General features: G+C 36.5%; 3 protein-coding genes across 3 annotated transcripts; all 3 read left to right on the top strand.

Moving 5' to 3' along the window:
• Positions 1 to 23,426: 23,426 nt before the first annotated feature.
• LOC124911365 (urea-proton symporter DUR3) lies at positions 23,427 to 27,446 on the top strand. The gene is made up of 9 exons (XM_047451840.1): positions 23,427 to 23,641; positions 23,736 to 23,843; positions 23,928 to 24,023; positions 25,002 to 25,084; positions 25,175 to 25,395; positions 25,469 to 25,734; positions 25,799 to 26,037; positions 26,347 to 26,996; positions 27,064 to 27,446. The coding sequence occupies exons 1-9, from the start codon at positions 23,450 to 23,452 to the stop codon at positions 27,315 to 27,317; spliced, it is 2,109 nt and encodes a 702-aa protein (XP_047307796.1). The 5' UTR covers positions 23,427 to 23,449; the 3' UTR covers positions 27,318 to 27,446.
• Positions 27,447 to 28,086: 640 nt separating this feature from the next.
• LOC124913249 (8-hydroxygeraniol dehydrogenase-like) lies at positions 28,087 to 28,967 on the top strand. Its single transcript, XM_047453844.1, has 3 exons — positions 28,087 to 28,151; positions 28,494 to 28,639; positions 28,707 to 28,967. The coding sequence occupies exons 1-3, from the start codon at positions 28,087 to 28,089 to the stop codon at positions 28,910 to 28,912; spliced, it is 417 nt and encodes a 138-aa protein (XP_047309800.1). The 3' UTR covers positions 28,913 to 28,967.
• Positions 28,968 to 46,050: 17,083 nt separating this feature from the next.
• Positions 46,051 to 50,824, top strand: LOC124913250. Its single transcript, XM_047453845.1, has 5 exons — positions 46,051 to 46,441; positions 47,963 to 48,663; positions 48,769 to 48,915; positions 49,012 to 49,790; positions 50,803 to 50,824. Exons 1-5 carry the CDS (start codon positions 46,051 to 46,053, stop codon positions 50,822 to 50,824), a joined length of 2,040 nt encoding a protein of 679 aa, XP_047309801.1.
• The last annotated feature ends 21,265 nt before the right edge of the window (positions 50,825 to 72,089 follow it).

A 72,089-nucleotide genomic window follows, 5' to 3' on the forward strand; every position in this document is an offset into this window, starting at 1 on the left:
ATCGGTCTGAATTTCACTCAGTTCACCGATTTCAGTTTTACTCCGTTAACCGGTCTGAAAGTTCAACCGGGTTGGTACAAGAGTTGATATGTGCTTATACTCAACAACCATATCATTGAGTGTAGTAATCAAATCTTCTCGGGTAAATTCTTCACAGGAAAAGTCAAATACTTATTCTTCATTTTCCATGAGACAAGAGATCCCTTCGTCATCGCTATCCGAATTGGTATGTTCCCACTGGCTCCCACCATCATCGACTATCAATGCTTTCTAAATCTCTTTGCCTTGACCGTTTTGCTGATGATCATCCCTCTGGTTGTGATTTTCTAGTTTCTAGTCATCTCTTCTCGGCTTTCTGCATTTTGACCTGTAATGACCTAAAACATTGCAATTATAACATCGAACATTAGATTTATCATCGTAGTTATAGTTGTATGAGTTGGTCGGTTGACTCTTCTTCATGAACTTTCCGAACTTCTTTTCTAGCAGGACCATCGCATCTTCGCTAAACTGCTCTGCGGTATTGACCGGTACAGGAATGGATGGCTCCACCGAAGTCACCAGGGCCCTGGTAGCGGTTGAAGTTGAGGCTTCATCTTCAATTCTAGATTTTATTTCGAACTCGTATGCCTTCAAATCTTCAAAAACATCATGCAGTTTCATCTTGCCGAGGCTATTTGATTCTCTCATCACCATTGTTTTGATATCCCATGCACTAGGAAGAGATCTTAAGGATTTGATGATAGTTTCTTTGTTATCATATTTCTTTCCAAGTATAGATAATTCATTCACCACACTTGTAAACCGATCACCGAATTCCTTCATGGTTTCACCGGGCCTCATATTAATGTTTTCAAACTTTTGGGCGGCTACCAGTATCTTGTTCTCCTTGGTTCTTTCATTTCCTTCATGGAGTTGAATCACTATCTCCCATGCTTCCCTTGTAGTTGCAAATTCTCTGACTTTGCCAAATGTGTTTCTATCTAAAGCTTTAAAGATAGTGCTTCTGCAGTGGTTGTCTAGGTTGTTCCTTATTTTGTCGTCGGCTGTCCATTCACTTCTTTCATTTTCTATCTTTATCGATCCGTCAAAAAGAATGAACATCATCTCATCATTCATAGTGATCAGATGCAGATGAATTTGAATCTTCCAATTGGCAAACTCTTCAATTTCTAACATTGGGGGTTTCTCACCGTGAGTCATGCTTGCTTGCTTCTGGTTGCTTGAGTGTTGAGACTAGCTACTTTGATACCAATTGATAGGATCGGGATCACCGATAAAGGACCGGGTCCGGCTAAAGGATGAACGCTTATATACTCACAACGGTTGGTACTAATCCGGATAGAAATTAATACCGGTCTCAACACCACACAAACTATTACAAACTATCACAAACTCTTGAACTAGGTTCAAGTGCGGAAGTAGTTTGATTCAGCTTGAAGCAACACACACAACTTGGATAATAAGGATGAATAGAATGAAGAAGGATCGGTTGGAATAACGAGTAATCGATTCGGATGGTATGAATGACCGAAATAGAGACAGAACACAAGATACAAGGATTTTATGGATGTTCGGAGATAAAGCTCCTACGTCACCCCTTCTTCTCAAACTTTTAGAAGGATATTCACTAGGAATATTCAATACACTTTACAATGCTTATGTCTAAGACCCGAGACTAATTTACTGCTCGTTCTTGACCTTTCAATAATAGCACTCTATTGAACAGAAAACTTCTGTCAACTTACAAAATCTCACTACACACACAAAATCAATGAGATGATTATACACTTTGATACTCTTGAACAGATTGTGAGAACAGTAGACTTGATAGCTTTTTGTAACTGTATGCGTAACTCTTTTTAACTTTAACTCTCACAACTGTTCAATCTTGTGACTCTTGTAACCTTGTTTTCTGTTCTTCAGCTTCTCCTTTTATAGTGGAAATATGACAACGATCATATTTCTCTTTCAACGGATACTTGCAAAGTAATCCTTGAATCTGATTGGTTGGTCAAAAGGAGTTGCAATGCATTAAATGCGGTTAATGCTTCCCAAGAAGCAATGCAGCCGACCAGTTTTGTCTTCACTTAAGTTTATCAGCTAGTCGGTTGGACAGATCTCTGCTCCTTGGAGGCTGCTTTTGGTCTTATACCAAAATAGATATATCTGCACACTTGATAGTTTTCTGCAGTTTACAGTCTATCAATCAGACTTGTATCAAAAAGGAAATAGCACAGTCTGCATATTTAAAAATCTCCTTCTGCCTATTCCTAAAGAGAACTTGTTGCATCAAAATGGAAACTTCCATCAGTTCCATATCTTTGATTTGATCTTGATTAATCTTCCCGTTAGAATTGTACGGTCATTTAAGATTGAGAAAATGTTTGAGCCGACCAGACTTCATATCGATTTGCTACTTGACCAGTTGACTGATCCTACCGCCGAGGAGAGGAAACCGATCTTTTAAGAAAATTCACCGATCCTGAATTTGAGCCGAACCGGTCTTCATATCGGTTTGATCGACCAATTTTGAGAATGTGACCGCTTCCGGTTTTTCCTACACAAAATGTTGAGTTTGATTAAGTTCTTTAGACAGTTAATTACTTATTAATTAACTATCTAATTTATTTAACAATTTGATTGAGTTTTTTGAAGAGAAAGATTGAAATAATATTATTGATTGAATTAGTGATTTTTACAATAGTTTATCTATTTATAATAGTAATAGAGAAATAACTAAATTGAAAAATTATAGGAATTAGTTATTATATTTAACCTAATTAATAAGAGATAAATAAATAATTTCTCTTATTTATTTATTACTTTATCACATACCATAGATATTTTCGACGAAAAAGATGATGAAGGTGATGAAAACGATAATGATGATGGCGACGACAAAGATGTAAGAATTGCCTATTTTAACTTTGTCAATGTGAATTTTATTTATCTTTGCAACTTAGAGAAATTATGCTAGTTTAATTATAATCTTATAGTGTAAAATGTGAGTGTCTAGAAGGTTAAATATAACATTTTACTATATTATATATAATTTTTTTAATAACAAATTTTATTAAAATTTTATATATTCTATTTATCTTAATATTTTTTAAATAAATTTTTTATTTAAATTATTTTTTCTGTTATTTTATTTTTTATTTTTTACTATAATTTTATTATTAATATATAATATTTAAAATTAATTATATAAAAAAAATATATTATTAATTATTGTAATTTTTATTAATATTTTATTTTATTAATTTTATTTTAAATAATTTATTGATATTATTTAAATAATTGAAATAATTTCTTTTAATAAATAAACTAATTTTTTTTATTATTAATTACCTCAAATATTTAAAATAATAAATTATAAATAACATTCTTATATAATAAAATAATAAAATTATTTAATATTTTTAAATAAAAAATAGTTTAACTTTTTTTAATCAATTAAAATTTATATAGAATGAGATAACTTATTGCTAAAGATTATAAAAAAAAATATTGAAAGTATATGATCAAATCCTCTTTGACTTGCTAATTATTTGACTACTTATTTCCATTATTAAATTGAATGTTCAAATATTTTACATTATTTTATTTCTTTTCCATATAATAATAACGAGTGAGGTTGCGCTCCCAATTGAATCTCTGTATGAGAGTTGACGTTATAGATGATTCATTAATCGATTATAGAAGTTTTTCAAATACCTAATTATAAATTATATTAATTTATATATTTATATATAAAATTATAAATATAATTTAAAAAATATTGAGATATATAATTTCATTTCATTTACTAGAATAAGAGAATAACATTTTAAAGTAGTTTATGTTTTAAAAATATAATCTCCTCTTCTAGTCTAAAGGCAAAAAAAATTGAATATTCTCAACCTCTCTCAGGTCTTAGGTTCAAACCGTTAGGCAGCAAGTTCTGCGTCAGTTAAATGGTTAATGTGTTTGCAGGCTATTTGTTTAACATGCAACTCCATTATTTTAAATTATAAATTTTTTAAAATATTTTTTTATAAGATGGACAATACAATTATATATGAAATAAATAATCGTTTAAATACGATAAAAACATAACGTTATAAAGAATAAAGAATAAACAAGAACCGAAACTAATGTGTGCAAAATATTTCAAAAATATTAATGAGATCTCCGACCGAATTTATCGATTTTCAAGATCAAACCTTATATAATGTCAAGATAATATAATAGTATTGTGAAGGATTCATAACAATTGATTGATGTTGTTGAAAGTTCGACCAACCAAATTATTCAATAGAAAATAATAGGGATATCATTTTATTGTCTTAGACTCAGAAGTCTAACTGCCTCAATCCACACTTCTTAATTAACTCTCTTCAATAGTTTCTTACATAACCCAAAACTAGTCCATCTCCAAAGAAAACTCAATATTATTGACACACTTGCAAAAGAAGATGACGGACTCTCTACATCTCATCACGACATCGACTAACAAACACTTACATATTTATTTATCTTCGGTTAGAATCCTATTGTGATTGCACTCCATTCGAAAAAAAGATATATTAATAAGAATCCTAGACTCTATAATTTATTCCACCAAGATAATATAAACAAATTTATTAAAAATAGAACAATAGTGTCTTACATTAAACTTATTCATATTCCTCCTCTTTCGCATTGTATCATCATTCAACGAAAACATCCAATTTTTTGTCACTAAAGATAATAGCATATTGTGATACAAACTTTCCTCAAATGATAGTATCTTTTATATTTGATTGAATAAACAAAATGACTAGTTCAAAAGTCAACACGTGCTTTACCATAATATCTCCATAAATAATAATAGAGGCAAACACAGATAAACAATTACAAAACTCTCACCCCACGTACAAATTGAAAAGAAATTGTCCACAGTAAATAAAAAAATATTCATGATAATTTTTTCATATGATGGTATGTCACTCCAAATATTACATTAGAAGCAATTAAACATTTGAGTGAACCATCTACACTAATTCATCTCATACTTATTTAACTTTCTTTTGTATTTAGGAAGGGTTTGAATTTTGATACCATCTAAACTAACTTATCACATAATTTAATATATTAAGAATTTACTTAATATAAATTTATTTAATAATTTATATTTATGTCAAGTATTTTATAGACTTAAATAAAAATATATTAAAAATAAAAAAAAATAAAAATGTATAACTTATTTTAAAAGAGAAAAATATCTAAACAAAAAAATCACAAAAAAAAAATTATATTTCTAAATTTAATAAAATTATTTAATCCTTATAATTGCAACGAAACTCTTTTTTCATTCTTTTTAATTATAATTATTTTATTTATTTAATATATTAAATAATATAGTTTAATATTGAGTTTATTAAGTAATATAATTAATATATAAGAATATAATATTCTTAATGTTTGTTTAAATATTAGTTTTATATGATATTAAATTAATTTAAATATTTAATATTTAAAATTTAATTGACTAATTCAATTATTAATTTTTTTATGTTAGTGAATTCTTTTCATTTACAATGTCATTGTTTTTACTTACAAATCAAATATCTCCCCTTTAAGATTGTTTCTATAACTTAACATTTTTTTAAGAACATTTAAGTAAAGTTTTGAATTCTTTTACACAAAGAGAATTTTAATAAATAAGCTTGTAAGGCTTGCTGTAAAAAAATCAAATTTAAGTACACAAAATATTTCAAATCACATCCCTTAAGGATTTTTTTTGTTTCGCATTGTACACATTTTTTTCTTAGATTATATCCATCCCACCAAAATTGAGTACAATATAAGTAGGAAATACTTATTGAATCAATATATATTTAAATTTAAGAGTAAATTTGAATAGAAAATAAATATTATGGTACATCACAATTATGTTCATAATCTATTAATTAAATGTTTTATATTTTAAATCCACGTTAACATCAAGACAGCTGAAACAATGAATGTGTTTTTTAAGAAAATAAGTGTCACATATTCAAAAGAATACTAATTTCTTACTTTTTCAACTTTTTTTTATATTATATTTTTTGAATATTTATAGACAATTCATTAATAGTATCTTTAAAATTTCATTATTACTTTATATTTATATATATATATATATTAGTTGCGACATATTTATTTAAAAAAATGGTAAATTAAAAATAGTATAAATTAATATAATTGACTTAAATATTTAAAATAGTAAATTATAAATAATAAGTGGTAAACTCAAAATGGTAACTCATGAGTAAGGATGACATTTTTACCATCCCGTAAAAATCGATCCGAATGGTCCCGTTTGGGAAGGTTTTTCCCTGAAACCGGACAGGAATGGCTCGTGGATGGTATTTGTGTAACCCTCCATCCCACCAAAATTGAGTACAATATAAGTAGGAAATAATTGAATCAATATATATTTAAATTTGAAATATATATTTAAATTTGAGAGTAAATTTAAATAGAAAATAAATATTATGGTACATCACAATTATGTTCATAATCTATGAATTAAATGTTTTATATTTTAAATCCACGTTAAGACAGCTGAAACAATAAAAGTGTTTTCTAAAAAAATAAGTGTCACATATTCAAAAGGAATACTAATTTCTTACTTTTTCAACTTTTTTTTATATTATATTTTTTTGAATATTTATAGACAATTCATTTACAGTATCTTTAAAATTTCATTATTACTTTATATTGCGACATATTTATTTAAAAAATTGTAAATTAAAAATACTATAAATTAATATAATTGACTTAAATATTTAAAATAGTAAATTATAAATAATAAGTGGTAAACTCAAAATGGTAACTCGTGAGTAAGGATTACATTTTTAAACCGTCCCGCAAAAATCGAACCGAATTGTTCGGTTTGGAACGGTTTTTTCCTGAAACTGAACAGGAATGGCTCGTGAATGATATTTGTGTCTCCCGTCTAGACCCGTCCCGATTTTACCCCGATTATGTCCCGAACATTATAAAAAATAATTAAATATATTAAATCAATAATATATTTATTTATTCACTATATTTTATAAGGGTGGTAAATTTATTTTTTATAATAATATAAAATTTTAATATATTACAATATATATTATATTAAAAAATCTGTTTATCTGGTATAATTTTATAATTTTTAATTTTTTTAAAAATTATTTTATTAACGGTGTTATGCGGGAATTTCCCGAAACTGAACAAAATCGAACCGGACAGGAATAACATTTAAAAATTCTTCGAAATAAAAACGGGGCGAGCATTCTCGTCTTGAACTGCCCTATTACCATCCCTGCTCATGATTACCAAGTTTTTATTTTAAAATTCCAAAATTTTAAATTCCATTCATATTCAAAACTATATGATTCGAAAGATTCCTGACTTAGAAAATAATGATAAAATAAAACCGGATTAAAGTATTAATAATGATTTAGACAGATAAAAATTCAACTATAATTTTTTTTCAAAACTATTTAAATAATCGAGAATTAGTCTATAACCGTTCAAAATTATTCTGTCCAAATACCAGAAAAAATTGATGAATACAAAGATACCACTCCATCGATCGCCATACTTTTGACTTTTGATATTCTCTCTGAAATGTCTTCGCCCATTGGACTTTCTTTTGTGTTACTCTTCTAGTGGATTAATAATATATTACATATATTAATATAATATGTTTTAAAAAGAACGATAGAGACAAGAAAGAGATGGGAAGACGAAGGCGTGAAAGATTTTTTAAATTAAATTTTTTCTTTTTTTCCTTTTTCTTTTAAACAGTATAGTGTCATTTCATTAAAAAAAAAATTTAAAAGATAAAAAAAAGTACACAAAATTAAGATTAATGAAACAATAATTGAATTACAGACAACAACAATCAATTAGCGCCCATAACGTTTTTACTTTTATTCTACTTGTGACATTCTCAAATGAAATATCTCATATCTAGCAGAATTTTCTATTCTTTTTATTCCTTTCGATTCCTCTCTAGGATTGAATGAGTGCGTTTCCATCTAAAGTTATATCTCTTCAAATATCTTCAGCGGTTCTACTTCTTCCACTGTGAGTTTTTGAATTTATTTATTTCCATATATTGTAGATTACTGCTTCAAAGTAACATTTCAACATACTTACATAGAAGGATCTCCCTTTTGCTTTATTCTTCATCAAATATTGGATTTCTTCCTATACTTGGAAAGTTGATGATGTTCATATTTGTAGCATACCTCCTCCAGATTTGTATTACAAAAGAGAATTCCCCAAATAAATGGTTTATATTTTCCTCAACTCCCGAACATAGGACACAGTTGATATCAGGATTGTTTATGTATTTTTAAATTCTGTCTTTTGTTGTCAACATTTTCCTGTATACTAGTCAGAGAATAAATTGTTGACGAGGAATAATCTTTAGAGACCATACACATTATGTCAATCTACCTCATGTTCTCTTGTTCTAACCATTTCTCATGTCTTTCCTATAATTAACTTCTCATTACTTTCTGTTTTCCAGCATATTTCATCATTTCTTTCATTGAGTTGCTTCTGCCTCATTAGGTTTAGGATTCTATCACCTTCTGGAATACGCCTCAAAAGTGAATCACATTACCTTCATAAACGTCTCTAAATGAGTACTTGATGTATTCTCTTCTAACTTTGCTTCCTTGCATTTCTTCTTTGAATATAATGTGAATATTATCCAGCCAAGGATCATGCCAGAATAATACCCTTCTTCCATTTGCAATTGTGGTTTTCACCATTTGAAAGACATCTTTTATTGTTTTTAGGATTTTCTTCAATGACCATGCCATTCTTTCATTGATATTTTGTGTCTAGATACTCTACTCTTCTTTCATAAATCTTGTATGCACCCATTTGACCCACAAGGAGTCCGCTTTTTGCTCCAACTCCCATAAGCTCCTGATGGTGAGGACTTTGTTCCATTCAACACAACTTTTTATTCCTAGTCCGCCTTCTTCTATGGGAGTGCAAACATCCTCCCATTTGACTTTTTTTCCTCCTTTTCCTTGTGTTCCCCAGATGTAATCTCTTATAATTCTATCGAGTTCAGCCATTACTTTCTTTGGGATGACTATTTGTTGTTCCTAGTAGCGAATAATTCCAAAGATGATTCTTTTAACGAACTCGATTCTACCTACATAAGACAGTTTTTCGTAGCCCAACCCAAGACAAAATTTCTAACCTTTTCTACCAGTTGTCTGAAGTTATTATATCGGAGTTGTTTTGATGACAGAGGTACTCTAAGGTATGTCACTAGTAGTTCACCTTCCCTGATTCCCATAATATTGAATATGTTTTCTTTCCTTTCTTCACTAGCCCCTCCATAGAAAGCCTGACTTTTATCCTCATTGATGTATAAACCTGTAATACTCGAAAAGATTGTTAGAGTTTCTTTAATTATACTAACAGATTCAACATCCGCATAAGCCATAAAAAATAGATCATCTGCAAAACATATATGGGTTATTGCTTCTTCTTTGTAGTACGGGTGAAATTTGAAATGATGACTTCTCAAAAGTATTTTTAAAATGCAATCAAGAGTTTCCATTATTAAGACGAATATGTAAGGAGATATAGGGTCTCCTTGCCTTACTTCTCTTTCACCCTTGAAAAAGCCTCCATGAATACCATTCACGCTCACAACAAAGTGAGAAGTGGAAACACATTGCATAATCCAATCAATGAAAATAATTGGAAAACCTGTAGCAAGGAGGAATTCATGGATTGATCCCCATCTGATCGAGTCAAAAACTTTTCTAATGTCAATTTTGAAAGTCACACGTGGCGATATGTTTTTCTTGCCATACCCATTCAATAAGCTCTACATGAGTAGGATGTTATGGGAAATAGAGTGTTTAGAAATAAACGCTGATTGCCTTAATCCTACAATATTATCAATAACTGTTTTCAAACGTTGCGAAATAATTTTATAAATAACATTGCAGCATGAAATATAATGAAAGTCCTGAATTTTTTCCGGAATTGAATTCTTAGGAATCAAATTCAACACTGTGACGTTCCATTACTTCAACATTTTCCTGTTTTGGAAGAATTCCAAAATCCATTCGCTTACATCTTTACCCACTATTTCCCAGTTTTCTTTGAAGAAGTTCACGTTGAAACTATCTGGCCCTGGGCTTTTATCCCCTTTCATCAAAAACACAGCTTTTCTGACTTCTTCCATACTAACTCTTGTAATCAATTGGTTACCACTTTCTTCACTGATTTTCCTTTGCACAATCTGTTGAAGCAATCTTCGACTGTCCTCTATTATTGTGCTCGTTTAAACATCTCCATTTGAGTTTGAGAGCCTTAACACCTGATTTATGAAATTCCTTGATGAACATTTTTTATAAAAGAAAGAAGTATTCTTGTCTCCTAATGAAAGCCAATTTTCTCTAGATTTTTTCTTAGCAAAACTTTCCTCTTTAGAATAGAGGTCTCTGAATCACGTAAGAGCCTTTTTTTTCCTCTTCCTTGTTATAAGGTAGATTTGGGGCTCTTAGTGCCTTGCTTTGTATTTTCTCTTGTTTTGTTCTGGCTTTCTCTATTCTTTTAGAAATCCCACTATTTTTTTTTCGGTTTCTTGTTTGGATATTTAGTTTTTGTTTTATATTTCCATAATCGATAAAATACCTTATATTAATTTATAAAAACATTGTGTAACACATTATAAGTGATATAGTGAATGATGTAGACGGTCTATGGGTCTCGTGATTTTATTATTGTTGAAGGGTTTTACATGCTAAACTCGTGTCTCATTTTATTGTGTTTTGATTGGTGAAGATTGATATGTAATAAATAAAGCACTAAAATAAAAGAAAATTTTCTACATTACTCTTTCTGAGGTTTTTTATAAACAAATGTTATTAAAGCATGTTGTAGTCCTTATGTTGTTTATAATAATAAAGAATAATATGAGTAGAATGATTACCATTAATATCGTTAACTATCATGTGTGGAAATGGAAGATGTAATATCTCATTTATGTCAACGATAATTATCTATTTGTGTTTGCTAGTGTTAAGTTAGAAGATAAAACTGATGAACAATAAAATTTGAGTCATCGTTAGCTGTGTGACTATATTAGGAAATGGGTAGATGATAATGTTCTTAATCATGTTATTGAAGAAATACACGATAGTGAAAATGTGATCTTTACCAATAAATTTTATCGGCATATATATATATATATATATATATATATATATATATATATATATATATATATATATATATATATATATATATATATATATATATATATATATATATATATCGGTAAAGGTCCCGACAGGAAGAAACCTTTCATTAATAAGAATTTTCCCCGAAAGGTTTCTAAACCTTTCGTTAATAAGAATTTGTATCGAGAGATGTATATAAATGTTTCGATATTGGCTTCTTCCCAAAAACACAAAAATAATCCTAAGTGTTGGAATAGGAATTACAGAGAGATGTATATAAATCTTTCGGTATTGGCGTCTTATCAAAAACACAAAAAAATTCTAAGTATTAGAATATGAAGTACCAAGAGATGTTTTAAATATCTTTCGGTATTGACCTCATCCCAAAAACACGAAAATAGTTTTTAGTATTAGAATATGAAGTATCGAGAGATTATAGCATTACTTTCAGCATTGCTTCTTTCCCAAAAATTTGTAGTTAAGGTCATTACCGAAAGATATTTAACATATCTTTCGGCATTCCACATAAATACCGAAAGATTTGGCAAATCTTTCGGTATTTGCCTTCTCTTATAATTGATTTTCACTATCTTAACTTGTCTAAACTCCCAATAACATCAAGTGTGTGTTATTTTTTAAGTATATAAATTGTGTTTAATTTTATAAGTGTATATGATTGTGTTTGATTATATAAAGAAGGGTGTATATGTATGTTTGATTGTAATTAGGATGTGTGTAGTGTTTGATTATAAGATGTGTAGGGATTGTGTATAATTTTAGAACTAGATGAATGTGTGTTAATATTTTAAGGATATGAAATGTGTTAAATTAATTTTGTTAAAGCTATGAAAAGTGAAAAAAACAAACAAAGAAGTCCAATACCGAGAGATATGTTAAATATTTTTCAGTATTTAAAAGGAATGCCGAAAGATATACTCATATCTCTCGATATTGACCTCTTCCAAACACTTAGATATGAGGGAAAATACCGAGAGAATTGGATATATCTCTCGGTATTCCCCATATATACCAAAAGATCTAGCAAAATCTTTCGGTATTAACCTTCTCTTTTTAGTAGTTTTTCACTTTCTTAGCTTGTCTAAACTCCTAAACACATCAAGTATGTGTTATTTCTAAGTATATGAATTGTGTTTAATATTATAAGTGTATATATATATATATATTGTGTTTGATTATATAAAGAAGTGTGTATATGTATGTTTGTGTTTGATAATAATTATGATGTGGGTAGTGTTTGATTATAAGGTGTGTAGGGATTGTGTATAATTTTAAAATTAGATGAATGTGTTTAATGTTGTAAAAATATGAATTGTGTTAAATTCAAGCTAAGGAAGTGAAAAAACCAATAAAGAAGGCCAATACCAAGAGATGTTTTAAATATCTTTCAGTATTGGTCTTCTTTGTTTGTTTATCTAAGTGGTTTTCACTTTATAATTAGTTTGTCTAAACTTTTAAGCACATCAAGTGTCTGTTATTTTTTATGTATATGGATTGTGTTTAATTTTATAAGTGTATATGATTGTGTTTGATTATATAAAGAAGTGTATATGTATGTTTTTTTTGTGTTTGATGATAATTAGGATTTGTGTAAAGTTTGATTATAAGGATATGTAAGGATTGTAATGTTTTAAGGATATGAATTGTGTTAAATTAATGTTGTTCAAGATAAACATCATTTAGATAAACAAATAAAGAATGCTAATAATAAGAGGTATTGAATGGGAATGACGAGAGATATACTCATATCTCTCGGTATTGACCTCTTCGAAACACTTAGGCATGAGGTCAAATACCGAGAGAATTGGGTATATCTCTCGACATTCCCATTCAATACCGAAAGATGTTTAAAACATCTCCCGGTATTGGTATTCTTCTTCACTTAATTTTGTTTGTTTATCTAAGTGATTTTCACTTTATAATTAGCTTGTCTAAACTCTTAAACTAATCAAGTGTGTATTATTTTTTAAGTATAGGGATTTTGTTTAATTTTATAAGTGTATATGATTGTTTTTGATTATATAAAAAAATCTATATTTATGTTTGTTTGTGTTTGATGATAATTAGGATGTGTGTGGAGTTTGATTTATGTATATCTCTCGGTAACAAATTAAGGCCATTACTGAGAGATTTGTGTAAACCTCTCGGGAAAAATCTTTATAATTTAGATCATATACCATTTATTCCTCGATTACTTCTTGCGCCCGCCTCCCTCTCTTCTCCCGAGCTCTCTGCATACGGACGACGCCGACCGACGAGCGACGACACTGACCGATGCCGACCGACAATGCCCGCACCGATGTCGATCTCCTATCGTCGCCGCATCTGCAACCTCCTCTCACCCCCAATCTACTCTTCATGTTGTCGCGCCTCTTTGTCCTCTTCAACTTCGCTGATTTAATGTTAGTTTAATTTATATTTAGGTTAAAATTATGTTAGATTTATATATGTTAGCATTTATGTTAGATTTATACTTTGAGTCTCAAGATTGTTGAAACTATGTAAAGTCCGTGTTTCCCATAAAAATTATCTATTCTAAAGACTTCAAACTTGAAATATGCTTGAAGCATGTGATTTATCTTTTTAGTTTATTCGTTGTAGTGTCTCGAATCAGGTCATAATAAAATAGGTTGAATACTAATCTAGTAAAATGTTTGACTATTTTAACATGTCGTGTACATATTTTAATGCATCAAACAAGACAAAATTGATGATACATTCTTGTGACTTGTCCTAGGTTGTTGTATTAATTAGGGTTTGATTTCGATTTTGAATCTGATTGCTTCATTTATGATGATTCTAGAGTTTGATTTAGTTTGATGAATCTTTTTAACTTGTTGAGTATAAGATTTTGATTTTGAATCTGATTGCTTCATTTATGATGATTCTAGAGTTTGATATAAATTTGATGAATCTGTTTGACTCGTTGAGTATAATTAGGGTATTAATGGTATTATTTGAATTGATTAATTAGGGTATTATTCTAGATTAATTAGGGTATATATGGAGAACCGACCCACATTTTAGGCTATATATATATGAAGAACAAGGAAATGTAAGCATTATTTATATTTAGATCATGCTAAGTAAATATTAATGCGGGTTGTTTGTCATCTTATTAGAAAGATTGAAGTACCCGGACGTACGAGCACAAGAGAAGATCGTAAGTTAAATGACTTTAATAAAATTATATAACTTATATAAATGAATATTAATTTAAAATGTGTAGGCGGAGATGGAAGAAGTAAGAAGCAACAAACTAGATATCTCCGACTTCGACATAATAGAGAAAGTGTTCGGACGCCAACTACATGGGACAATGATTAGTATGGGATCTGGCGTGCGACCCACACACTTTCGAGATGATCGACGGAGTAAAACAATTCACAATGAGCCACTGATCGGTTGTTGATGGAGGAGAATGAAAAACTTTGGACAGAAGTGAGAGAAATGACGTCTATAGTGGAGAAAATCCAACAGAGAGATGCGGCAAGGCGGAAAGGGATGCGCAATTGGAGGAATATAAACAACAAATTGCATACTTAATGACAAGGTTTCTATCCTTACTTAGTACATTGTAGTTCTTTTTTTACACATTTGTAAACGTTTTGGTGGTTCAGAATTTTGGAAATACAATGATATTTTTGTTTATGAATGGTATTGTATATGTTTTGGTTTGACTAATAACAGGGTTTGGTTGCGTAAAAAATGGACGGCCTATTTGAGCCATTTTTAGGGACAATATCTCTCAGTATTTCACATTAGAGAATACCAAAAGTTATTCTATTATCTTTTGGTATTTCTCTAGTGGACATTACCAAAAGATGATATATTATTTCTTGGTATTTTCTCTCGGGAGAATACCGAGAAATAATCTATTATCTCTCTATATTTTCTCTTGGGATAATACCGAAAGATATTCTAAAAGCCTTCGGTATTTTCTCTTAGGGAAATACCAAGAGATGATCTATTATCTCTCGGTATTTTCTCTTAGAGCAATATCGAGAGATTTTATAACAACCTTTAGTATTTTTCTCAAGTGGATATATCAAGAGATTTACGAATCTCTCGGGAAATACCTAAAATGATTTACTGAAAGCCGGTATACCAACAAATTCCGAGAGTTTTCTAATCTTTTGGTATTGATTTATATCGACAAATATAGGGTTAATACCGACAATTTTTACTCTTGGTAATGACCCTTTTTTCACTAGTGACACGTGAATGGTCTATGGAGTAAACTTGAAAAGTTATATGTTTCGAAAATTGATAATAACAAATTATTTTTTTATCAAATATATGATGGGCTTAAAATACCAAGATGGAGAAAACATATTCAATCACTTGAATACGTTTCAAGGATTATTAATTAGTTAGCTGGAATGTGTATTAAATTTGATGATGAAGTGCAAGTGTTACGATTTCTTGGTACACTACCAGATTCATGGGAGACGTTTATAATTCCATTATCTAACTCATACGCAAATAATATTTGTACTATGAAGGTGATAAAGAGTAGTGTGTTCAATAAAGAGATAAAAAAAATCACAAAGTTCTTCTTCATATTTTGATGTCCTACTTAATAAAAGAAGAAGGAGGACTAAAAGTAGAGGCCCTAATAAGAAAAGTAGAAGCAAAAGTAAATCTGGTAATAATGCTAACACTAAATGTTATCATTGTGACAAAATAGAGCATATCAAGACATTTTACTAAATGTTCTTATAAGAGAACAAAAATATAAATGATAAAGAAATGAAAATCGATGACACTAATATGTTGGAATTATTTCCAACATTTGGGTACATATATTATTTAGTAATTGTATTAGTTGTTATCATTTAAAGATTAAAGACCAATTAAAGTGATTTATTAAAATATAAAGATTATGAGCTTATTTAGACATCTATAATAAATATGGGGACATATTTGTGTATAAACATAAATATCATTTACTATTCGTTGATGAGCTGGATAGTAAATGAGTATATTATGGTTAGGTCCCTAACCCATACAAACAACCTACCTATTATGTTAAACTCATATGACAAAAAGGTATAACCTTGTTCATCTCTCAAGAACACTCAAGGGAAATCGATATAGAGTTGGAAAACCTAAACCCCACTCACATCATTCATTAAAGATCCATATATGGGAGATCCAAAATCGAGATAAGATTCGAAAAACAAAAAAATGACTTAATGAATTGTTCTTCATTAAAGAGTCATGCGTGTTTCCAAAATCACAGTTTATCTTAATTTATCAACATAAAGTATTAAGATTATAGACTTATAGAATAAAGATCAAGATTAAAGAATCTAACAAATTGTATCAAAGTCTCTATGTCGATCTATAGATATTTGAGTTTATAAAAATTTAAGAATATGATCAAATATTGTGTATATGTTTTCTTGATCTAATTAAAAAAAAAAACTATGATATAATTTTGTTTAGAGAGTTAAAATTTAATTTACAAGATTCTAAAATAATGTAAAAAAATTAAATAAAGAATCTTCAATGAAGAAGATTGACTAAGGAACAAAAATATCAAATTGATGTAGAAGTAAATAGACAGGTTTTTGTTTAAGGAATTATGTTTAAAGAATTGTTCACTTTCTCTAATTATTTCATTATTAATTAGGATTATAATTCTAATGGATTAATAATGATAAAAAAGTGAAGTATTTTTAAATAATAAATAAAATTAATATCCGACAAAAGAATGATTAAATAATATATATATATAATCGATAAGAAATGATTAAAATATATATATATATATATATATATATATATATATATATATATATATATATATATATATATATATATATCTTAAAGTCAGGACAAATTACAATGCATCGTATATGCATATAAAATGAATCTTCGATAGTGAACATCTCTTTTGTGATTCGAAAATCAAACATAGAGTTGTTATATAAAACATACTCGTTAAATTTGTTATTGATAGAGCTCTATTGTTGATATTTTACAAAGAGATTCTAAAAGGAAAAGTTAGAGGTCACAAGTTGTAGGTCAAATTGTAGGCTGTTCCCACACAAGAATCTTCTTTCTCTTCATTTTTCTTCACCTTCTCGTATTCTTCAAGAATGCCAGACATGTAATTCTTTTGCTCCTTCAGAATACCCATCTGAGAGGTGTTATGCCATTTATTGATATATCCCACATAGGCCTTGTGATCGATTGACCTGTCTATAGCGATGACATTTCCCGTATAAGGGGGCATAAAGTCACGACCAAACTGTTTGTAGAGGTCGTGGGTGTAGTAGGAGGTAACTCATTCTAATCCCATAAGCATTATCATGGTTTCATCGTCCATCATGTATTCCATCTTCTTGATGAGATACTTGGGAGCAAATCCCTGACTTCGTCGTCATTTTGCACGAGGGGTCCAGGAGAAGCCTTCCTCATTCTTCGGTATTAAAGAGAAGGGAACAAGATGTATCTGAGATATACTAGAGGCAGACGTCCTAGTTTGTCAAGAAGTCATATTTAGAGAATCAGAGGTGAGCCTCTTTTTCTCACGATAGAGGTTAAGAACGAGTCATTTAAACCCATAAGTGTTTCATCCAAAATGATACCTGAGTGGTCTTTGTTTCCCCTACGCATGTGGCATGCTACTTCCAAGATTTTAGTGGATGGCTTGTCTTCCATTGGATCCATGAAGAAATGGGCCAACAAGACTGTCAATGTCATCAGGGAGGATCCCATAGTGAGTGGGACTTCTCCATTCATGATTTCCATCTTTGTCCATTTCTGGAAGTCAGTGACTTTCTTTTTGAGAATTGTCTTGGATGTTGTCTTAGTATATTTGTATTCCTCTTGCAAGAGCTTCTCAAGGACATTGATTCTACACGTGGTTTTAGATGCAAAATATTCTTGTTGTCCATCATTATGATAACTTGGAATTCATCTATAATTAGGCATATGGGCATTTTTCCCATATAGTATAACCGTCATGTATAGCTCCACATCTTTTGCATTTGCATTATGAAGGTGTGGTTTATCTTAAAGTTTGTGAACCTTATGATGGGGTTAGTATGTAAATCCAATGATTCCACTCATTTTTGTGGAAACTATCGATCCATGGGATCAACTCGATATCGGTCAGCATGGACAACGTTTGGGATTGGAAATTCAAAACATTTACAAAAATGCACTTTTTTTGAAAAGAAGGAAACATGTTTGAGATGTTCATTTAGACTATACATGCATACACATAATACATATATAGTAGTCACGTAAGGGTTGTAGTGATGAGGTTTTGGTTGTCTAGGCACGACAAACAACCGACTAGGTGATTGTATCTCGTTTTTTTCTAAGGGGAATCATAAGAGAATATCATTCGCCGATAGTGGAGGGGATAAAACCGCTGTCATAAACCAGATAATATCAACTCAATTGAGAATTTCCCCCACCTCCACAATGCATACGTCTTATCATATGACTCATCGCCAAAGAGTGGGGTCGATCCTGTGCATTCTATCTTTTTCTCTTGCAACATCACTCGTTTTGTAAAAAGTTGTCATTCCTCATTGACAATCCTTACACATAGGTGTAGAAGTATCGATCCCAATCATGTACTTATTTGCAAGTAAGAAGAGGGTGATGTACCCCTTTCATGTAAAGGCATTTAATAGGGTAAAATATATGCATCTCTTAGGTGTTGTACCTTTTAAGACATGCCTATTAAGTTGAACACGTTATACAAACGTTTCAAAAGCCAAGTTTATGCTTTTGAGTTAAACATTTAATCTATAGTAGAGTCGCTAGAAAGCTGTAATCCTAGAAAATTCTTATCCCAGAAAAGCTTGAGGTTCGAGAAATTTTAACCTCGGTTTGCTTTTCAAGAATTTTCTTTTAAAATAAAACATTATTTGTTTAAAAGATTTTTCAAATGATTCCTGACAGCTTTTGAAATAAAATAAAAATAATTAATTTGGGGTTCAATTTTAAATAATCTGGAGATTTGCAGTAATCAAATTACAATTTGATTTTTTAGAAATCCATTTTTAAATTAATTAAAAATAATTTATTTAAAAGATTATTTATTTTTGAAATAAAGTCGCCAATTGATTTTTGAAAATCAATAAAAGTAACATACATTTATAAACGTATTGGCTAGAGTTTCTTTTAGTTCGTAGTTTGGTGATACTCGGGAAAGGGCTTTCGTGCTTCATCCTCATACCCGTTTTAAAAAGGTCTCAAAAAATCGGTTGTATAACGTTCTATTTTTACCGATTATTCTTCCAGTACTAGGCATGCATATGTTTTTTCGTTATTTAAAATATTGTAACAACTATATTTAAATGTTAATACTTGTTGCAGATGACGTTGACTAGGGAGGAAAATACCTGAAGAACATCATTTTTTAAAGGCATTAGGTTTAAACATAAATCTCAAACTAGCCTTTGTGAAAATATTTTTTTTGTGAAACATCCCAAAATAATGTTCATTTTCATCCGTTGGGGGTCTAGGACCATCGGTCCGGGCTAAAAAGCCTCAATCGAGGTGTTAAGGACTTTCAGTCCTTGGCTATTATTATCGGTCGGGTGTAAAAATCACTAGTCCTATGTTAGCCCTAGGCTAACTTTTATTTGTCCTAGGTTTGAGAATTCTCGGTCGGGGTCGAGATTCCTCGGTCCTAGGTTTGATCTCTAGGTCAGACCTATCGATCCTAGATGGAAGCCATCGATCTCAAGTTCGGGACTTCTCGGTCATAGGTATGGACTCTTGGTTGAATGTAAAATTCTTAGTTGGACCTTTCGGTCCTAGGTTAAGTTTTCTTGGTCGGACCTATCGGTCCTCAAGAACACCAAAATTACAAGTTTTCAATTTTGATGGGGGTTTGGATTCTTCGATCCAAGGGCCTAGGTAACTTCAAAAATCTCCCATGAACATTTAGAACATCATTCCAATGTATCAATCAACCTGAATGATTATCAATTTGCTTAAAACAGTTTGTAGCCAAAAATCGAGTTTTTAGTTTTAAAGCTATTTTGAGGTGTGAAATGATCTAGCCAATATCTTTCTTATACCTCATATACTTGATTGGTACCAAAACAAGAATATTGGTTGTTCTTTTGAACCAATTCAAGAACTCAAAATTTTCAATTATTTTGAAAATTTAGATTTTGATCAAACATGATCGGGATGGATCAAACATAATCCAAATAGTTTCCCAACATCATTAGAAACATGTTGGGATAATTTATGAGAAGCTTTTCTTGAGAATTAGCCAAAGAACAGCGCGAGCCCGAATTTTTCCAATTCAAATTTGGGTTTTTCTATTTAAGGTTAATTGATTAATTCTAACCTAAACAGAAAACTTGAAAATTATCTTAGGATCAATTTCAAACTTTAAAATCCAACAATCAAACAGTATACAAACTTATGAAAATTAAAATATAAAAATTTCAATTTCAAACTAAAAGTAAGAATTAAAGGATGATTGAAAGCATACTAAGGATTGAAGAACACTCTTTAGTCCTTATGGAAGCTTTTGGAATGCCTAGATCCAAACTTCAAAGCCTTATACGAAATTTAGAAAAATCTAGAAGCTTGAAGCTTCAATTGCAGATTTTCTATAATTTTTGATTTGAGGCTTGAGATTTTGTCTATTAGCTTCAAGTAGATCGAATTAGCCAAAAACCATTAATGGTGTTTTGGATGTTCTTCATCCCACTTGCCGGAATAAGGATGAATCATCTCTATTGATTTAGCACAAATGATCACCGAAGTAGAATAATCATTTTAGATTTTGAATCAGCTAATTTGGTTGATTATCAGTTGTATTCCAAGTTTGGAAAATTAAAATGGGACTTCATCTTTATCCCTCCAGCGTTGCAACGAGGAAGACGGTGGAGGCCAAAACGACATCTTTTCGAGTGCGTTTGGCGATCGCAGCACGTTCCATTTGCTTCTCGACTAACAAGCTTTAGCCAATTCAGTGAGGCGCGGTCAGACACTCCTTCAGTTACAACCCGCTACGTGGGCGCGTCTGGAGCATTGGATGACATCTAAGCGCTCATCCAACAATTGTATTTTCTGATGTTGCTTATTCTTTGAGTTTCGGTTACACCATATTAATAATTTTACTTTTATTTTAAAATTTTGTTTAAAATTAATTTTTCTTTAACACTTTTGACTTTAATTTTGATCTTTTTAAATACAGAAAATATTACAATAAATATGACAAATATTTTCCATTTAGTTATTTTATTTTTGTATATTTCAGGATTAAATAAATAATTTGTGGTTTAAAATGAGTACATCATTTCATCCTAAATTATTTCTTTTATTTCCTTGATTTAAAAAAAAAATTATTTTAGGGTAAAATGAGTACAACATTTATCTCAAATAATTTTATTTTTATTTTGATCATTTTTCTTAATTAATTAGCATTTAATTATCATAATAATTAATCTAATTAATTGTTTTAATTAGGTTTTGGCTATGGGGTTATTATTTTAATTTTATTTATTCAAAAATAAATTTAAAAAATTATTTTAATTTTATAAATTGGGTAGGTAGATTTTTAGTGCTTACAATATTATAATTTTTGTTTGTTCTAAGAGTAATTTAACTTCGATACTTAGACACAATTGATGGTAACATCATTGTCACTATCTAAAGTAAGCGTGTTGATGTACAATTGAGTTCGTTGTTTAAAGTTAATTGATGGTGAAAGAAGCATTGGCATAGACAATGATAATTCAAATTAAAGATAAGGAAATAAGAAACAATTTCATAAACTCTTTATTTAGAAAAAAATATTTAAGACACATCTCCATATAATAAATTTATTTGAAGAAAATAATTAAGAATTACAACTTATATACGGAATAAAATTTCAACTAAAATAATTAGTTAATTATTTTAGGGTTGTCCAATTAAGGTGAGGCCTTATAGGTCTATAGAAAATAAATTGGACTAAAGTATTATTAGATGTTAATTATTGAATATTCTAAACATCTAGAAATAAATTATTTCAAAATTAGCCTTGATTAATATTTGTATATCACTAAATCGTTTTAAAAAAAAATCTTAAATCACTCTAAAATTTTAAAAATTAATAAAACATTTAAAAAAAAACTTTACTTTATTATAAAAATATCTAAACTACTTTTAATTATATATAATAATAAATATCATATACCTAATTAAAATAATTAAGTATAAATTCTTATATAATATTTAAAAATTATAAAATTTCATATTTATCATATTTAACTAACTATATATATATATATATATTAATAAATTTATAACAACAAATTTAACTAATTTTATTTGAATAATTATTTTATATTTTAAACACATTTTAAATAATTGATATTCAAATTATTATTTATAAAACTATATGTTAAAATTTATATTTACACATTTTACATATTAAATAACTTTTAAAATAAATTTAATACATTTAACTTATTAAATTTATTTAAAATTTCTAAATTAAAATAAATTAATAATCATATTTTATCATTTTTACTAACAATATAATTTAATATATAAAAATAAATAAATAACTAAATGAGTGTGTCAAGATAAAATCTAGTCGAAATAACACGAAACACAAATTTAAACACAAGTTAGCACGACACGAATAACACGACACGAAAGAGTCCATGAATCATAATATTTTGAGTGGGTCAAGACACGACACGACACGGATAAGATTGAGACACGACACAAAATGACACGATTAAAAGTCTAACACAACTTGTCCAAGCCGAATACGAACGTTTATGCACGATACCCAGTTCTAGTTGCTACATATTTATTTAAAAAAAAATAAATTATAAATACTATCAGACTTAAATATTAAAAATAGTAAATTAATAAGTGGTAAACTCAAAATAGTAACTCATGACTACCAACTTTTATTTAAAAATTCCAAAATGGAAAGATTCATGATTTAGAAAGTAATGATAAAATAAACCCGGATTAAAAAATCAAATCATGATTTAGACATATTTAAATTCAACTATAATGTGTTTTCCAACCTATTTAAATAATTGAGAATTAGTCCAACTACAAAGCCCATCACAACCGTTCAAAATTATTCTGTACAAATACAAGAAAAATTGTTGAATAAAAAGATACCACTCCAGACAATCCATCCATCCATCCATCCATCGCCATATACTTACTTACTTTTGACTTTTGATACCCTCTCTGAAATGTCTTCTTCTTCATCTTCAAGCAGATGCCCTCCATTTGACTTCTCTGCCAAATATTACACTTCTAATGGTGCAATTAGTTGCGAAAGGCAGAGCAGCTTCTTTGAAGGTCATCCAGTACTGAATCAAGGAATCGGATATTCCATCATTCTTGGATTTGGGGCTTTCTTCGCCTTCTTCACCTCTTTTCTCGTCCGTACAATGATTAATTAGTTCCTCAATCTTGAATCATTTATCATATTGTTCGTTCGTAATTAAATCTGTCAAATTTATTTGTTTATTATAGGTTTGGCTGGAGAAACGATATGTGGGTTCTCGTCATACATCAGAATGGTTTAACACTGCAGGTAGAAGTGTTAAAACTGGACTCATTGCCAGTGTTATAGTCTCACAGGTAGAAAAATCATCATTAATGAAGATCATCAAGATCTTGATTGATTAATTGATTAATTAATAATTATAAAATTCCTACTTATAGTGGACATGGGCTGCTACGATTTTGCAAAGTTCAAACGTAGCTTGGGAGTATGGCGTTAGCGGTCCTTTCTGGTACGCCAGTGGAGCCACTATACAGGTATTTTTTCTCCATCTTTATCAAATTGTCTTCTTTTTTCTTTATTGTCTAGTTTTCTCATCTGATTAGTGATATATATTGGGGTGAGATTTTTTTATATCTAAAAGTACAGAATCACACCAGATATATATGTTTTAAGTTTTTAATTAGTTAAATTATGATAATATCATAATACATTAACTTTTTTTTAACATGATACATACTTCTCATGATTTTACTTAAATATTTCATTTAGAAACATATTTGCATATAGTTTTTTTCTCAACTGGGTTGTGATTATTTTTTAAATAAATTGAGATTCCAGTGAAATTATGTTTATTTTAAGTAAAAAATAAAATAAAGTAAGATTCTGATATAAAGATTCGGGAGAGATTCTGTATACATATTGTATTTACTTAAAAGTGAGAAGCGGTCAGATTTGGATGAATTATTTAAATATTTCAACTTAATTAAATATTAATTTTCTTTTACTCGATTGCATTAAAATACTTTTTATTAATAATTATTACATTTATTTTATTAATATTTTTAAATTTTTTACCAATATAATTTAACTTTCTTAAAATTATTATTATTATTTAAATAATTCAACCTAATCTAAACAAAAACTATAAGGTTCAAAGTGCTTATAAACTCATATCACTTCTTTTTATTGGGTGAGATATCTTTCGGATTGTGGAAAAAAGCCTTCAAAGTGTTTATAACTTATAAATAAAATTTGGACAACTAATTTAAGGCTTATTCATATTAGATTATTTGAATAATTTGAGTTATTTTAAAAACTGTTCTACTAAATTAGAAAAACTCACTTCTTTAAATTATTACCATTAAACTTGCATATCTCCTTATATAATAAAATAAATAAAATAAAATATTTAAATAAAGAGTAATTTTAATATTTGAATTGATAAAACAATTGATTAAGATAAAAACATTTTTATCTAATAGTAATAAAGAAAAAGGAGAAATGTGAAACAGGTACTCTTGTTCGGAATCATTGCAATAGAGATCAAAAGGAAAGCTCCAAACGCTCATACTGTTTGTGAAATCGTCAGAGCTCGGTAATGAATTAACTATCATACATAAAATACCATGAATATGAATGTTTCTTTAGAATCATGGGTTCAATCTTTTTCACTCTGTTTTATCAGATGGGGAAGAACAGCTCACCTCGTCTTCCTCACATTCTGCTTCATGACCAACATCATCGTAACCGCCATGCTTCTTCTCGGTGGCTCCGCCGTCGTCAACGCCCTCACCGGAGTAAATATCTACGCCGCCAGTTTCCTAATCCCACTTGGGGTCGTCGTTTACACACTTGCCGGTGGCCTAAAAGCCACTTTTCTCGCCAGTTACATTCATTCTGTAATAGGTAAATACATACATCATCACTCGGCCACTTTTTATATTCTGCAATTGATTAATTCCCGATTGGTTTCGATCAGTACACGTGGTTTTGGTCATATTTGTGTACTTGGTATACACATCATCTAGTAGCGAACTTGGAAGCCCTAGTATTATGTATGATCGACTCTTGCAAGTCGCAAGCAAATCGAGAATCTGTCAAGAACCCATTTCGCATTCTAATCAATCGTGTGGTCCTGTAACTGGGAATCACAAAGGTTCTTACTTAACCATGATGAGCTCCGGCGGTCTGGTTTTCGGAATCATCAATATTGTTGGCAATTTCGGAACTGTCTTTGTTGACAACGTAAGTATGTTGTTTTTCTTTCTTTCTTTATTTGTTTGTTGAAGTTTCCCCAAAATTGATATAGGGTTATTGGGTGAGCGCCATTGCAGCACGACCTTCGTCTACACATAAAGGGTATTTGTTAGGTGGGTTAGTCTGGTTTGCTGTTCCTTTCTCATTGGCGACATCTTTAGGGCTTGGTGCTTTGGCTCTTGATCTTCCCATAACAGCTAGTGAGGCTAGTCATGGTTTGGTTCCTCCTGCAACTGCTATTGCTTTGATGGGGAAAACTGGTTCTGTTATTCTCCTTACAATGCTTTTCATGTAAGTCCCTGGATTTGGATCTGAATAATTTCATTTTCAAACGTGATCTTATCTTGATTCTTATCCAGATTAGATTTCTCATTGAATAGATTGTTTGTGAAGCAATTTATTAACTGTTTTTCATTTAGATCCGGCTTCGGATTCAGAAAATGTTTCATTTATACGAGTTTGTGACTAATTTCATTAAGAAAAACACATTTTCCATGTTTCCAAATGGTAAAAGTTGGTTCTGTTATTCTCTTTACATCTGATATCATGTATGAAACATAGATTTGACTGAAATAATGTTTCCAAACAAACGGAAAGCAGGGCGGTTACATCTGCAGGCTCGTCAGAGTTAATAGCGGTCTCATCTCTATGCACTTACGATATCTACCGAACATATGTGAATCCAGATGCGAGTGGAGAGCAGATCCTTAAGGTTTCTCGAGGTGTTATAATGGCGTTTGGTTGTTTCATGGGAATTCTAGCTGTTTTGCTAAACAAGGCTGGAGTATCGCTCGGTTGGATGTACCTTGCAATGGGAGTGTTCATTGGCTCAGCGGTTCTCCCCATAGCTTTCATGCTTCTTTGGAGGAAAGCGAACGCTGTTGGGGCGATTATGGGAGCAGTTATGGGCTGCGTTTTGGGAGTTATAAGTTGGTTGTCGGTTGCGAGTTTGGAGTATGGAAGGGTAAATCTCGATACGACCGGTAGGAATGCTCCAATGCTGGCGGGGAATTTGGTGTCGATTTTGACTGGTGGGCTTGTTCATGCCGTTTGTAGTTTCTTGTGGCCTCAGAACTACGATTGGGAGACGACTAAGAAGATTACCATGGTTGAGAAAGATGCGACTCATTTGCCTGCGGATGAATTCATGGAAGAGAAGCTTGATAAGGCGAAATGGTGGATTGTAAAATGGGGTTTTGGTTTTACCGTTGTTATTGCTCTTCTTTGGCCTCTCTTATCTCTTCCCGCAGGTAAAAAGTTACATTTTTAGGAAGAACTCATCTTTCTTGCGTAAATTTACATGTTTGGGAAATGCAGGGCAATTTAGTAAAGGGTACTTCACAGTATGGGCAATCATATCCATTGCGTGGGGAACCATTGGATCCGCGGTTATTATCTTTATGCCTTTGATAGAAAGTTGGAGCACAATTCGGGTTGTGCTTGTGGGCATTTTCACCAATGTGAAGAAGAAGGAAGAATCGGACTTAAAGCTTGAATCGATAGTGTCTTCTATACCCGAAGACCAGAAGAAAGGAAGGTTAGATCAGGACACCCAAATAATCCAGGCCTAGGATATATTTTAAATAGTATTATTATTATTTGAATGTTGAAGTTTCTATTTTGAAAATAAGCTTCCAAAGTAACATATACCATATATGTTGTTTATAAAAAAAAATTGTAATGGAATGCTAAATCTGTCATATTTGTTGTTTATAAAAAAAAATGTAATAGAATGCTAAATCTGTCATATTTGCTCTTGAAAGATTCAAGATGTGCCCACATTGTTTTTTAACCTTTACTAATATAGTAGATTTTAAGAAACCGAGCATTTTAATCATAGTTAATTATGGCTTTATATAATTTATTTTTTAGTTGATAGAATTTTTTTTTTTGTTCGATCCTAATTTGAAAAGATATTAAAATTAAGAAAAAAATAACTAATAACAATTAGTTAAGATAGTTATAAGTTAACTTCCTTACACATAAATGATTGATTATCTTTAAATGAAAAATTATCACAACCACCCTCATGCAACTTACGTTTAGGGAAAATTTGAGCAAAAGACCCTTATTTGCTTCGGTGATCACCACATAATTTTATTGCGTTGGTGACTATTTTATTTATTTTTTGACGAAAATACTTCCATCACGTAACGCGATGAGACTTCACGTTTCGCGAAGGAAAAAAGTGTGAAAACTCCAGAGTACCGTTACTATTTAATCTAACTTTGGCATATTTTTTTCATTTATCTTCTTCTCCTTCTCTCTCTTCTCTTCCTTCTCTCTAAACGACGGAGATTGACGGACAGTCACGACGGCGATCGACGGACAGTCACGACGATGATCTTCGACGGACACCACCATGAGCACGACGAGCACGAAGAGCACGATCACTATGGTAACTGGTACTCTTGATCTGTTTGTTGTTTTTATTGTTTATTAAATGAATGCAGATGAGTTCATGTGATTCTCACGATGATGATGTTTGCAGATGATGATGCTCTGATTCGGTTCCGTTTATGGATCTTCCCGTTTCGCGAAGGGCCTTCCATTTTCGCATATTTAATGAATAATTGCATGACTTCAATAGTATTATTTATCTATTCATGTTTTCTATTGCAGCTGAAGTATTCTAGATGATATTCAGACATCATGGTATCAGATGAACATTTCAATGTCAAAATACCTGACAATCTCCTCTTGATGCGACTCCTCCTCTTCTCTGCGCTGGAATTATAACTTATTAGCAAGAAAAATGAGGCGATTGAAAGGCTCGGTGCTGATTCGTTCTTGATTAGTAGTGATCCTGATCAAATGAAGAGTCATGGAAAGATTGTTATTGTTGGGGCGCCTGAAAAGCCTCTTCATTTACATTCGTTTTCGTTAATCATGGGTAAGTTGGTAAGATATATTTGATTATTTGGTTTGGTTATTGTTGAATTTGGATGATTGTTGTGCAGGAAGGAAGATAGTTGTTGGGAGTAATATTGGGGGAATAAAAGAGACTCAAGAGATGATTGATTTTGTTTCGAAACATGATATAACTACATATATTGAGGTTGTTTCGATTGATGATATGAACATTACGATGGAGCGATTGGTGAAGGCGGATGTGAGATACCGTTTTGTAATTGATATCGCTAACACTCTAAAAAACAAGTCCTAATTGTTTTCATTGATTTAAGGATGATGGGGAATTAGTTAATAAATGTGTATGTGTTGTTTTTGGCACAATTAGAATCTCACATCGGAAGATGATGAGAGTGAAAGAAGTTTCTTAGTATATAAAAGAAACTATATTCACAATTAGAATAAATCCCACATCGGAAGATGATGGGAGTTGGGGAACTTTCTTAGTGTATAAAATAAACTCTCCCCTCTTTGGTTTATTGCACCCTATATTTGTATCTCTTCTTCCTTATTAATTGATAACCTTAGTGCTCGGAGACGTAGGCAACATTTTGGCCGAACTCCGTTATCAAATTATGTTAGTGTTCTTTCTTTTGTTTTCTTTTTTGAGTTTCTGTCAGCGTTTTTCCCAACAAGTGGTATTAGAGTCGAAGGTTCGTCCTTGGCATGGTGGAGTCTTCAAAAGGGGCGTTAACTCTTTCGTCATCCTGGACGAGGACACCGATGTCGAATTTGAAGTTTGCGGTGGAAATCTTTGATGGAACTGGCATTTCGGCATGTGGCAAGGTGAGGTTCTAGATTGTCTTTTTCAGCAGGGTCTAGATGTTGCTATTGAGGTTGGAAAGCCAGATGGTATAGAAGAAAAAGTGTGGAGTATCATGAATCGGTTGACGTGCAAAACAATTTGACCGTGCCTGTCCAGAGAGCAGAAGTATGCTGTGAAGAATGAAACTTCTGCACAGAAACTGTGACAAACATTGGAGGATAAATTTCTGAAGAAGAGTGGTCAGAAAAACTCCTTATGAAGAAGCGGTTGTTCCGGTTTAATTACCAATCAGATACTACTATGAATGAACATATTACTAAGTTTAATGAATTAGTAGAAGATCTGTTAAACCTTGATGTTAAGTTTGAGGATGGATATCTTTCTTTGATGTTGCTATCGTCCCTTCCTGATGAATTTGAACATTTAGAAACAACGTTACTTCATGGGAAGGGAAATGTTTCTTTTGATGCTGTAAGTTCTGCTTTATATAATAATGAATTGAGAAAACAGAATAAAAGGAAAAACAAAGTAGGTACATCAAATGAAGCATTGATGGTTAAGGGCCGTCAGCAAAACAAATCAAAAGGGAAAGGAGGAAGATATGAAAGTAGAGTTGCCAAAGATGAATGTGTTTTCTGTCGTGAGAAAGGATATTGGAAGACTAACTGCCCAAAGTTGAAGAAGAAAGAGAAAGATTCTGAAGATGCTAATGTTGCAGAAAACAAAGGTGATGCAGATTTAGAATACTCTTTATCGATGTCACACAACATCACATCCTGATGCGTGGATATTGGACTCAGCTTGCACTTATCATATAACACCACTTCGAAAGTGGTTCTTTGACTTTAAGGAACTGGATGGTGAAGTTGTTTACATGGGAGATGCTAGTACATGTAAAATAAAAGAGATATGTTCAATCAAGCTGAGAAATGATGACGGATCCACCAGAATTATCAGAGATGTTCGGTACATACCGAATATGAAAAAGAATCTCATTTCTTTGGGGGCCTTGGAGTCGAAAGGCCTACATGTGAAGTTGGAAAATGAAGTTCTTAGGGTAATATCTAGAGCGCTAGTGATGTTGAAAGCTATCAGGAAGAGTAATAATTTGTATTACTATCAAGGTAGTACAATTAATGGGACATCACGTGTATCAACTTCCGTGAGCAGTAAGGAATTAGAGGCAACAAAGTTATGACATATGCGATTGGGGCATGCTAGTGAGAAATCTATGCAAACTCTTGTCAAGCAAGGATTATTGAAAGGTACAAAAGTTTGTAAGTTAGATTTTTGTGAACATTGTATTATGGGAAAAAAAAGGCGAGTAAAATTTGGCACTACTATCCATAACACCAAGGGTATTTTGGATTATGTGCACTCAAATGTCTGGGACCTGCCAAGACTCCTTCTCTTGAAGGTAGACATTATTTTGTTACTTTTATTGATGATTTTTCCAGAAGAGTATGGGTGTTTACTATGAAGAATAAATGTGAAGTGTTTGGGATTTTTCTTAAATGAAAAATCAAGTTGAAGACGAGACAGGAAGAAAGATCAAAATTCACCGGACTGATAACGGTGGAAAATATAAAAATGATCCATTCCAGAAGTTATGCCAAGAGTGTGGCATAGTTCGACACTTCACAGTCAGAAAAACACCATAGTAGAATGGAGTATCGAAACGTATGAACATGACATTGGTGGAGAAAATTCGATGTATGTTGTCTAATGTTGGGTTAAACATGAAATTTTGGGCAGAAGCTGTGTCATACGCTCAACATTTGGTAAATCTCTTACCATCATCTGCACTTGGTGGCAAGACTCCATTAGAGATATGGTCTGGAAAACCTACAACTGATTCTGATTCTTTGCATATTTTTGGTTCTACAATATATTATCATTGAGTTGAATCAAATTTGGATCCATGAGGAAAGAAAACTCTTTTTATGGGATTTAGTACAGGAGTTAAAGAATATCGTCTCTAGTGTTTGGATGCAAAGAAAACCATTATCAGTAGAGATGTTACTTTTGATAATTATTCAATGTTGAATGAGGTAACACCAGACAAAATTGATTGTACTCCGCAACAGGTGGAGTTTGAGCAGATAAAGATAGGCCCAACTATAAGTGACTCTCCGACGACAGACGAAGAGTTAAATGAGGAAGAGGTTCTGACCCAAGAACCTTCAGAACAACGTGAATCAATTGCTGTAAACATACCAATACGAGTTACTCAAAAACCAGGTCGGTTTGTTGACTTGGCGGCCTATGCACTTCTAGTCGTAGATGATGTTCCATCCATTTTTTCAGATGTCATTCGAAGTACTGAATATAGATAAAGAAGAGGTGTTATGGAAGATGAGATGCAATCTATTCAGAAGAATGAGACATGCAAGTTGATGCATCTACGAAAAGGGAAGAAGGCTATTGGTGTAAATGAATCTTTGCTAAGAAAGAAGGATTTTCCGAAAAATTTGACGTTCGTTACAAGGCAAAATTGGTAGCTAAAAACTACGCTTAGAAGGAAGGAGGTGATTATAATGAAGTGCTTTCTCATGTTGTTAAACACTCTTCCATTAGAATTTTGTTGGTCTTGGTAGCGTAGATGAATTTGGAGCTAGCTCAACCAAATGTGAAGATCGTAGACATACACGGTCATTTGAGCGAGGAAATCTACATTTATCAACCAGGTGGATTCAAAGTTGTTGATAAAGAAAATTGGGTTTGCAAGTTTAACAGGTCATTGTACAAGTTGAAGCAATCGTCGAGACAATGGTACAAACGACTTGACAAGTTTATGATGGAGCACAAGTACACAAGAAGCAGATACAGTTAATGTGTGTATTTGCGCAAATTGCAAGATGGGTCTTACATCTATCTACTCTTGTACGTTGATGATATGTTGATAACATTAAAGAGCCAATATGAAGTTGACAAATTGAAGGCTCAATTGGGTAAAGAGTTCGAGATGAAAGACATGGGGAAAACCAAATCTAATTGTTTAGATTTGGTAAACATCTTCCGCGTTTGAGTTGGCGCTGAAGAGCGCCAATTGGAAGCACTAAAAGTTTTTTTTTTTTTAATATTGAAGATTAGTATTTGGATATTGTGTCAAGGTGGAGATTTGTTATTTTTGGCACAATTAGAATCCCACATCGGAAGATGATGGGAGTGAAAGAAGTTTCTTAGTATATAAAAGAAACTATATTCACAATTAGAATAAATCCCACATCGGAAGATAATGGGAGTTGGGGAAGTTTCTTAGTGTATAAAAGAAACTCTCCCCTATTTGGTTTATTGGACCCAATATTTGTATATCTTCTTCCTTATTAATTGATAACCTTAGTGCTCGGAGATGTAGGCAACATTTTGGCCGAACTCCGTTATCAAATTCTGTTAGTGTTTTTTATTTTGTTTTCTTCTTTTGAGTTTTTGTCAGAGTTTTTCCTAACAGTATGTTCGTTTAAGGTTCCGTCGTCGTTGATGTCGTCGTCGCCGTCTAAGAGAGAACGCGGAGTAGAGAGAGAGAAAGGAAAAAATTTGATTAATTATATAAAGAAAATTTTCCTTTTGCGAAACGTGAAGTCCCATCACGTTACGTGATGGAAGTATTTTCGTCAAAAAAAAAATAAAGTGGTCACCAGCGCAATAATAACTATGCGGTGACCACCGGGACAAAAAAGAGTATTTTTAGGGTCATTTGCTCAATTTCCCCGTTTAGGTGGTGTAATGTAAATCATAAACTCGACAAATAAAAAGTCGGATACCTTTTAGTAACACGAGAAAGAATTCAGACATTTTTTTAGTGGCGTAAGAAAAAATTCGGAAACCTTTTGATGGCGCGAGAATAGAAGTCAGACACATGGAGTGACACAAAACAAAATTTTGATAGCGTCAATAATATTCGCACATTTTTTATCGCGCAAACAACATTTTGCACAACTTCAAAGGAGCGAACACAAGTCGCACATCTTCAATGACGCAAACAGAAGTCATACATCTTTCATGGAGCAAACAAACAGAAGTCACACATCTTCCATGATGCAACCAGAATTCGCACATCTTCAATGGCTCAAGCAAAAGTCTCACATCTTCAAAGACGCAAGAAACTTATAGACTAAACAGTGTTCTAAATGGCGGTCGAGGCGGCCGCCTAGGCGGTAGGCGGTCCAATACCGCTCCGCCTATACATGAGGCAGTCAGATTATTTAATTATTTATTATTTTTATTAATTAATTACTAATATTAATAAATATATATATTTCAATAAAAAAACTCTTGAAATGACTCTTTACATTCCAATTCATTTATCTTATTCTTTTTCGTTTCTTATCTCATTCACCTCACCTCCTTGATCATTTACATATTCTTCGATCATCTAATCATCTATCTCTTCTTCAACTCGTTTACATACTTATTTTTGTTAAATGTTACTATGTTAGAGAATATTAATTTGATTTTTTAGTAAAATGATAATTATAGAACATCTTTATTATATTTATATTCAACCGCTTAGGCACCGCTTAGGCACCGCTTAGGCACCGCCTAGGCAGTAGGCAGTCACTTACCGCTCCGCCACCGCCTACCGCCGTTTAGAACACTGAGACTAAATAAGTTCAAGTAATATTATAAATGGCAAGTTTCATATGTAGTGTCTATTGGTAAAGTTTAGACATGTGATTTTTTTTTTAAATAAGACAATTTTATCAAAATATTGTCCAATAAGACATTATGGATATAATCATTTTATACACTAAATTTATAATTTTAAATAATTTTGAGTCTGAAAACTATTTTAGAAAATATTTCTATATAGACTTCATAGTATAAGTCAATCTAAAAATTAATTAAATTTTGGTATTTTTTAAAACTAAACATAAATGGGATAAAAAGTCAATTAAATACATAAATTAGATAGTTATTAAACTTGAGTGTAATCATTTGTTTTTATTTTTATTTTTGGAGGTTTGAGAAAAAAAACTTGTGTAAACTCTTAGAGGAGTCAACATCATAAAAAAAAGTCAATAAATGCGCACGAAAAAGCAGGATCGCGACACAATCCGCACAAAACACAAAACGCAAGCAACACAAATGGCACAAAATGACGTCATTTTGAAATTAACTGAAAAAAAGTGAAAGAAGGATTGATAAGAAGCTTATACACTTTTGTTAGGATCGGGATCGCCCTTGGAGTACCGGGGTTCCGGTTTTCTAAGGTTGACCGCTTACAACAACACAACACACTCTGATTGGTGATAGTCCGGTTAGAGACTACAACCATTCTCAACACTACGCAAACTGTTACAGACTCTTGAACCAGGTTCAAGGGCGGAAATGTCTGTTTCAGCTTGAAGCAACACACAAGACTTTGGATGACATTTATAAGGAGTCGATTAAGGAATATGAATAGACCGGTTTTGATTAAGGATTATGTTTCGGTTAGTGATAGTTCAGTTTTAGAATAGGTAAACAGGAAATAAGGAAAAGATACAAGATAATATTTTTTATGGATGTTCGGAGCAAATCCTCCAACGTCACCCCTTCTTCTCAGATTATGAGAAGGATCTCCACTAACTTTGAATGTTTATAACAGTCACACACTACCGGGCGAGCCTTAATCGCTACTCGTCGGTTACATCACTTCAATCTGATGTAATACAATGATTCAATACAACAACAACACTTTCAATAATTAACACAGCTATTTAGGATCGCACATGAGATTTCTTTCTCTCTCTTAAGATGTTTAGAACCATATTAAATGAGGTCCATTCGTCTTCCTTTTATAGTGAATAATGTCATAACGGTCATTTTTTTCTCTCTCCATAGGATTGGTCATTCTGAAACCACGCCGGTTCAGAGATGTTGCGTGCACGTTTCACCTTTCTGACACTTGGCAAGCATGCGTCCACCGGTCAGGTTCTGATGACGTGAGCGGCTTGCAGTTTTGGACACATGGCAAACATGCACATTCCGTCTGTCTGATTCAGATCTTGCTTCGGATCTTGGATAAGCAGATCATCATTGTTGTTAAAACATGCTTCTGATCTGGATCTTATCTTCTTGCATTTTTCCGAGAAGCATCTATTTCGTCATATTACGTCATTGTGCAATTCATAGTTTCCAGTTGATCTTTTCATAGTATGGTCCGGCTGGATTTGAGAGCTTTCTTGCTAGCCGGTCTGGTTGAGAAGTTGAACCCGGTTCCTCTTGATCATGACTTGATCATTTGGAGCCGGATTACTTTTGGTATATTCTCCAGCCGGTCTATGTGGTTTGATTTGTTCCTGCACATGAAAGTTGAGATTAATTTAGTTCTCTGGCCGGTTAAAATTAACATACTTAATTTTTCTAACAATTTCTTCCTTTTTGATTATTTAGAATAAATATTCAAAAATTGTAGTGTATGGCCGGTTTAAGGTTTAAAAAATTAACTTACTTAATTTTTCTAACAATTTCTCCCTTTTTGATTATTTAGAATAAATATTCAAAATTGTAGTGTATGGCCGGTTTTGAAAAATATGTTTAGCAATTTCTTCCTTTTTGATGCTTTCAAAGAAAAGTTTCAAAATAAGTTGGTTTTTCAAAGATACTAATTATGATATATATTTAGGAAAAATAATTAAGTTCTTTAAACAAAACGATGATAGATAAAGTAAATAAGTTCATAGAGTAAAGTTCATAAAGTAAAATAAGGGAATAAGTTAATGTCCGGATGATCCCCCCTTTTCTTTTTCTTGTTGCCTAGCCTCCTCTTGTTTTCCTTCCCTCTCTCTTCTGTCTGCGTCCATGCACCAGTCGGTAAGGAAACTTGTTCTTCCGGGAGGACGTGGGTTGAACCGGAAAAGACCGCCCGCTGGTCTAGGTGGTCAAGATGGTTGAGCCATTACCGGTCCCTAACTTGGTGATGCAACTGATGATGCTACGACTTTCTTCTTCCTCCTCGGGTTGAGGTGTTCAGCATCTTCTTCTTCATCATGAGATTCCTCAAGCTGACCAACCGGTTGAGGACCTTCAATGCCGCTTTGTTCCACCAGTTTTAACAGGCTCTCAACTTGCTTTCTTTTACCCCTTTTCCTTGTTATCATTGTATGCTGAGCTTGAGATGGCGTGGATTCCGGTTGTGCGACCTTTTCTTCCTTATCGTATTGTTTGGCCAACTCGTGATCCTTATCTTCGGTTTCCTTTCTCAGCCGTTCCTTGTCTTCCTCTTCGGCTTGAATTCTGCGAGCTGTTTCGGCATCCAATCGAATCTGTTCTTGAGTTATAGCCTTTTGCAACTTAGTCAGCTCCTAAATCTGAGCTGCCATAACTTGCATCATCTCGAGAAGCGGGGCGGTTGCTATTTCAACCGATCTTTCAACCTTTGTTTTGATGGATGCCTGAACCGTTTCAACTAGTTCAGCTTGAATGGAGGCGATTGTGGCTTCTGTGACTGTGTTGAATTCGTTAAATGAGGAGGCGATGGTATCGGTAATGACCCCCTTTATCTGCTCGAGTCCCAGATTCTGATTAGCCTAAGATGGAGATTTGACCCGGTTATCCTCGTTTTCAACTTCTTGCAGCTTAGGTCCCTCTTTCCCGTTCCCTGCCGACTTGGAAGATTAACCGATTTTGAAGATCGGTCTACTTTGAAACTGATCGGCATGTAGAAGAAGAGATTTGCAACTCTCTCTCCATTCCGTCTTTCGCCGGTTAACATTACTAATGAGGACATCTCGTACTTTCTGGAACCGATTGAATATTTTCAATTCCATCTGATTTAATTATTCTCCATCCGCTTTCGTCAAAGCGTCGGTTACCGCTTTCAACTTGGCGTATTCGTCAATCAGCTCCGTTTTTACATAGGCTGCTTGCATAACTTTAGTGCCTGCAATTTTGAGAGCCTCCTGTTCTAACCGCAAAAACTCCGTCCAATATTCGTTACCTGTGAAGGCGGGGATCATGTGGGAGAGCTTCGTTTCACATCTGAGTTTGACACATAAGTGGAACGGGCCGGCTATTTCTTTTGCTTCCTCATTCATATCACCGATAAATTTTTGGAACATTGCTTCTTCTTCTTCCTCTGAAATCGGAACCTTAGCGTCGAGTGTGATTTCAGGTTGTCTGGGACCAGTTACATTTCTTTGCAAGTCACTTCCTCTATGCACCGGAGGGTTTTCGATCATTACCTCTTTTCCTTTGTATACCTGAGATGGACCTTCAGGTGTGATAGATAGATTGGATGGCCCATCTTGGGGCGCTTGAGAATTTGATCCGGTTGGAACAGATTTGTCCCCAGCTGAGCCGGATGGTTGCCTTTTATCGTTTTCTTCCTCCCACACCGGAGGGATAAAGTTTTCAAAGTTGGCCGCTTCTTCGGCTGGGTTAACTGTAGTCTGACCGGTTGCTTCAACCTGATCAGTGTTCTTGAGAATACTTGTCACATCGTCTTCAGTTTCACGATTGACATTGTTAGATAAATCAGACCGGTTCAAATATACCTAACTTAAATAAACTTTCCATGCAGGAACCGAACCGGAACCGGCTAAAGAAAACTAACCGGTCAAGCTACTAAACCGACCAAGAGTATTCGGAACGTGACCGCACAAAGAAAGGATCGGCCAAAGCCTAAAACCGGAATCATCAAACAACCGATCATTCACAAAGGAATAACCGGAAGAAGTCCGGTTATATTACTCATACCAAAAGCCACTCGGCTAAGTCAAGCGGCCGACCTGTACAAGAAGACAATTTGGGTATCTGTTGAGAATGATACCAAAGGAACAGACTGAATACTTCCATATCCATGCAAGTCTGAGGAAAGACTGTAGGCTGCAGAAAACAGTACTACCGGATCCTTCCACTTCGGGATAAGCCAGAAAGAAAATCTTCCAAGTACAGACAACTGTCCAACAGACAGTGCCTACATCAAGTAAAAGACAAACCCGGCAGGTTTGTCTTACAAACCGGAAGAACAGACCGCAGGTCTGAGACATAATGCCAGGTCTGAGCTTGACCATCAGGTCTGAGGAAACGACCGCAGGTCTGAATCTCTGAAACACTGAATCACTGCACCTCTGTTCAGCCAATCGGACTCAAGGCAGTGAAATATGACCGTTGGCATATTTCACCTATAAAAAGGGGCAGTTGAAGAAGAGTAAATGCGGCACATAAGGACATTCAGTGAGACAAGTGAAGCGTTAAGAGCATTTACTACAAGTGATAAAATTGTGTTATTCTAAGAAAGCCTAAGTGCAAAAGAAAAAGTGTGTATTACAATTTCGGTGTAAATTGTAAGAGTATTATCGAGCAGGAAATAAGTCTCGATCGGATTGTACTTGTATTCCTTAGTGAATATCCTTCTCGCGGTTTCGAGAGGAAGGTGTGACGTAGGAGTTTTATCTCCGAACATCCATAAAATCTGTCTTGTTATTTACTTTCTGCCGGCTTCATTATCTAACCGACTAACTTAACCACACCGCTCTAAACCGACTCTATACTAACCATACCGAATTCCCAGATTACCGAAACCGACCCACCATTCCCAAATCTCCATCATCCGAAACCGGCCTTGTCTATCAAACAAGTGTGCTGCTTCAACCTGAAAGCAAACCTCTTCCGCGCTTGAACCTAGTTCAAGGGTTTGTGATAGGCTGTGTAGTATTGAAACCCCGATGTTAATCTCTAACCGGATTAACCACCACCTTACGAGGGAGAACCGCTAACCGGTCCAACCCCCGGTCCTCTAGCGGCTACCTAGATCCTAACAATTGGTATCAGAGCAGTTGGTATTCAATACTCAAGCAAGCATGTTTCAAGATAGGCCTCCAATGCTAGAAGGTGAAGACTTCGCCAACTGGAAGGCACGGATGTACCTACACCTAATCACCTTGGACGATGAGATGGAGTCCATTCTGACCGAAGGACCGATAGTTATCAATAAGGACAGAAAGGAATGGACGGCTGAAGATAGAAGGAGAAACAACCTGGACAACCATGCAAGAAACCGGATCTCTAACAGCGTGGACAGAAACACATATTGCAAGATTAGAGATTGTAAAACCGGAAAGGAGACATGGGACACCGTTATCCAGATCTTTGAAGGAAATGAAAGAACAAAAGAGAACAAGATAATGGTGGCCACCCAGAAGTTTGAAAGTTTGAAAATGAAACCAGGAGAGACAATGAAAGAATACAGTGACCGGTTCACTGGTGTGTTAGATGAGCTTGCAACACTTGGAAAGAGGTACGACAACAAAGAGGTTATCATGAAAGCATTGAGATCTCTTCCAAGTGCGTGGGATATAAAGACAATGGTAATGATGGAGTCAAACTGCCTAAACAAGATGAAGCTGCACGATGTCTTCGAAGATCTAAAGGCATATGAGTTTGAAATGAGGTCCAGAACTGAAGAAGAAGTCTCGGCCTCAACCTCAAACAGAGCATTGATTACACCTATGGAACCGGTTGCTCCTGCCCCAGCACCTATCAGAACAGCCGAACAATTTACTGAGGATGCCATGGCCATGCTCGCACAGAAGTTTGGAAGGTTCATGAAAAGGAATCAACCAACGAACTACAACTACGGCGACAAATCCAACGTAAAATGTTATAATTGTAATTGTTTGGGTCATTTTAAATGGGAATGCAGGAAACCAAAGAGGGACACTCGGAAACCGGATAACCAAGACAGCCGGAACAGTTATCAACAGACCGGTGAAGGAAGTGAGGTACCGAAAGCACTAATAGCCGACGATGGTGGAAGTCTGTGGGCTCGCAGTGACAGCGATGATGAGCTCACGTGCCTCATGGCAAATGAGGAACAGGTATTTGATTCCCCCTATGATGAATTTACTAAAGACGAGTTATATGACGCATTGAATGACATGGTAGAAGAATATAAGAACCTACTAGCCATGTTACCTAAGCAACTCCACTTTAGAACCGACCCTATAATACCCATTCCGACAAACCCAGAGGTACCTATCATAACCGAACCTCCGGTCGTAAAACCCGATGATACCCATACTTTAGAAACCGAGTCAGATCCCAAGACCGAACAATCTAGTGAACCGGCTAGCGAACTAACCGAGGAACAAAATGCCCGACTTCAATATAAGATGGCCGCATATAAGAGATCTAGCGATATATTAAAGAACTTGAATAGACACTACAGGCATCCTCGTTGTAAGCGTGGCCTAGGATACACGGAGAATAGCTCCAAAGACCGAAAACCCACAGAGAAAGCAAGGCTTGTAAGAGGAAACCTCCCTTTTGTAAAATTTCTTAAGAGCTCCTGGACCGCTGAAGAAGAGGAGACCGCATACTATAGGGAAGAAAAGCTAAAATACGACTATGTTGGTCCAACCGAATCATGGCTTGACCCTGTGAAAAGAAAAGCCGAAATCCTCAAACATATGAAAGACTTTCCTGAACCGCGTAGGTCAAACCATAGATCATCAAACCGAGGACCATCATCATTTAAGAACTCTGTAAAAAAACTGAAATACACGAGACCAAGTGTCAAAAAGACAGTTAAAACCCTAGCAAGGAAAACCGTCCGGTTTATCAAGGTTTGGATACCTAAGGGACTAATCGCATGTGGACCCAAGTAAATGTGGGTACCAAACAGTTGTAAATATGTACATTTTGCAGGATCCAAAGAAACGGCTAGGAAACTCTGAATGGTTCTTGGACAGCGGTTGCTCCAGGCACATGACCGGAAACAGCAATCTGTTAACCGACATCAGAACAGCAACCGGTGCTCTAATCACCTTCGGTGACAACTCAAAAGGTAGAACTGTGGGAAAGGGTAAGATTGTCCATGGTAACCTAACTATTGATAATGTACTTTTAGTTGAAAACCTAAGTTTTAACCTGCTTAGCATTAGTCAGATGTGTGATGCTGGATATACTGTAGAATTTCTTAAACATGCATGCTTAGTCAAGAACTCTCAAGGCATTGTACTGCTAACCGGAAATAGAATAGGTAACATCTACAAGGTAGACTGGAAAACTAAAGTAGAATATCCTATATGCATGATAGCTAAGACTGATCAAACCTGGTTGTGGCATAAAAGACTAAACCACCTAAACATGAAAACTTTAAACTACATTCGGGGTAAAAAGTTAGTTGAAAGCATTCCTGATATAGTATTTAACCAGGATAAGGTTTGCTCAGCATGTCAAATGGGCAAACAGACTAGGTCATCTTTTAAGAGTAAAGGAAATATTCAATCTAGCCGGTGTTTAGATCTTCTTCATATGGACTTATTTGGACCGATTCAGGTCGTCAGCCTAGGAGGCATACTTTATACCATGGTAGTTATTGATGACTATTCTAGATATACATGGGTAATATTTCTACCATCTAAACGAGAAACCGCATCAAACCTGATTACACTTCTTAAACGATTGCAAAATGAAAAATCTACTCGCATTAATAGCATTAGAAGTGATAGAGGTACCGAATTCACTAATAGTACCTTAACTGCATATCTTGATGAATCCGGCATTAGACACGAGTTGTCTAGTGCTAGGACTCCTCAACAAAATGGCCTGGCCGAGAGAAGAAACCGGACTCTCAAGGAAGCTGCACGGTCCATGATAGCCGATTCCGGCATTGCTCAGAAATTTTGGGCTGAGGCTATCAACACTGCATGTTATACACAAAACCGGTCCTTGATAAACAAGTTTCACAACAAAACACCTTATGAGGTTTATTTTAACAGAGTTCCCAAACTTAAATACCTCAAGATTTTCGGTTGTAAGTGCTATATACATATAAATGGCAAAAACCCTCTCTCTGTTTTTGATGCAAAAACTGATACCGGAATTATGCTAGGATACTCGGCAGTGAGTAAAACATATAGAGTGTATAATGATAGAACTGCTACCATGGAGGAAACACTTCACGTTGTTTTCGATGAATCGGTTGAAAGTAATACTGCTTCATGCTTTGATCTACACAACAGATTGGAAAATAATAATATCCACTCTGACAGTGAAGATGAGACTCCGGTCTTCAGGCGGTTTGTCCATGACCAAATGGGTAATATTGAAACCCAGCCGGATCAAGCTGTTCCACAACAGGAAGCTGACACTTCGGTCCAATCCGAGGAAGTTGGTCGGTCTGACAATCCTGTTCAGCCTACCGACATGTCTAGCCTTGATCAAGTAAACGGTAACTTGGTAGACATCCCTGAGCTGAATCTCAGAAGAAACAGTAAACATCCTCTTGAGCAAATTATAGGTGACCCTTCAAAACCTGTTCGAACTAGGCGTCAACATCTGGAGGAATACTTTAATTCCGCGTTCATATCCCAGATTGAGCCGAAAAGAATAGATGAAGCATTGTCAGATCCGGATTGGATCTTGGGAATGCAAGAAGAGCTAAACCAGTTCGAGAGTAGTAAAGTCTGGTACCTAGTTCCCAGACCGAAAGATCAATCGGTCATAGGAACAAGATGGGTATTCAGAAATAAACTCAATGAGGACGGTTTGGTCACGAGGAACAAAGCCAGATTAGTGGCTCAAGGCTACAAACAGGAAGAAGGCATTGATTTTGAAGAATCATTTGCTCCTGTAGCCAGGATAGAAGCCATTAGGATTTTTCTAACTTTTGCGGCTTTCAAAAACTTTAAGGTTTTTCAAATGGATGTTAAAAGTGCATTTCTAAACGGTGACCTACGTGAAGAAGTGTATGTTGAACAACCACCCGACTTCAAAAGCGCCGCATTTCCAAACCATGTATACCGGCTAAATAAGGCTTTATACGGTCTAAAGCAAGCACCTAGAGCCTGGTATGATACACTAACCGCATTTTTATTACAACATGATTTTACCATCGGTTCGGTGGATAAAACACTGTTTAAATTTGAAAAGAAGGAACATATCCTACTTGTTCAAATTTATGTAGATGATAATATTTTCGGTTCCACTGATCCCAAGCTATGTGACAAATTCTCAAAAATGATGACTCACAAGTTTGAGATGAGTATGATGGGAGAATTAAGTTTCTTCCTAGGTCTTCAAGTTAAACAACTCAAAGAAGGAACATTCATCAGTCAACCTAAGTACACCAAGGAGCTACTGAAGAAATTCGGGATGGACACATGCTCCTCGGTGGCTACTCCAATGAGCTCATCCATTAAACTGGACAGAGATGATGAGGGTCAATCGGTAGACCAGATTGCATACCGAGGCATGATCGGTTCCCTACTATACCTGACGGCGAGTAGACCGGACATCCTGTTTGCAGTTGGTGTGTGTGGGAGATTTCAAGCAAATCCAAAGCAATCCCACTACACAGCCGCAAAGAGGATACTAAAGTATCTAAAAGGCACACCTGACGTCGGTTTGTGGTACCCAAAGGACTCGTCCTTCAATCTAACAAGTTATTCAGATGCAGATTATGCAGGGTGTAAGATTGATAGGAAAAGCACGAGCGGTACGTGCCAATTTCTAGGTGACCGACTGGTGTCATGGCACAGTAAGAAACAGACATCGATGGCCACATTAACCGCGGAGGCTGAATATTTGGCGGCCGGAAGTTGTTGTTCACAACTCCTCTAGATCCAACAACAGCTGAAGGACTTCGGCGTCATAGCCGAAGAATCCCCGATTTTCTGTGACAACATAAGTGCCATTGCGATCACCTACAACCCGGTTCTCCACTCAAGAACCAAGCATATCGACATAAGGCATCACTTCATCCGAGAGCATGTCACGCTGAAGCATATCCGGCTGGAATACGTATCGACTGATCAACAAGTAGCCGATATCTTCACGAAGCCTCTACAGGAAGCTAAGTTTTCTCAATTCAGACTCACTCTCGGCCTAACCGACATTAGCCAAATCCTTCCAAAGGATACTTAAAGGGAAACCGGTTCAGACAGACAAACCGGTAATTCTTCCTAAGCTGTTGAACTTCGAATCTTCAGGGCGTTTGCGGAAGAACCGCCCAGCTTATCAGATAGAGTAAACCGACCGGCTACTTGGTGCATGCACCAAATAACCGCATCGGGATGAACAACTGATACATGACCGGTTCGGAAGCGGGCTACCTTAGATTATTTGAATTTCAAACAGTAGAGGAATAATTATCAGGGTTCACGAATATCTGTTCTGAAACATCACCTTTTCAGAGTAAACTGGCCGCGCCTAAAAAGACGTGAAGATCTTTTGATATTTTTCACAGTCCAGTCCTACGACCGACAACCTAGTCTGAAAAACATGTCTATTTCATGCAATAACTAATACCCTGGGGTCAATAGACATTACCTCATTCAATACCTGGACAATAGGATAGCCCCCAAACTAGTATTTAAGGGAAACACACATCCACTAAAACATTCACAAAAACAAAACACATCCTCTCACTAAGGCAACCCAATCATGGCTCAGTTCCCAAACATTCTTCAAGTCGATTTTGAATCTTGCTCCAGTACCGAACACTATGAAGTGTATCGGATTATCAAGGCTCTGGAAGATACTGGCCTTAAGTATTTTCTGGACGATAAGCAAACTGTCTACCATGAATCCATCCTGGAATTTTACTATAATGCCAGAGTATTCAGGGGTACTCCTCACTTTGATACCCACATTCAATCCAAGGTTGGGGGTATTATCTTCGATTTCACCGAGCAGGACTTCGCTCGGTGCTTCGGTCTGCCCAAACAAGGGATCACAGACTTCAACCCACCGGCCGACATTAAAGCTGAGGTCTCCCTTTCTCTTGTCCGGTCGGATGAGCCTGTTGATGACCATGGCTCTAAGTCACTCCTGAGGGCTGAATATCAGCTCCTCAATGATGTAATAGGTAGGGGCATCTTTGGTAGGGATGTCACCAACACCTACTGCGTAGCGACTTTCAACATGATGGCAGCCATTGTCACCGGCACGCCGGTCAACTGGTCCCGGGTGCTATTCGACATCCTCATCTGGATGGTAGGCATCCGGTCGGTCGGTCTCATTCCCCAAATAAGCAGCCTTCTCGTGGAACTTGGTGTTCCAACCTGTCCCGGCAAGGGTTTGAACCAAGCCCAGGTGCTAACCAGAGAGACAACCGATTCATTCTATGATCGGTTTGAGAGAGCCTAGAGGAGGAGGAACTTCAACCCCCCCCGTGAGGTCAATCGCCGCGCACCTTAAGTCACTCCTTCTTGCATCCGGTCGTTTTGCAGTATGTACCGGGTGTATCCTTTTCCAACTCATGTTTGATCGTTTCGGCTTCATCCGTGTTCCCTTTGGCTTCGGTTATGTTTCGTTTGATTGCATGTTTCCCCTCATTATTCATGCCATTTCTGCATTGTTCTATGTTATCTTTCGGTTTCATCAAATTAATCTCGGTTATGTTTAAGTGCATCCCTAATTAATGAGATAATTCCCAACCAACTGAATATTTAACATCTAACTAATCTGGTTACTTTCCAACTAACAACTACCTCGGGCCTCGCAATCTGCCGCTTCCCCATGCACCTTGGAAAGGTAAAGATTCTTTTCCTTAATAAAACAAAACTGATAATCAATGCTTGGATCTTCCCTCCAAAACCGATCATATATAAGGAACCATCCTCTAATCAAATCACCACATTCGAAAGCATTAAAATATCTCTAAAATCCTTTGAATACCATCTCTCTTCGAAATCATGCCGAGCCGAACTTTGGGTAACTTCTTAAGCATTGACTTCAACTCTTGCATGGAAGATGGAAGTCCTGATCAAAAGCTCATATTTCACTCTCTCACTGAAACTGGTCTTCAACCTTTTCTTGAAGAAGCCGGTCCAATCCTCCTGGAAGATGTCAAGGCCTTCTTTCGAAGCGCCTGCATCAGGGGAAAGTATATCGTCTCTACCATCAGAGACCACACATTCTGGATCGATGAAGCAGAATTTGCTTCACTATTCGATCTACCTTCTGAAGGATTCTCTGATTTCCCAACTATACAGGACCTTGCGGGATTTGAAACCGCCCAATACCTATCGGCCACCCCTTTTCCGGTGGAACACTTTGGGCCTAAAACCCAGCTTGCTAGTCACGGTCAGCTACTGCTCGAAATCGTGACTCGTTCGATTCTGTGTCAATCGCCGAATCAACGGTATTCTAGGAATACCTACAACCTTATGACCCACATCCTTTGCGAATCGGCAGTCAACTGGTCAACGGTCATATGGGAAAACCTCAAGAATATGGTGCTGACTAAGAGAGATCTCGGGTATGCACCGCATATCAGCAAGCTGATTCTTGGGTACCGGCCAGAGTTCGGACCGGGCACACCGGCCTCATCCTCAAACATCCTCGACAAGGATTCGGCAATGGACCGAATTTCTAGAATGACCTTTTCATAGGCTGTACTTTTCATTATCTATGAATGCCTATCTTAATATCGAATTTCATGACGGCTTTCTTTACGCACTACTTCTTGAATTCAATCTCAGTTTAAATGACCATGTCTTCCTAATTTTCATCTAAGTAACCGGTTAACCTCCTCAAACCGCGTTCTTATCCGGTCATATAACATTGCTTCAAATAAAATTGTAAACACTCTGATCACTCAAAATAACCGGTTAGACTTAGAAACCGTATCATCAATCGGTTTCAAGAAGAAGAGTGCGTCATCAATGACATAAACAAAGGCTTTTGGAGGGAAACCTCCCGCCAAAAATTGCCGCCCCTCTGTTTACCGCCCTTTGTTTGGCGCCCATTATCTCCCGCCCACGGTTTGGCGCTCATTTCAATTCGGAGGGAAAATTCTCGCCCTTTATTGATGGGACGGTTGGGTCTCCAAACCGCATCTATAAAAGGGACTTTCGGTCATTTTACTTCATTCTCACGCGAATCTACTTTCTCTCTCTAAGCTCTCTCACTTTCTGAAGCGGCTATCTCTCATACTCTCTTAAACTCTCTAACATGGGGCGTGATTCGGCTTTGTTCAGACTCCTATCTCAGGTGGATTTCGAGGAAATCCGGCTAAAAGGTACGCCCGAGGCGAAGGAAGTTATTGACCGGGTAATCAAAACCGGTCTGGAATATTTCCTCGGCGGTCCTCATATTATATACAAAGACGCGGTCGAAGAGTTCTTCAAAACCGCAACCATCTCCAACGACAAAATCACCGCGACTGTATGCGGTTCGAAATAGAGCTCACCGAAGCATTGGTGGCCGAAAGCCTGCATCTTCCGACAACCGGCCAGGATGCAACGGCAGAAATAGAGCAGGACACCTTTGAGGCGGCTTGCCAGATCCTATCGGCCACTAAAGAGCCGATCAAAGCATCCGGCAGCAAACAAATGTTGAAGCCGGAATATATCCCGATATGTGACATCTTCACAAGGGCGATCCTGGCAAGGGGAGGAAACCTCAACAACCTCACAAGAGACAAAATCAAGATGCTGATCGGTCTAATGGAGGGAAGAGAGGTCAACTGGGCAAGAAAGGTGTTCAGCAACCTCATGGATATGGTGAAACCGGATTCAAACCGGTCGTGGGGATACGCCGTGCCTCTCGGTAAGATTTTTCTCCACCTAAATCTCGACATCGGTCCCGGCGTTGCTGTCGCAGAGCGATGCCTCATCAGATCAAAGCAATTCCTTGAAAGGACTCAGCCGGCCTCCAGCTCCACAGGTGGCCAAAAGAAGAAAACAGCCGAGAAAGCTGCCCCAGCCAAAGCAAAGGCCGAAGGCAAAGGCAAAGAAAAGATAACTTTCTCAGAACCACCGCAGCAAACAGGAGATGAGGAGTGGGCCTCTGAGCAAACCGACACAGAGAAGACCGAGGATGATAGAACGGTCAATGAAGACGATCATTCGGCCCAGAGCCCCAATGATGCCAAACCAAACACCAACCCTGAAACCACCGAGGGTGGAGAAGAGGCTGATAAAGAAGTCGATGATGAAGGCGGCAACACAGAGAGGGAGGAGGCCGAAGAAGCAGAGGCCGATAGGATATCAAGGAAACTCCTTCAAGGCGTTAGAAGAAGAGCCGAGTCGGTTGAAGACCTATACCTGGAGTGGCACGAGCACCGGTTTGGTACACCGTATAGAGAAATCCTACCGGGCCACACAGACGAGCAATGCATCCGCAGACTGGAGGAAGTGGAGGACCTGATGATGGACATTACAAACTCCAACACTCTTCAAGAGGTACAACACCGAACTTGTCTCTTGTTACCGAAGGTCCAACTTCGGAAACTAAAAACACGTATCCGGAACATTACGGAGGAGCTCAGCACGATGGAAACGGTGGACACCGTGGCGCCGCGGGTATTAGCAAGGCTTGGGAAAGCCAAAGGGGAACTAATTCAAGAAATCGAGCGGCTGGAAGCCATATGCAGCCGAATGTAAATACCGGTCTATACCCCTCCCCAGATCGACAGGTTTCCGGTCAACTGTCCAACTCCTCCAAGGGAGAATGCGGCATTGATAGAATCAAGTGAAAAAGCCGATTCCAATCTCACCGAGCAATCACCTCCCCCACAACCGGAAGTCCCCGTTTCAGACTTCACTAAAGAATGGGTTGAGGACCGATTTCAAAAGCTTGAAGCATCCACATCGAAACGGATTGATGACCGTATTCAAGAGTTCGATGACACAGTGGTTCAACCATTCAAGGAAAGATACAACAGAATAGTTGATTCGGCCCTCAAATTTGCCGATGTCACAAGGAATCTACTGGATAGTAATCAAGAACGGTTCTCAGAACTCGGCGAAGGTCTGCGGGAAGAGGCGGTTCAGCGCGATAAATGTGTTCAGCGAACTGCAATTCTGGAGGAAGTGACCTCCGATTTAAAGAAAGATTTCGACCGGCTTGAGAAAGATACAGATCAACGGTTGACTGCGATGAGTGCTGATCTGGTCGGCACGACACTTGACCGGGTCTCCAAACTCGAGAAGACGAATGTGAATCTCGTGGCCGAACTGAAAGCACTTTCCGAACAAATGGCCGAAATTCTAAGGGTGAAGGTGAACGCGGACGCCGCGGCTATAGCGGCCGATGCTGAAACGACTAAAAGGATCCAGGATGCGCTGGATGCCGAAGCAGGCAAAGATAAAGAGGCACCGCGCTCATCTCAACTTACCGATGCGGAAGAGGAAGCCGCGCGAATTAAAAGAGGAGAGGTCCTGTTCCCAGGATTCGCTAAAAGAGAAGCCGCTCTAGCAGCGGAAGATGCTGAGCGGTTGGAAAGGCAAAAACGGAAGCTGGATGAATTCGCAGCCGAAAATAAGAAGAAAAAGGCGACCGCATCCGCCTCAGCGCCGAAAAAGCGAAGGAAGGAGGCCCCTAAGAAAGTTAAAATAGCCGAGCTGCTCAGTGAGGTCTCTGAACCGGTCATCCCGAGTGCATCGCAGCAGGCCGACCAAGTCGAAGATGAAGTCGAAGAACAACTGCGGTCCCGGTCTACAAGACGACGATCTTCCGAACCGACCGATCAACAGCAACCGAAGAAAAAGAAGAGCCTATATGACTTCACGGACTCTGAATAGGGACTATCTTTCCTCTCTTGTTGCCTTAGTGTTTTTATATATATTTTGTCTCTTTCGGTTATCTATATATATATAAAGTTATTTTTGAAACCGGCCATCTCTTGCATTTCTACTTTGTTTTGATAATTTTAAATAAAATAATCAAAAAGGGAGAAATTGATGAGATAAAAGATAAAGACTCTTCCAAAAATTTTCTTAAAATTTTTCGAAAAATTCTCCTAAGTCAGTGTCAAAAATCCGGCCAAACAAAACAACCGGCCTACGGTTGCAAACTTACTTTGTTTTGATAATTTTAAATAAAATAATCAAAAAGGGAGAAATTGTTAGATAAATCAGACCGGTTCAAATATACCTAACTTAAATAAACTTTCCATGCAGGAACCGAACCGGAACTGGCTAAAGAAAACTAACCGGTCAAGCTACTAAACCGACCAAGAGTATTCGGAACGTGACCGCACAAAGAAAGGATCGGCCAAAGCCTAAAACCGGAATCATCAAACAGCCGATCATTCACAAAGGAATAACCGGAAGAAGTCCGGTTATATTACTCACACCAAAAGCCACTCGGCTAAGTCAAGCGGCCGACCTGTACAAGAAGACAATTTGGGTATCTGTTGAGAATGATACCAAAGGAACAGACTGAATACTTCCATATCCATGCAAGTCTGAGGAAAGACTGTAGGCTGCAGAAAACAGTACTACCGGATCCTTCCACTTCGGGATAAGCCAGAAAGAAAATCTTCCAAGTACAGACAACTGTCCAACAGACAGTGCCTACATCAAGTAAAAGACAAACCCGGCAGGTTTGTCTTACAAACCGGAAGAACAGACCGGCAGGTCTGAGACATAATGCCAGGTCTGAGGAAACGACCGCAGGTCTGAATCTCTGAAACACTGAATCACTGCACCTCTGTTCAGCCAATCAGACTCAAGGCAGTGAAATATGACCGTTGGCATATTTCACCTATAAAAAGGGGCAGTTGAAGAAGAGTAAATGCGGCACATAAGGACATTCAGTGAGACAAGTGAAGCGTTAAGAGCATTTACTACAAGTGATAAAATTGTGTTATTCTAAGAAAGCCTAAGTGCAAAAGAAAAAGTGTGTATTACAATTTCGGTGTAAATTGTAAGAGTATTATCGAGCAGGAAATAAGTCTCGAACGGATTGTACTTGTATTCCTTAGTGAATATCCTTCTCGCGGTTTCGAGAGGAAGGGGTGACGTAGGAGTTTTATCTCCGAACATCCATAAAATCTGTCTTGTTATTTACTTTCTGCCGGCTTCATTATCTAACCGACTAACTTAACCACACCGCTCTAAACCGACTCTATACTAACCATACCGAATTCCCAGATTACCGAAACCGACCCACCATTCCCAAATTTCCATCATCCGAAACCGGCATTGTCTATCAAACAAGTGTGCTGCTTCAACCTGAAAGCAAACCTCTTCCGCGCTTGAACCTAGTTCAAGGGTTTGTGACAGGCTGTGTAGTATTGAAACCCCGGTGTTAATCTCTAACCGGATTAACCACCACCTTACGAGTGAGAACCGCTAACCGGTCCAACCCCCGGTCCTCTAGCGGCTACCTAGATCCTAACAGACATCTTGAACCACGTTGTCAATCGCCTCTGATGTTCTCAATCCGATATCGTCGATCACATCGTTAAAGTTTTTAGACGGAGACTTAGAATTTTGAGAGTGAGTACTAACCTCTTTAACCGGAGTCTCCTTTAACTTGGACATTATAACTTGGCTCCCCGAGGATTTGGTTTGCCTTAAGGAACTGCTCCGGCTAAGTTTGTCTCTTTTTCCGGAGGAGGAGAAGAATGGATCGATGTCGGACGGACTACGTTTAGTGGAGTTGGTTGAATCAGCTGATTAGTCGGTTTAGGAGTTTTTCCCGAGGACAAGGTTTTCTCGGAATCTTGGAGTTGATCTGCCGGTTTCTTACCGGTTTTCTTTACTGAGATTTTTGCTCTCCCCTTTTTCTGCGGGACCTCTGTTTGTTTGGCCTTTCCTTTTGGATCGGCCTCTTTGGAACTCTCGCCAACCGGGGCAGCCGGTTCATCTGCCTTTGTTACTTTGGCCCTTGTAGCTCTCGACTTGGTCGGTTTAACAGTTTTCTTACTCATGTGTTCATCAATTAATATTTTGGAGGGGGAGAGCGATGTACCTTCGCCGATTTCAACATGTAGAAAACGCAGAATCTTCCCAATCTGCATGGCGTACGCTTGTACCCGACCGTTCGATTTGGCAACAACCTCGCAAAGTTGTTTGAACAGGACGCTTCCCCAGTCGATCTTGTCACCGCGGACAATCGCCATTAACATTTGCAGCTTTAGTTTGGTCAAATTGTCAAAGTTTCCTTTTTTGCCTTGAAGAGATTTGGAGATGATGTCCACCAGTCATCTGAATTCTGGCTTGAGCTTGTTCTTCCGGCTTGTGTGAGACAGCAGATCCGTTCCATCGTTTGATATAGGCAGCCGGACTGCATTAGAGTCAGCTTGTGATAGATTTGTTTTGAAGTCTCTCCCGATGTTGGGCAAACTGAGAGCTTCCGAAAATATCTCTTCAGTTATGTCGACAGCCTTGCTGCACACGGTGGCGGAAATAGTTCTTTTTGTCAGAGTCGCTGTGCTTAAGAACTCCTCCACTTTAGTCTGGTGAACGATGAACGGACCAGAAAGAAATATAGGTTTTCAGCCCAGAATCTTTCACAGATTGCAGCACTGCTTTGTGTTCGTCGGCAGCATGTTCTTCGATATCGTTGAAGTCGACCTGCAAGATGTAGGTGAAAAGTGCGTGATCTGATTCAATGATGAAATGATTAAATGAAGAAGATGAAGATAGTAAGAAGATTTGAATGAAGAAAGCTGTGGAGATTTTTAGAGAGAGAAAGCTTGAGTGAATAAGGAGAGGTTTCTGACTTATATAGGTGAGCGGTTTTTGACGGTTAAGAAGTTGAACCGTCACTTCATTCCTGATTTTGGCGCCAACTTTCCCTCCAAAAGTTACTACGGTAATTACGAAGAGTAAATATGGGCGGTAAGATTAGGCGGTAAACTATGGGCGGTAAACCGTGGGCGGTAAACTGTGGGCGGTAAACCATGGACGGTAAACTGTTTGAAATTTAAGGTGTGTTTTTGAGATTTATTTCCTTATCCAGCTTTCCATCATGGAGTTAGTCATGGTGTTGGCCGGTCCTACAGGAACCCCCGGTCCTAGGTTGGGAAAGTTAGCTCGCATGTATCGGTTGATCTGAGGAGCAAAGCCGATTCTTCCCCTTGGAGCTTGAATGAGCTTCTTTAAGTTGTTGAAGAGGTATGAGGCCCAGTTTATGAGCAAGGGTGTGACGATTGCGATCATGAGGTCGAATACCTCTCGGGAGTAGTTTTGGTTTGCCATTCGGCCTAGAATGGACCGCTGGACCAAGTCATGAAAGACTTGGTAGTGGGGTGCGAGTTCATCTTTTTGACCGCAATCATCAACCGGATGGATAGAGCCGGAGAAGATGAAAGCGTAGTGCTCTTTTGCTGGAAAGTGGGGTGTTGGGAAATCTGAAAACCTTTCGGATGGAAGTTGGAAAAAGTTGGCGAATGACTCTTCGGTGAGCCGATGGTGTGATCCGTCAATGATGGTCCTGATGCTGCCATCAATGCATACATGTCCGTTGTTGAAGACACCTCCTCTTCGAGGATGGTGTTTGAACCTTCAAGGAATTTTTGCAGACCAGATTCGACGACAGGAGAAAAGATAGTCTCTTCGAATCTTGAGTTCAGCATTTCGTAGAAATCAACGATGATAATATTTCGAGTTTCGGCATTTATCTTCGAAAGATATATTGAGAAATGGATGATTAAAGTTTTGAAGATTCAAGCTTAGAGAGAGAAGAATGTTTCTGAAGTGTGATTTGCTTGAGGAGAATTGAAGTCCCTTTTATAGTGCAGGCGATTGAGGTGCATTTAATGAGGAAATTTTTGAAAAATCAGACCGTTCATGTATGGTCATAAATGCTTGACATTTTTCAATGGAATAATCTGTTTGGGAAGGATAATTAGTAGGTTGTCTAGTCTATCCAGATTAGGCATGCTTTTTTGGGAAGCGAATATTTTAGTTTTCAAGGCTGATTTGATATTGTTTGATGTAGAGCATTTAATGTTTTTATTCTCTCAAGATTTTTGATGAAAAAGGAAATAAAAGATTTTCATTAATCAAGGTACCAAACCGGTAGTACAGCAAAATTACCGATTTGATAAGATAAAGATAATGAGAAAGTTAGACATTGGATGATCAAGCGGTTTGATTTTTCTTAGCCCTTGCCGCTTCCCACTGGTCGATCAACTTTTGGATTCTCTCTTTCGTTAGCACATGCTTCGGGTGGAGAGTTACGAATAGGCCGGAGTGGATGTCCAAGCTTTCACAAAAACCGCTTAGATGAGGAGCGTAGCCGGTCTTGTTTGACATGATCATCTTCTTTAGATTGCTGAAGATGATCCAGGACCAGTTTACCGGTGTCCCAACCGTGATGGCAATCATCATTTCGAACATTCTCTGGGTATAGTAGGAGCTCTTTTCTCTACCCAGAACAGATTTTCCCAAAATCTCACTTAGAATCTGGTACTTATGAGAGAGTTGCCTCTTAGCACCCTAGGGCTTAACCGGGATGTTAGAGTTTGAAAACGAGTGACACATTTCTTCAATGGTCACCGGGGAGTAGGTGAGGTCGGTTACCCCTTCAGTGGGTAAACCGCAATATTCAGCGAAATCAGTCTCGCTGAATAGGAAGGATTGACTATAAACTCGTGCCACGATAATGTCTCGGTGCACTTCTTTTGCTGTTTCGAAAAACTCATCGACTACCAAGTAGTCGATGATGAATCTGTTCTCCAAGAACTTTCTTAGCCCGGTTCTTTCAAGGGCTAAGAACATTTCCTTGATGCCATGATCTTCATATTGGTAGATGGAGTTGAAATCGGCCAACAAGATCTTTTTAGAGAGACGTGAAGAGTTCATGTTCTTGTGAAGAGTTTAAGCTCGAGAGTTTTGTGAATAGTGAATTTGTGAAATGTTTTGAAAGATGAAAGGTTGTTTATATAGCCAGGGGTTCGGCTAGGTTAGTAGGTTAAGCATGCTTAGTGATGTCATCGGTTAATTAATAGGAGTTAACTTGTTTAAGTGTAGAATGTTTAGTTCCAATGCAAAAGTAATCATTACTAAAGATTTTCATGATGACAATAAATATATAGACAAGATGTTAGTCTTCCTCTCTTGATGATGGACACATGTCGTCATCTCGATTAAGGTAGACTATTTTATGATTCATAGGTTTCATTTTTCAAGGTGTGCATGAAAACGCGGTTAGCCGTCCCAAGTTAATCGGAAAAGTTAAATTTACCGAAAGCATGATGCATTTTACTGGTTGGTTTTCCATGACCGGTTTTGTTAGGATAGCTTGTTCTAGTGTGAAGAAATGTTGAATTAGATCAATATTTGTTCAGCTTTGGACTAAACTTATCCGTTTTACCAAATCATTTGAACCGCTCAGTATGTATACATGTGGTTTGATATTATGAATTTGTCAGGCATAACCAGAGACTTCCTTCCGGTTAGCATCCATGAATAGTTAATGTCCTATTAAGGTACGGTTTGAGAAGCGAGAGCTTCTCCCTGAACACATATCCCGGTTTTTCATGATAATGTATGTTGAAGGCATGCATTGATGATTATGGCATAAGTTGCTTGCTATCAGTAAGTCCTATGATATTTATGAAATAAGAGAACTTAGCTTCCTGTAGCGGTTTGGTGAAGATGTCAGCCACTTGCTGCTCAGTTAAGACATACTCCAGTCGGATGTGTTTCTGTTGAACATGCTGCCGGATGAAATGATGTCTTATGTCAATGTGTTTCGTTCTTGAGTGTAACACCAGATTATATGTGATCGCTATTGCACTGGTGTTGTCACAGAATATTGGCGACTCTTCAGCAATTACACCAAAGTCCCTTAGTTGCTGTTGGATCTAGAGGAGTTGTGCACAACAGCTTTCAACTGCTAGGTACTCTGCCTCTACGGTTGATGTTACAACTAAAGTTTTCTTTTTGCTGTTCCATGAAACAAGCCGGTCTCCTAGAAACTGGCAAGTTCCACTTGTACTCTTTCGATCGATTTTGCAGCCTGCATAGTCTGCATCTGAGTAGTTTATGATATTGAAGCTTGAATCTTTTGGGTACCAAAGTCCCACATCTTGAGTTCCTTTTAAATATTTTAAGATCCTTTTACCCGCGGTATAATGTGATTGCTTCGGATTGGCTTGAAATCTCCCGCATACTCCGACCGCGAACAAGATGTCCGGTCGGCTGACTGTTTAGTAAAGTAGTGACCCAATGATTCCTCGATATGCTGTGATGTCGACGACTTGACCATCCTCATCTTTTTCTAGTTTTACAGAAGAGCTCATCGGTGTAGCCGCCTCAACACATGTGTCCATTCCAAATTTCTTCAAAAGTTCGGTTGTGTACTTTGGCTGGCTTATGAATGTTTCAGTTTCGATCTACTTAACCTGAAGCCCTAGGAAGAAACTCAGTTCTCCCATCATACTCATTTGAAATTTGTCAGTCATCATTTTTGAGAATTTATCACATAATTTTGGATCGGTTGATCCGAAAATAATATCATCAACATAGATTTGAACAAGTAATACATGATCCTTTTTCTCAAATTTGAAAAGAGTTTTATGGACTGAACCTATTGTGAACTTGTGATCAAATAAGAATTTTGTTATTGTATCATAGTAGGCTCTTGGAGCCTTTTCAAACCGTAAAGGGCTTTGTTTAACCGGTAAACATGATTTACGTGTTCTGGATTTTTAAAACCTGGAGGTTGATTAACATACACTTCTTCATTTATTTCACCGTTTAGAAAAGAACTTTTAACATCCATTTGAAAAACTTTGAAATTTTTGAAAGCTCCAAATGCTAGAAATATTCTAATTGCTTCAAGTCTAGCCACAGGAGCAAACGATTCTTCAAAATCAATGCCTTCCTATTTATAGCCTTGAGCCACTAACCGGGCCTTGTTCCTCGTAACTAAACCGTTTTCATTGAGTTTATTTCTTAATACCCATCGTGTTCCTATAACCGGTTTGTATTTCGTGATACGGACTAAGTACCAGACTTTATTTCTCTCAAACTCGTTTAGTTCCTCTTGCATTGCTAAGATCCAATCGGGATCTAGCAACGCTTCATCCACCTTTTTCGGCTCAATTTGTGATATGAAAGCTCAGTTTTCATAGTGTTCCAAATTTTGTTGCCTAGTTCGGACGGGTGATGAGATGTTACTAATTACTAGTTCAAGAGGATGATTCTTATTCCTTCTGAGATTTATCCGAGACGTGTCTTCCAAGCGTTCGGTTGGCTGATCAAGGTTAGACTGATCGGTAGGCTGAACAGAGTCAAACCGACCGATTTCTTCAGTTGAAACTGAAGAGTCAACTTTCTACGTTAAAACAACTTGATCAGACTGAGGTTCAGCATCAACCGCTTGATCATTGACAAATCGTTTATAAACCGGAACCTCATCTTCATCATCAGAATAAATATTGAAATTTTCCATTATGTTGTGAAGGTCGAAGGGTAATGTAGTGTTTCGTTCAACCGATTCATCAAAAACAACGTGAGAAGTTTCTTCAACTGTTAAAGTTCTAGTATTATAAATTCTATACGCTTTACTTATAACGGAATATCCCAACATTATTCCTTCATCGGATTTAGCATCAAATGCGGTCAAATGAGTTTTGTCGTTGATGTGAACATAGCATTTACTATCAAAAATTCTAAAATACCGGGTGTTTGGAATTCTGTCATAGTATATCTCAAAAGGGGTTTTAGAAAATCGTTTAGTGACTAGAGACCAATTTTGAGTATAACATTCGGTATTGATAGCCTCAGCCCAAAACTTTTGAGTAACACACGAATCGGCTATCATTGACCTTTCGGCTTCCTTGAGAGTTCAGTTTCTTCTCTCAACCAGGCCGTTTTGTTGAGGAGTTCTGGCACTAGACAACTCGTGTCTAATACCGGAATCGTCAAGAAAAGTAGTTAAATTGCTGTTTGTAAATTCGGTTCCTCTATCACTTCTGATTTTGTTTACCCGAATAGATTTTTCATTTTGTATTCTAAAAATCATTTTAATCAGGTTTGGTGTTGCTTGATTTTTAGAAGCCAAAAATATTACCCAAGTAAATTTAGAATAATCATCAACAACTACCATAGTATATTGCATACCTACCTCCTATGCTTGTTACCCTAACCGGACCAAACAGATCCATATGCAAGAGTTCTAAACATCGTTCGGATTGATGATTTCCTTTACTTTTAAAAGAGGACTTTATTTGTTTACCCATTTGACATGCATCACATACTTTGTCTTTTGAAAACTTGACATTTGGGAAACCGTAAACTAGTTCCTTAGAATAAATGAAATTTATTGTTTTAAAATTCAAATGGTTTAGCCGTTTGTGCCAGAGCCAGTTTGGGTCATTTCCAACTATCATGCATACATAGTTTTCAATCTTAGTTTTCCAGTCAACTTTGTAAATATTCCCTATCCGGTTTCCGGTTAGTAAAATGTCATTTTGATGATTTTTAATTAAACATGCATTTTTATGAAACTCAACCTTTTATCCTATATCACACATTTGACTAATGTTTAACAAGTTGAAATGCAAGTTTTCTTCCAACAATACATTATTTATAGATAAGTTACCATGGACAATCTTACCCTTGCCCACGGTTCTACCTTTTGAGTTGTCACCAAATGTGATTCCTACTCCGATTTCATAGGTAATGTCGGTTAGTAATCCACTATCGCTGGTCATGTGTCTTGAACATCCACTGTCCAGATATCATTCCGAGTTCCTTAGTCGGTTGCTTCTCTTAACCTGCAAAAAAGAAATATTTACACCTTTTTGGTACCCACATTCAGTTGGGTCCGTGGTTGATTAGTCCCTTTAGGATCCAGACTTTGATAAGTCGGATCACTTTCCCGGTAATAGTTCTAATGGTATTTGGAATAACCTCTTGCTTTTTTCCCAAGAGTGCATTGTATCGTGGTGATGATGGATTTTGATTAGTTTGAGGTTGAGATACACGTGTTTTGTTTTGTTTATCTCCTGACCGGTTGACTCTCCTTCTCTCAGGATGTAACCATTTTTCCGAGTTAGTTGGACTAACATATTTTAGTTCCGGTTTTATGACAGTTTCTGCCTCATTGTTGGTTGAAGAGCTCTTGATAAATCTTACGAAAGGAAGATTGTCTTTTGTGAGTTTAATCCCGTTGGAGTTATTTGATTTGTTGGACTTGTTTTGTTTGTATCCGATACCAAATTTACATTTAGGATGCCGTTTATGTTTGCACATCTGATTTACGGCTTCACGGGACCTTTCCCAAGCAGCCGTAATATATTGTGTTCGTTCATTTTCTTCGGTTACCGGTTGAACTGTCTCCTCATTTTCTAAGGATAGTCCAGCCGGTTCATATACCGTGGTTTCGCATGGCTCACCAGCGGTACCACTTGACTCACCGGTTTCATGTTCTAACCGAGTCGGTATGTATGCAGATATGTTTCTGAACTCAGCGACCATTTCGTTGAGTGCAGAAATCAGATCTTCCTTAGTGAATTCATCAGAAGAGAATTCAAATACCTCTTCGTTGTTTTCCATGAAGCAGGTTACTCTTTCTTCATCATTTTCATTGTCGGAATATGCCCAGTCGCTTCCACCGTCGGATGCGATGAGTGCCTTTTGAATTTCTTTTCCTTCATCGGTTTGCTGGTTATCGTTCCTTCGGTAATCGTTTCTTTGGTTGTCATTCCTCCGGTAATCGTTCCCTTGATAGTTGTTACCCTGATAACGGTTATCTTGATTGTTGTTGCCTTGATAGTTGTTGTTGTTTTCCAATTTTTGATCGTCTCTTCTCAGTTTCCTACACTCCGACCTGAAATGTCCAAAACCATCACAGTTATAGCATATTTTATTAGATTTGTCAATATAGTTATAATTAAAACTGTTGTTAGATGGTGGTTGATTCTTCTTCATGAATCTCCTGAATTTCTGTGTTAACATCGCCATCAAGTCTCTGGTCAGCGTTTTTGACGGGAGCCGGAACGGTTGATACATGGACGGCCGGTTTCACCGATGTAACTAGAGCTCTAGTTGCGGTTAATGTTGATGCCTCATCTTCGATCCGAGACTTTATCTCGAACTCGTATGCTTTTAGATCCTCAAACACATCATGCAGCTTCATCTGCCCGAGGTTGCTTGATTCCCTCATCACCATGGTCTTGATATCCCAAGTGCTCGGTAGTGATCTTAAGGCTTTGATGATTATCTCCCGGTTGTCATATCTCTTTCCGAGTGTTTGAAACTCGTTGACCACACTGGTGAACCGGTTGTTGAACTATTTCATGTTTTCTCCCGGTTTCATCCTGATGTTCTCATATTTTTGAGTTTCCACCAAGATTTTGTTTTCTTTTGTTCTTTCATTTCCTTCATGGATCTGAATGATTGTTTCCCATGCTTCCTTTGCATTTTCACAATCTGAGATTTTGTTCAGTGTGTTATCGTCTATAGCCTTGTAGATGTGTCTCATGCAATGGTTGTCCCGGTTACTTCTTCTCCGATCTTCAGTCGTCAATGCATATATCTCCTTGTTGATCTTTATCTGTCATTCCTTCAGAACTTTGCTCATCTCATCATCCATCGTAATCAGATGTAGATACATCTGTTTCTTCCAACTGCTAAACGCTTCACTGTTTAGCATCGGTGGCTTGTCACTGTGGGTCATGCTTCCCATCTTCTTCGGTTGCTTGAGTGTTAAGAACCTCGCTCTGATACCACTTGTTAGGATCGGGATCGCCCTTGGAGTACAGGGGTTCCGGTTTTCTAAGGTTGACCGCTTACAACAACACAACACACTCTAATTGGTGATAGTCCGGTTAGAGACTACAACCGTTCTCAACACTACGCAAACTGTTACAGACTCTTGAACCAGGTTCAAGGGCGAAATGTCTATTTCATCTTGAAGCAACACACAAGACTTTGGATGATATTTATAAGGAGTCGGTTAAGGAATATGAATAGACCGGTTTTGATTAAGGATTATGTTTCGGTTAGTGATAGTTCGGTTTTAGAATAGGTAAGCAGGAAATAAGGAAAAGACACAAGACAAGATTTTTTATGGATGTCCGGAGCAAAGTCTCCTACGTCACCCCTTCTTCTCAGATTATGAGAAGGATCTCCACTAACTTTGAATGTTACAACACTCACACACTGCCGGACGAGCCTTAATCGCTACTCGCCAGTTACACCACTTCACTCTGATGTAATACAATGATTCAATACAGCAACAACGCTTTCAATAATTAACACAACTATTTAGGATCCCGCGTGAGATTTCTTTCTCTCTCTTAAGATGTTCGAACTGTATTAAATGAGGTCCATTCGTCTTCCTTTTATAATGAATAATGTCCTAACGATCATTTTCTTCTCTCTCCATAGGATTGGTCATTCTAAAACCACGCCGGTTCAGAGATGTTGCGTGCACGTTTCACCTTTCTAACACTTGGCAAGCATGCGTCCACCGGTCAGGTTCTAATAACGTGAGCGGCTTGCAGTTTTGGACACATTGTAAACATGCACGTTCCGGCTGCCTGATTCAGATCTTGCTTTGAATCTTGGATAAGCAGATCATCATTGTTTTTATAACATGCTTCTGATCGGGATCTTATCTTCTTGCATTTTCCCGAGAAGCATCTATTTCGTCATATTACGTCATTGTGCAATTCATAGTTTCCAGTTGATCTTTTCATAGTATGTTCCGGCTGGATTTGAGAGCTTTCTTGCTAGCCGGTCTGGTTGAGAAGTAGTGTTCTAAATGGCGGTCGAGGCGGCCGCCTACGCGGCGCCTAGGCGGTAGGCGGTCCAATACCGCTCCGCCTATACATGAGGCAGTCAGATTATTTAATTATTTATTATTTTTTATTAATTAATTACTAATATTAATAAATATATATATATTTCAATAAAAAAACTCTTGAAATGACTCTTTACATTCCAATTCATTTATCTTATTCTTTTTCGTTTCTTATCTCATTCACCTCACCTCCTTGATCATTTACATATTCTTCGATCATCTAATCATCTATCTGTTCTTCAACTCGTTTACATACTTATTTTTGTTAAATGTTACTATGTTAGAGAATATTAATTTGATTTTTTAGTAAAATTATAATTATAGAACATCTTTATTATATTTATATTCAACCGCTTAGACACCGCTTAGGCACCGCCAAGGCAGTAGGCAGTCACTTACCGCTCCGCCACCGCCTACCGCCGTTTAGAACACTGTTGAGAAGTTGAAGCCGGTTCCTCTTGATCATGACTTGATCATTTGGAGCCGGATTACTTTTGGTATATTTTCCAGCCGGTCTATGCGGTTTGATTTGTTCCTGCACATGAAAGTTTAGATTAATTTAGTTTTCTGGCCGGTTAAAATTAACCTACTTAATTTTTCTAACAACTTTTTCCGGATTTCAAGCCTCACTTGTAAATATAAATATAGAAGAAATTCAACCACTCAATGGGACTTTAAAAATTTCTTTAGAAGAGAATTTATATATTATTTTTGCTTTTTAACCATAACTATCTTAATAAAACACATTTCTCAATAGATGTGGCCAAATGAGCATATTTAGAATTTTGATTGAAAGCCAGCAGTTCAGATCTTCTGCTACCGATTGCCGTGTTCCCCTGTGGCGGACCAATCAGATTGCAGCATTATTAATTTAATAATAAATCAATCTGGGCAGGAGAAGGAGGGAGGGAGAATCCGGAAGCCGGGTTTAGGCCCGGGTTCACACGAGACGCCGTTAACGGAAGCGCCCGTTAACGCCAGGAAATAATATAATATTCATATGATACCCAAATAAGATATCTTCGCTCTGATCTACACGCTCGTTGCCATGACCCTCATGTAAACCCCGCATACCCACCCATGAGAAGAACGCCTGCCGTTCATGAAAATACACTTACACTTCCATGTAAAGACCGAATTGACAGTCAGATTTTCTTTACGTTTATTAAATATTAATTTAATTTATTAAATAACACAGGCAGCGATATAATATTCGCTTCAAGTAATTCAATCTTTTATTTTCTTGGATTTTTTATTTACTTTTTTTATTTAATTTTTTTTTTACCTCGAGACTCTCTGGAGCGAAGATATATTTGCTTCAATTAATTTTAATAAAACCCCCATGTAAAACTCCCCTACCCACACATGTAAAGACTGCTTGAATACCATGTAAAGACACTTACCCGTTTATGTGAATGCCAAAATGACATGGATTTTATATTTCCGTTTATAAAATATTAATTCAATTAATTGAAGATGACATGCAGCAACCGAACAAATCTTCGCCTCGCTTACCGGCTATTTTTTTTCCTATTTTTTTTTATTTCATTTTTTTTGCCTCGAGACTCTCTGGAGCGAAGATATATTTGCTTCAATTCATTCTAATAAAAACCTCATGTAAAACCCCCGTACCCACCCATGAGAAGACTGCTTGACTACCATGTAAAGACACTTACCCGTTTATGTGAAGACCAAAATGACATGGATTTTATATTCCCGTTTATTGAATATTAATTCAATTAATTGAAGATGACATGCAGCAAACGAATTAATCTTCGCCTCGATTACCGGCTATTTTATTTTTCCTATTTTTTTTTATGTCATTTGTTTTGCCTGGAGACTCTCTGGAGCGAAGGTATATTTGCTTCAATTCATTCTAATAAAAACCTCATGTAAAACCCCCCTACCCACCCATGAGAAGACCGCTTGACTACCATGTAAAGACACTTACCCGTTTATGTGAAGACCAAAATGACATGGATTTTATATTCCCGTTTATTAAATATTAATTCAATTAATTGAAGATGACATGCAGCAACCGAACAAATCTTCGCCTCGATTACCGGATATTTTTTTTTTCCTATTTTTTTTTATTTCATTTTTTATGTCTGGAGACCTTCATGAGCGAATGTATATTTGCTTCAATTAATTCATTACTTTTTTTTATTTATTTAAATTTTTTCGCTGGAAAAGAACATTTGTTCGCCTAGACCATTTTCCATGTAAAATGGATTGAATAGTCGCTTCTCGAGAGAATACTTATTCGCCCCTGGTCCCTGTGTCATGTTACACGGAATGAATAGTCGCTTTTCGAAAGAAGACATGTTCGCCCCTGGTCCCTGTGTCATGTTACACGGAATGAATAGTCGCTTTTCGAAAGAAGACATGTTCGCCCCGATTACATGAATATATATACCCCCTAATATGATTATTTTATTATCAGTTCCGCCCGATTCATCTCTCTCTCTTCCTGCCTCCTTTTCACGGCGATTCGTAACCGGCTCCCCGTCGACCGAACCTGAATCCACATCTTCACGACTCCACAATGGTACGTATTCCTGACTAGTAGCTTATAATATTTAGGATTATGGAACTACTACACTAGATTCTGTTATGTGATGTTGTTGTCTCTTTAATCTTTAGGAAACCCTACTCTCAAAATGTTACCTTGACTGTAAATCAATGTTATTCAGGAAAACTTATCTAGTGTTGTGTTTTGTGATATTATTTCCCTGAAACCCTATTACATACTCACAAAGACCGTTTTTTTTTTCATGCACTTGCAGGCTGCCTCAGCATCCGTCCAAAACTTTGGCAAAGATTGGATTTTATGCCCAAATCAATTAACAAGTGAAGAGATAGTACTCTTCGTTACATTTCTCCCTTTTTTTTCCATAATGTATAAGTTTTCATCCTGTTTAACTGATATATTTATGATTGTTCTTAAACAGCACTTGATGCAACAATATGCTAACACATGTGGTGCCACGGTGTCAATGAGGTGGCGAGACGATGTTACCCACGTCATAGCATCCACCGATTCTAATGGTGGATGCGGTCGCACTATCAAAGTATTGAAGGGCATATTGAACGGGAGTTGGGTCCTTACCATTGATTGTGAGACTCTGTTATTCTTAACCCTTTACTGTTAACTCAATATTCATTTTCACATATATGAAACTAAAAACACCTATTGCTTTTATACAGGGATAAAATCATCAATCAGATTTAACTGTTACGTGGACGAGGAACCATACGAGGTGCAGCGAGATAATCATGGGACTGTGGGCGGTCCAAGAGCTGGCAGAATGCGTTATTTGAACAATGTAAGTTTTGTCTTATTCCCTCCTCCATATGATATTCAATTGTCCATGATTACTAATAATGTATTGTATTTTCTTTCAGCTGCCCAAACTCTTCGACAGTTACACCTTCATATTTGCAGGGGAATTCATCCCGGCTTACAAACTTGATCTTATGGGGTTTGTAATTGCTGGAGGAGGTACAACTAAAGAAATGGAGAATCCATTTGTCGAGCCCGAGGACGACAAAACTATAGTTGTATACGACAAGTCTCGGCACGATATTAATGAACTTGTTTGGGTATTTGAGGCAGAGAATCCTCTGAAGACATATTTGGATGTGTTTGGTGTTCCTCACACCAGCTTGCTAGAATCCATTGCTGCTTGTGATTTGCAGCCTTTGTTTTTGTAATAGACATGTGTTGGTTTAATTTGTTACTTAATATTTCAATATTTTGCATTCTTGAAAATTCAATGTCATATTTGATTTCAGAATTATGTTATTTGTTCTTCGAATTGTTTTTTTTTAAACATCAGCCTTATATGTAACTAAATCTTGAAACATTAACAAATACTGTATAACTTGAAGTATAAATTTGATCAATAATTAATATTTTTTAAAACTACTGTGAAAATAATATTTGTAAAACAATTGTCAAAACAATAATGTGAAGAAATCTTCGCTTACTGATTGATTGATTGATTTATTAATTTTATTTCATAATAATTTTTGTCATTTAATTATTAAAATGAAATAATTTTTTTAACATGTCACCTCACCGCCACCTAACACCTGCCACCTTTTCATTAAATGCTGCATGCAGCAAGCCATGCTGCTAAGCTAGACAACTTCGTACTCTTCTCTCTCTCTACCGTACGACCATTTCTTCGCCGGAGTTATACTACATTGTCTACCATCGACCTCTCCTTCGCCGGAGACTTCATTATAATATCAATCCATCTTCCTAAATTATAAAATGGTATGTTTTTGAATGTCATCTATACCTCCTTTACTTTTCTTCCCAACCTTTTCTATGTTTTTTGAATACTCGACATGAAATGTTCTGTTCTTTTTGATTATCAGGAAGGAATACGTATCATCGAGAATGATATGGACGAGAATGATATTATTGATTTAAGGTAACATTGTTTAACTTCTCCAATTTTTGTAGTGCACATGTAAGCGAAGATCTCTTCACTACTATATTATGAGATAATATCTTATGAAGCGAAACTATATTCGCCTAATATTACACTCTTCATACTGTTGAAGTGAAGCTTTCTTCGCTTATATTGTTTTCATTTTCCAATAATCTACAAACCTTTATTTTCCACTTGTTCAAACTGAACAGCGAATCTGCTACTTGTCGTCGTCAATTGAATTTCGATGGAAACGGCCAACCTTTGGAGGACATCGAATCCAACTTAATTCCACTTTTAGGTAGAGAATTTGAGAGTGAAGAAGAAGGCTACGTATTCTACTTAGCATACGCTAAACTAATAGGATTTGGTATAAGGCGCAGTTCAAAACATGTAGACAAGGAGGGTAAAATACTGGATAGGGTTTTTTGTTGTAGTGCACAGGGTGAACGGGGAAAGGACAAACGTGATGTCTATGTGAAACGTAGACGTTCTGTGACTCGGTTCTGTTGTGAAGCGAAATTGAGGATAAAGCGTGCAGACAATGGAAAGTTCCAAGTGGTAAATTTTATTAGTGATCATAGTCATCCTCTTGCAAGTCCAAAGAAAACTCACCTGTATAGATGCCATAGGAATATTTCTGCAGTTGCAGGCTTACATATCGAGATGGCCACTAACGTGGGAATTCCTCCTAAGTCATCACATGCTCTAATGTCTAAACAAATCGGTGGAAGGGAGAATCTAGGTTTTCTTCCTGAGGATTACAAAAATTACCTGCGCACGAAAAGAACCAGAGAGTGTAATTTTGGGGAAACAGGGGGTGTATTAGAGTATTTGCAGAACAAACAATCCAATGATCCTGGTTTTTATAATGCTTTTCAACTTGATGCGGACGATTTGATAACGAATATTTTTTGGTGTGATTCCAACATGCGGTCCGATTATTCATACTTCGGAGACGTGGTCAGTTTTGACACCACATACAAGAAGAATAATGAAGGTCGTCCAGTTGCGCTTTTTGTAGGTGTCAATCATCACAAACAATCAATTCTTTTTGGAGCAGCTCTATTATACGATGAAACTGCGATGACTTTTGATTGGTTGTTTGAGACTTTCACCAAAGCTATGCATGGGAAAAAACCAAAAACCATTCTTACAGATCAAGACGCGGCCATGGCTAAGGCCTTGGCGTCTCAATGGCCCGAAACAAATCATCGTCTCTGTATTTGGCACATATTTCAAAATGCAGCCATACATCTTAGCTCGGTGTTCCATAATTTCAGAGATTTTTCTAAGGATTTTTCTTCGTGTATATATGATTTTGAAGAAGAGATAGAGTTTGTTGAAGCTTGGAATCAAATGTTGACAAACTACGGGCTTGAAAACAACGATTGGTTGAAACGCATGTTTAGCATTAGGCGAAAGTGGGCATTAGTGTATGGACGACAAATGTTTTGTGCTGATATGACGACAACACAGAGAAGTGAGAGTATGAACAGTATGTTGAAAAGGTACTGCTCCTACAAACACAAGTTTTTAGAATTTTTCAAACACTTTGAAAGACTACTCGATGAAAGAAGGTATGATGTGTTGAAGGCTGATTTCAAATCAATTACCAGCCAACCTAGTCTTAACTATCCAGTTTTGATCTTAAAGGATGCCTGCAAAGTTTACACCCCAGAGGTCTTTAAGTGCTTTGAACAACAATGGTTTATGTCGCATGATTGTGGTGTTGAAATGTTAGAGGATGTCGACACACACAGAAAATACAAGGTAACACCCCACACTAGGAGATGCTCTCATACAGTTACAGTTCATAAGAATGACGATAAGAATATCGAGTGTAGCTGCTGTAAATTTGAATTTGGAGGGATTTTGTGTGCTCACATCCTAAAGATTTTCACAACCATTGACGTGTTGAAGATTCCTCCGGCGTTGATATTGAAGAGGTGGACAAGAACAGCCAAAGATGGAATATTTGGAACTGATCCAATCGTGGACAGTACTAATGTTGATCCGAGTGAGCTTCATAACATAAGATACAGAGATTTGTGTGGGTTGTCCATGCATTTATTTAACAAGGCAGCCGAAAGAGATGACACTTACAATCATGTCAAAGAAATCATGCTGAGCCAGTGCACGTTTGTGGATAAAAAATTGCAGGAGAGTATAAATATGCAAACTCCACCAACCGGTTTATCACGTTCTGCCGAGGGTGCCCCTGTTCAAGCAAAAGGAATGAAAACTAAGAAGCCAACAAAGTCGGGTAAGAGAAGGAAAGGTGGACTGGAGAAGAACTCAAGAAAACGAAAATCAACAAGAATAACTAGTGAATCACATATTCCGGTATGAAATTGCTGACTTACCCTTCTTTACTAATAATTGTGTTATTAATATTCATATAATAACAAACTTTTAAATAAGTTTGATATTCCTTTCCAGCCATCAAGTGCAATGCCAACGACAACTCCTCAGTTCTCAACTCCTCAACAATGGGACGAAAGTTTCAGCATGGACGCCAATACTCCGTTCACTGTTCTTTTGTCATCTCAACTATCGAATTCCAGTTTCATGTGAAACATGATATGTATATAGTATTGTATGTACGTTGGATTTGAAACAAAGAATAAGGTCGAATGTATGCATGCGAAGTTTTATGAAATACCAAATGAATGACCACACTAATTCATTTCTAAAAAATTACAAACACCTAAATCAATCGAATATTTATTCGCCCCAAGTCAACTAATATTAAGTATCCCTTTAGATGCAAATTGAGAAAATGAAACATGATCTTGAGGCGAATATTTGTTCGCTTGGACCTCACCATGTATCTCGGTCGAATATTTATTCTCCTCATAGTTGTCTGATGAAATTGATCTTTATGTTGAAACTGGTATGTACATGTCGGGGTAATTGCAGTGACATGATAAGTCATCCCGCTTCTCATGGATGAGATGGTGGTTTTACATTATCAATAATTTGAGGCGAATATGTATTCGCTTCATCGAAAATATGTCTTATAGGCGAATATTTATTCTCTTCATATTTCTTTCATGAAATTCCAGGCTTCACATATATATTTTATGAAGAGAAGGTCTTTGAAGCGAATATTTATGCGGCTCATGTTTATTTCACTTAATTTATTCATTTAACACATAATTGAACAAGTATTTGAAAATCAACTTTCATAAAAGAACACACTTCATGTATACACGTTCATTAGTGTGAGGATGTGAAGTAACAATTTTTGAGAATTGAAATTACACAACATATTCTTTATTGTAACAATAAATCATTACAATTATAGGAATAGTTTAATTACCCCATCTGTCTATGAGGACATTATTGTACTCATGTCAACTAAAATTCTACATAAAATTTAATTCCACAATATGTATACAGTTCCTAATTCATTGACTTATCCATTTACGGCAGGAATTGTAGACCTCGCTCCTGGCCTGGTTTAGCTCCGAGCCAATGACACGCCAACAGTATTCCATCCTCAATGTCTTTATTTGGTTCCTTACATTTCTTTTAACTCCAAAGCCAGTTTTCCACCCCTTCACCTCACCTTCATACGTCTCCATGTGTCTCATGCAAAAAATGCCGCAGTCAGTGTAATTCTTTGAATCCTGCCATGGCAATTTCAGACATATCTTTTCCAAACCGCCATACTTTTTAGCAAGAACGGGGTCTACGTCGTTCATATATTGTTGAATGTAGTCATCCTGATACATCATTACAAACAACATTATGTAATGTATTTTAGTGCTACTAGAATTCCAAAATTGAACTGTTTTAAATGTTAATTGTAGTGTCATACCAAGATTTGGGCATTCTTATATCTTCTTTCGAAGGGCGATTGCATAGGTGACTCCCGGTTATCAATTACTTGAAATTGCCGTTGTATGAAGTTATAGCAAACAAGGTAGAAATGTCTGTCATCAATGATTGGGAAAAACAACTGTGGATAGAATTAAAAAAAGATTAGATTTGAACTGAGTGGTAAATGATATTATAAGGTATGACAGCCAGAGATGTACTTACGAGGTCCACTTCCCAGAGGTCCATTTTTGAAATTTGGAAAGCCCGACCTTCTAGACAGAACCTGTCATTGAATTTGTCTCGGGTAGTTATCCCACCTTCACGAAAAATCTGTTTACAGCAGTCTTTAGTCTCACAAGAATAACATAATTGATAAATAACAGTGCTAGTACAACTTACGGTGAGCACGGTTGTGTAGAAAATCTTCTTGTAACGAGGGTTGACATTTTTCCTATAAAGGTTGTGCAAAATGTATGACCAAACATCAATAATCATACTGTCTACCCAGGTTTGATCAGCCATTGTAAGCATGTCCCCGCGCGTCACGTGTAGACATAGGTGTTCCGCAATAAATAACATTTCACTGCATGAAAACAGCAAAACATTTTTCAAGAGGGTGTGCAATTCCTATTTTGTATGAATAATTAAGCATTTGCAGCAAACATTACCTTGGATCAAGTCCTCCAGCAAATACGAAACCCACAAAAATCTTCTGAAAGTTTGTTAATTTCTTGTCATCCCTAAACATTTTATTGAATTGTGGTGTTTTCAAAGCTGTAGGCAAGTGCAATGCTTTAAGCCATTCTTTCGTTTGCATGTTTGGACGAGAAGAGCCAGTTTGAAGTGGCGGTAGTACACTGGAGATGCCTTCTTCCGGTTCATTCCTTACTATCTCCAAAGAAGAGGCGGTGTGAAATGGCGTCAGTAGACTGGAGATGCCTTCTTCAGGTTCATTCTTTACTGTCTCCAATGAAGAGGCGGTTTGAAGTGGCTGTGGTAGACTGGAGATGCATTCTTCAGGTTCCTTTTTAACTATCGCCAAAGAAGGGGAGTTTTTGTTGGTTTCTGTTTTGATGACATCGGTTAACCAATCAGTTTTTAAATTTCGTGGGGGTTTTCTTTGGACACTTAAGGCCTTTGAAGGTACTGCTTCCTCTTTTTTTTGGATAATTAGAGTAGGATGCAAGGCTGGGGTGGTTGGAGTGCTGGTGTTCGTGTTGGTTTCTGTTTTGGGAGTAATTGGGTTGGCTTTGGGTTTAGCTTGATCCATTGTAGGGGGTGTGGTTTTGAGTGGAGGAATGGGGTTTGTTTGGGGCTTGGCTTGTGCCATTGTAGGGGGTGTGGTTTTGAGTGGAGGAATGGGGTTTGTTTTGGGCTTGGCTTGTGCCATTGTAGGGGGTGTGGTTTTGAGTGGAGGAATGGGGTTTGTTTTGGGCTTGGCTTGTGCCACTGGAGGGGGTGTGGTTTTGATTGTAGGAAGGGGGTTGGATTTGGCTTGTGCCATTGGAGGGGGTGTGGTTTTGAGTGGAGGAATGGGGTTTGTTTTGGCTTGTGCCACTGGAGGGGGTGTGGTTGTGATTGGAGGAAGGGGGTTGGCTTTGGCTTGTGCCACTGGAGGGGGTGTGGTTGTGATTGGAGGAAGGGGGTTGGCTTTGGCTTGTGCCATTGGAGGGGGTGTGGTTTTGAGTGGAGGAATGGGGTTGGCTTTGGCTTGTGCCATTGGAGGGGGTGTGGTTTTGAGTGGAGGAATGGGGGTTGTTTTGGCTTGTGCCACTGGAGGGGGTGTGGTTGTGATTGGAGGAAGGGGGTTGGCTTTGGCTTGTGCCACTGGAGGGGGTGTGGTTGTGATTGGAGGAAGGGGGTTGGCTTTGGCTTGTGCCATTGGAGGGGGTGTGGTTTTGAGTGGAGGAATGGGGTTGGCTTTGGCTTGTGCCACTGGAGGGGGTGTGGTTGTGATTGGAGGA

Source organism: Impatiens glandulifera, chromosome 8 (assembly GCF_907164915.1).
Source record: "Impatiens glandulifera chromosome 8, dImpGla2.1, whole genome shotgun sequence".
Lineage (NCBI taxonomy): Eukaryota > Viridiplantae > Streptophyta > Magnoliopsida > Ericales > Balsaminaceae > Impatiens > Impatiens glandulifera.

Bases quoted from the DNA above. Each gene is read 5' to 3' on its own strand.
- LOC124913250 (XM_047453845.1), top strand. From the start codon at position 46,051: ATGCCGAGCCGAACTTTGGGTAACTTCTTAAGCATTGACTTCAACTCT. The intron at 46,442-47,962 runs GTCAGCTACTGC...TTGCTGTCGCAG, and splicing joins AACCCAGCTTGCTAGTCACG to AGCGATGCCTCATCAGATCA. The intron at 48,664-48,768 runs GTATTAGCAAGG...ACCCCTCCCCAG, and splicing joins TGGACACCGTGGCGCCGCGG to ATCGACAGGTTTCCGGTCAA.
- LOC124911365 (XM_047451840.1), top strand. From the start codon at position 23,450: ATGTCTTCTTCTTCATCTTCAAGCAGATGCCCTCCATTTGACTTCTCT. The intron at 23,642-23,735 runs GTCCGTACAATG...TGTTTATTATAG, and splicing joins CCTTCTTCACCTCTTTTCTC to GTTTGGCTGGAGAAACGATA. The intron at 23,844-23,927 runs GTAGAAAAATCA...TCCTACTTATAG, and splicing joins CCAGTGTTATAGTCTCACAG to TGGACATGGGCTGCTACGAT.
- LOC124913249 (XM_047453844.1), top strand. From the start codon at position 28,087: ATGATCTTCGACGGACACCACCATGAGCACGACGAGCACGAAGAGCAC. The intron at 28,152-28,493 runs GTACTCTTGATC...ATAACTTATTAG, and splicing joins CACGATCACTATGGTAACTG to CAAGAAAAATGAGGCGATTG. The intron at 28,640-28,706 runs GTAAGTTGGTAA...ATTGTTGTGCAG, and splicing joins TTCGTTTTCGTTAATCATGG to GAAGGAAGATAGTTGTTGGG.